This window comes from Sceloporus undulatus, chromosome 9 (genome assembly GCF_019175285.1).
Source record: "Sceloporus undulatus isolate JIND9_A2432 ecotype Alabama chromosome 9, SceUnd_v1.1, whole genome shotgun sequence".
In the NCBI taxonomy this organism is placed as follows: domain Eukaryota; kingdom Metazoa; phylum Chordata; class Lepidosauria; order Squamata; family Phrynosomatidae; genus Sceloporus; species Sceloporus undulatus.
Window position 1 is genome coordinate 14,772,914 of NC_056530.1, and position 68,058 is coordinate 14,840,971.

At 46.6% G+C, this 68,058-nt stretch overlaps 7 protein-coding genes across 12 annotated transcripts in view; 1 reads left to right on the forward strand and 6 right to left on the reverse strand.

The window, feature by feature from the left end:
- Positions 1 to 9,700, reverse strand: part of STK40 (serine/threonine kinase 40) — a 17,601-nt gene extending 7,901 nt beyond the window's left edge. The window contains exons 1-4 of one of the 2 annotated variants that reach the window (XM_042440244.1): positions 9,562 to 9,700; positions 1,282 to 1,398; positions 588 to 673; positions 34 to 177 (exon numbers count right to left, since the gene is read on the reverse strand). In XM_042440244.1, coding sequence (XP_042296178.1) covers positions 34 to 177; positions 588 to 673; positions 1,282 to 1,398; positions 9,562 to 9,565 — 351 coding nt within the window. In that variant the 5' untranslated portion in view covers positions 9,566 to 9,700. Of the gene's footprint in view, positions 1 to 33; positions 178 to 587; positions 674 to 1,281; positions 1,399 to 2,342; positions 2,478 to 9,561 lie in introns of those variants that run through there. The other variant, XM_042440245.1, reaches the window with a different exon arrangement.
- A 1,607-nt stretch (positions 9,701 to 11,307) lies between these two features.
- LSM10 (LSM10, U7 small nuclear RNA associated) lies at positions 11,308 to 12,581 on the reverse strand. Its single transcript, XM_042440260.1, has 2 exons — positions 12,497 to 12,581; positions 11,308 to 11,946 (listed from the first exon to the last, which is right to left on the reverse strand). The coding sequence occupies exons 1-2, from the start codon at positions 12,527 to 12,529 to the stop codon at positions 11,557 to 11,559; spliced, it is 423 nt and encodes a 140-aa protein (XP_042296194.1). The 5' UTR covers positions 12,530 to 12,581; the 3' UTR covers positions 11,308 to 11,556.
- A 1,578-nt stretch (positions 12,582 to 14,159) lies between these two features.
- Positions 14,160 to 24,157, reverse strand: OSCP1 (organic solute carrier partner 1). 2 transcript variants are annotated; one of them, XM_042441195.1, is made up of 11 exons: positions 23,968 to 24,157; positions 22,567 to 22,596; positions 18,471 to 18,625; positions 17,142 to 17,309; positions 16,805 to 16,885; positions 16,558 to 16,661; positions 16,256 to 16,384; positions 16,097 to 16,166; positions 15,856 to 15,989; positions 15,382 to 15,445; positions 14,160 to 14,821 (listed from the first exon to the last, which is right to left on the reverse strand). In XM_042441195.1, exons 1-11 carry the CDS (start codon positions 24,077 to 24,079, stop codon positions 14,705 to 14,707), a joined length of 1,164 nt encoding a protein of 387 aa, XP_042297129.1. In that variant the 5' UTR covers positions 24,080 to 24,157; the 3' UTR covers positions 14,160 to 14,704. The 2 variants fall into 2 exon arrangements, with proteins under 2 accessions (XP_042297129.1, XP_042297130.1); XM_042441196.1 differs by lacking the exon at positions 22,567 to 22,596.
- A 339-nt stretch (positions 24,158 to 24,496) lies between these two features.
- Positions 24,497 to 26,768, reverse strand: LOC121916282 (cornifelin homolog A-like). The gene is made up of 3 exons (XM_042441197.1): positions 26,605 to 26,768; positions 25,768 to 25,904; positions 24,497 to 24,975 (listed from the first exon to the last, which is right to left on the reverse strand). Exons 1-3 carry the CDS (start codon positions 26,717 to 26,719, stop codon positions 24,880 to 24,882), a joined length of 348 nt encoding a protein of 115 aa, XP_042297131.1. The 5' UTR covers positions 26,720 to 26,768; the 3' UTR covers positions 24,497 to 24,879.
- Positions 26,769 to 28,126: 1,358 nt separating this feature from the next.
- Positions 28,127 to 33,650, reverse strand: MRPS15 (mitochondrial ribosomal protein S15). The gene is made up of 8 exons (XM_042441292.1): positions 33,484 to 33,650; positions 32,716 to 32,778; positions 31,555 to 31,630; positions 31,137 to 31,185; positions 30,812 to 30,896; positions 29,724 to 29,782; positions 28,802 to 28,993; positions 28,127 to 28,326 (listed from the first exon to the last, which is right to left on the reverse strand). Exons 1-8 carry the CDS (start codon positions 33,572 to 33,574, stop codon positions 28,204 to 28,206), a joined length of 738 nt encoding a protein of 245 aa, XP_042297226.1. The 5' UTR covers positions 33,575 to 33,650; the 3' UTR covers positions 28,127 to 28,203.
- A 171-nt stretch (positions 33,651 to 33,821) lies between these two features.
- LOC121915886 (tigger transposable element-derived protein 1-like) lies at positions 33,822 to 41,470 on the forward strand. Of its 2 annotated transcripts, none has more exons than XM_042440491.1 (3): positions 33,822 to 33,914; positions 34,686 to 36,668; positions 39,466 to 41,470. In XM_042440491.1, exon 2 carries the CDS (start codon positions 34,722 to 34,724, stop codon positions 36,621 to 36,623), a length of 1,902 nt encoding a protein of 633 aa, XP_042296425.1. In that variant the 5' UTR covers positions 33,822 to 33,914; positions 34,686 to 34,721; the 3' UTR covers positions 36,624 to 36,668; positions 39,466 to 41,470. The 2 variants fall into 2 exon arrangements, with proteins under 2 accessions (XP_042296425.1, XP_042296424.1); XM_042440490.1 differs by lacking the exon at positions 39,466 to 41,470 and adding an exon at positions 38,151 to 38,247.
- On the reverse strand, positions 37,427 to 57,152 carry CSF3R (colony stimulating factor 3 receptor). 3 transcript variants are annotated; one of them, XM_042440487.1, is made up of 16 exons: positions 56,994 to 57,152; positions 52,915 to 53,009; positions 51,171 to 51,476; positions 50,194 to 50,317; positions 48,925 to 49,112; positions 48,219 to 48,373; positions 46,186 to 46,342; positions 45,720 to 45,802; positions 45,274 to 45,490; positions 44,074 to 44,268; positions 43,865 to 43,966; positions 42,974 to 43,120; positions 42,575 to 42,715; positions 41,465 to 41,555; positions 40,146 to 40,227; positions 37,427 to 39,357 (listed from the first exon to the last, which is right to left on the reverse strand). In XM_042440487.1, the coding sequence occupies exons 2-16, from the start codon at positions 52,982 to 52,984 to the stop codon at positions 38,839 to 38,841; spliced, it is 2,577 nt and encodes an 858-aa protein (XP_042296421.1). In that variant the 5' UTR covers positions 52,985 to 53,009; positions 56,994 to 57,152; the 3' UTR covers positions 37,427 to 38,838. The 3 variants fall into 3 exon arrangements, with proteins under 3 accessions (XP_042296421.1, XP_042296422.1, XP_042296420.1); XM_042440488.1 differs by lacking the exon at positions 56,994 to 57,152 and adding an exon at positions 56,321 to 56,702 and having other exon boundaries at positions 43,865 to 43,963; XM_042440486.1 differs by lacking the exon at positions 56,994 to 57,152 and adding an exon at positions 56,321 to 56,702.
- Between the last annotated feature and the right edge of the window lie 10,906 nt (positions 57,153 to 68,058).

Consider the following 68,058-nt stretch of genomic DNA (forward strand, 5'->3'; position numbering starts at 1 on the left):
CGCAAAGCCATGACAAGAATAAGATGGTCTTACCTGGAAAAGGCCATGGTGGTGGACCACCCCATCTTGGTTGTGCAGAAGGGACAACAAGGAGTACTCGGTATGAAGCAACATCTTCCCCTGACGCTCTTCTTGGGTTTCTGTGGCTTTGTCACTCTTGTCCTCTAAGGTGAGGATCTTTGGGAAAGGAGACAAGAAGGTTAGGTGGGTGAAAAGGAGTTGTCTCTTTCCTCAAGACATCCAGCAAGCACAAACCTCAAAACCATACATTTTTGGAGTATTATGGCTGGCTACAGAGAACTCTCAAAGGAATATATATACATATATGTGTGTGTGTGTGTGTGTGTGTGTGTGTGTGTTTATCTCCATTTGAGTGAGGCTCTAACATTTGGAGGGCAAAGAGAAGGGATGCATCTTCTCCTCAAGACTCCACTTTGTCCGTTGTGTTGCAGGGCTGTAAGCACCAATGGGCAGAAATAGAAGCAAGGTTTGAAATGCGCTGTGAATTCATTTACCATTTTACCTGAAGGGCCTAGCCAAGCCAAGCTCCACTCCAAAAGGCAAGGGCTCAGTTACATGTTGCTTACCTTGAGCTGGTAGAAGTCATCTGTCCCGTCTTTTCTTGCTAAGCACTGGACAATGCTTGGCACCGGGGAGTTGCCTAAACGAGGCCCTGGAACACACACAAATCCCCAGAATTGAACAGCTTTGCTCAGAGATATGGAGTGGATTTTTCTCCACAGAAAATTTTCTAAAATGGAAGAAATGCTATACTTTTTGTGGAAATTTTTTCACACACACTCCGCATACACATGCCAATCTGCAATTTTCTGGATGTTAGATGAACTAAATAAACAGTATAATGTTCTAGTTATTCTTTTCAGGAGACCAGTTATGTTAACAAATGAACACACTGCAACACTTATTTCTAAGCAGACCCCCTTTTGGACACTACTCTGTGATCCTTTTGAGGAATAGCAGCTCCAGAATATGTTAAATACAAGAGGAAGGTCACACAATAGATGGACAGACTCAATCTAGCAAGCCACAGCTTTTGCAAGACCTGAGGAAGGCTACTGATGACTGGAGCTTTTGGAAGCCTCTCATTATTAGGCTGCAGTAATTCAAAGTCAACGTGACTACACATAACAACAAGAAAATTAAATAAACTGGGAGCTGTTCTCCTGCCCTTCCACACTTCAGTGTGACACAGTTCCGATGGCCACATATGCTTTGGAGATCATGCATGTGTCCTATTAAGACGGAGGTCCCCCCACTTACCAAGAATGAAGGGTCCAGCCCGCTTGGTGGTGCTGTTGCTGGAAATGCCTGGGCAGAGCGCCTTGGTGGATGTTTCCCCTCCTCCTCTGTCAAACACACGCCTCTTCATTCTGAGTTCTGGAAAAAAAACAGAGAAAGAGAGTCAGAAATTTGTTTTAACAAGGCCCTGCGCTGTATCTTCATGGGGCTCCCACAGTGACCATCATGCCTGCAGACAGTTAAGGAGACCAGCTAGCCAGGGGCAAGCAGAGCTTTGTTTCAGGCCAGTGACTAGTCTGTTTCTTAGTGCAATTCAAAGTGCTGGTTATGACCTCCAAAGCCCTACACAGCTTGGGTCCAAGGTGGCCAATGGTTTTTATCTCCCCATATGAACCTGCCCAGGCCCCAAGGTCCTCAGAGGAAGCCCTTCTTTCAGTCCCACCATCTTCACAGGTAGGCATGGTTGAGGACCGAGACAGGGACTTCTCAGCAGCTGCCCTTGAGTTCTGGAAATCCCTCCCCAGGAATGGTTCCCTGTTTATTGTACTTCTGTCGGTAGGCTAGCTTCTCCTCCCCATTAACATAAACAACAAAGGAAAATACAGCATTGCTGAACCTTAAGGGAGTTGGAGTAGATGTCCTCTGGGATTCCTCCCGACACTACTATTCTATGACTCGAAATTTCAGGCAATACATCAGGGACACACACAGAGGTACCAGAAACTCAAAAGTGGCGATCCTTGGACTGTTGTGAGTCCAGGGCAAATTTACAGGAAAGGAAGGAACAACTGCACCCAAACAGCACAAATATGGTGCCAGCCCCTGGCACAATGGGGTAAAATAAATTGCCTGCCAGCCCCGCATGTCAGACAGCCTGAGAAGCACTAGTGTAGAAGATTTGCCCTTTCCCATGTTTGTTCCCTGCCTGTTTCTCAGACCGAAGAGGAAGACGGTGAGCTGGTTTGGCACCCAGAACCACCCGCCCAGGGCTGAGGCACCCGGCATAATGTGACACAGGGAAATACGAGAGACGTTCCCACGCTGCTCAGGTTGAGAGGCAGCATGTGGAACGGATGACTCACTTCTTTCCCCTGAGACTCCTGGCAAGGCACCCTTCCTGCCATCCAACCTGAAACGTCAGCTGCTGCTCTCTGCATCAGCGACTGTGGCTGGCCAGCTGGTGGGCAGAAGCAAGGAGAGGTGCCCAGGTGGCATGGGGCCACAGAGGATCTTTCCAAAGCATCTGGTGTTCATGCAAAAAAAGGGGGAATCCTACATGAAGCCTACCACTCTTTCTTTGTCGAGACAAAGACTTCATAGCTGTTCTGTGCAAACCAATACAGTTGGCCCTCCACATTTGTAGCTTGGACATTTGCAGATCTGATTACTTGCAGTTTCAATAAATATGTTCTCTCTAGGAATCTCTAGGTCCTCCAGTGCAACTCTGCCTGAGGTTGACCATAGAATTGTGCTGGAAAAACCTAGAAGTTCCTAGAGAAAACACTTCTCTAGGCAATTGTAGGTCCTCCCAACATGATTCTATGATCAACTTCTGCCAGGTATTGACCACAGAGTTGCATACTATTTAGTATGATTGCTTGGCTTCCAAAATCAGGTGAGATCAGGAAGGCATGGTGGTACTCTAATGCACATCATCCTCGCAAAGCAAATAAACCACATGCAACTCTCAATGACCTGTGAGGAAATACAGGCCTGGTGAAGGCTTCAGAGCTGGAGGGAAGCTGAGGAGGAGGATGTAGGGAGATGTGTAACTTCTGGTCGGCCCCTGTGGTCAACTCCATGAGGGGAGCAAAGGCATGCCAAGAACTTTAACTGGACTGGCGGTTCAGGTTGCTCCATGCAGCCCTTGTAGGCAACCAAGTGGGATGCCTTGGTGCAAAGAACAGGCAGCCATGGCCCCAAAACACACAGCTGTGAAAGGGGCCGGGGGGACCCGAGTCAGAAGCCAGATGTTCTCAATCTTTGGCCTCTTGCTTCATATCTGGCCACCTCTGAAGAGCAAACGTAAACATCTGCTTCTGTTCCAACTCTGTGTGGCATGGAAAGAGAAGCCAGCCCAGCAAAACTGCTTCCGTTACTGAATCGGCACCTCCTTTTGGCCCCTGATCCATTTGTGGGGACCCTTGAAAAGCCCCACTGTCCTGCAATTTCCATGCAACAACAACTTGTTTCAGAGATCCAAAGAGCACCAAAGCCCAGCTGCCCAGGACTTGCGCATATACACACAAAGGGCCTGTGTACTAAGGTGGCAAAGCGCTGAGGATGAAGGAGGAGGACATTAGACAAGGGCTGCATTTAAAACATCGCAATGGGCAAGGAACTGAAACTCCAGCAGATCTGGTGAAAGCCTCACTTTATAATTCCTAGAAAAATCGTGCCTGGGAACTGGGGAGGCAAGAACAGATCATGACTCAGCCGAGGCAGAAATAACGGACCATCCTTACAAGGAAACCCTGTTGGAAACCTGACCCAGGTTAAGCAATAAAAGGAAAAGGCCAGGAGAAGCTGTGAAGCCCAACAGACTTCTGCAAGGGAAGGAAGCAAAGACGTGCAGAATGCAGGCAATGAGAAATAGCGGGACAACAGTGGATGGAACATAATAGTGGGGCAGTGCATCGTTCTGGGCAAAGTCCAAAAAGATCCATTCACAAGTCTTCTTTTGGTCTCAAAGGACTTGCTGGTGGCCCAGAAGAGCTTCACTGATGCCTCTGAGATCTCTAGGGACAAGCACATCATGTCCCAGCTGTCCTGAAATATGTGGGACCGAGTCCAGGACTTCAAAGATGTAGAACTGGGTCTGAAGCAATTCTGCTAGGCAGGTGCAAACTTCTCCCCCACAGGATCCACCTGAGGCTTATGATTTTCGAGGAAGAGCTTTCTCTTGGTCCCATCGACACTCCAAATGGAAGACAGAGCCTTCTAGGTGGATGCTTCCAGACTATGGCATTCCCTTCCATGGGAGGCTTAGCTGGCTTCTCCTCTTTCCACTGGCAGGCAAAGACCTTTTTATTTTAACAGGCCTTGGACTTTGCATTGGTTTTGCAAAAGAGGGAGTGCTGGACCTTCATCTTTAAGGTATAAACATGCTTTTAAGTGCTTTAAATGCTTCCTTGTATTTTTCTATAGTGAATCAATAAAATATGAATTTTAAAAGTAATAATTTTAAATCACTTTTAAATTGTATACTCTCCTGCCAGGCGGAGGATGCGATATTTCACCCGGCCGTGCAGAAAGTAAAGCCTCCTCAAATGCCCCGACCGGCCTAACCCCGGATAGCATGAGTCAGATAAACATCCTCATTGCTGGACTCTGTTAAAGGGCATTGAAATGTCAGCAAAGGAGTTCTTCTTTTGCACTTCTGTCACACTGGCAGCTTCAGCAACAACAATGGCCGCTGCAAGGAATGAGTAGGTTTGGCAAGCTGGACGGCTGTGCAACTGGCCGGAAGAGAGAAAGAGAAAAGACAAAGACACACAGACAGGGAGAAAGACAAATCTATCCAACCACACAGGGCTCTAAGGAGGATGAAGCCCTAGCCAACTATTTTGCAAAGAACGCAAGCGGAGGGCTGAGTTTACCTTCTTCCTAATTACAATCCAACCTGTACTATCATTAAGTCCAGTTCATAAACTGGTGGAAATTCAGGATGGTTCACTGATAATGTTCGCCAGAAGGCAAGAGGTGGCCCTGCAGTCAAATATCTCACGAAGTTTTAATTTTGGAAGGGTGAAAGGCTGTATGTTCAATGACAACATTCCCTAAAGACAGAGTGATGCTACTCGCCAGCGGCAAAGCAAGGTGAAAACATTTCCCCCTCCTATGTGTTTTTTTTCCCTGTGGAAAATGCTTGGCTTTTCAAGATGCACTGGTTAATAAAGTTAATCAGTCACACAATGAATGAACCCAATACAAGTCAAACAGGGCAACCGTGACAGCTACAATGCTGGCCAAAATTGAGGTTTTAACTCGGAGAGAGGGAAGTGACTGCACTTAGGAAACACAGCTGCACCGTTCTCCTGGATTGCAAAAATCAACCTGTTGGTAGTTGGTAGGATGCTGCTCTGAGAAATTTTGGAGACTTCAAGAGGTGCCTGTACACACACAAATTATTATTGTTATTATTATTTTGCATAGACTCTGTTTACTCTGACTTCTCTGGTTGCACACCTCTCAGCCCCAGAGTGATGCTGCAATCAGGGCTGGAATAATTGAAAAGAAAAGCTCAAACCCTCAGGGTTTCAGCAGGACCATCTCTTCCCACTCCCAGGGCCTGCAAGTATTCCTGATCCTTTTATGGGTCAACCACCTGTTGAGCGGTCATGCAACCCGACTGACCAATGCACGGCTTGCTTGAGCCATCAGCCTGTCCGTTTTCTCCTTCACGCGCATGGAGGTGTAAGAAGCCGCCTTCGCCGGCTAGGAGAGTCAGAGTTTCAGTGCTTTGATTTCACAATCGGTAGCTCCCAACTTTGTCTGACTCCTCCATAATTAAAGACCTCGAGCAGAAAATATACGTGCCAGATGTATTTATTATGCCCATAAATCAGTTGCTGTCTCAATCTCTTTCTCTCTCATACACACACTTACAACTTCCTATCAGGATTAAACAGAGAGTTTTAGAGATCACCGAAAATACAAGAGACATTTTAAAAAGAGGAAAAGCCACCAGGGGTTTATGCAATAAAGATCACATACCTGCCTGAATGGGAATCATGTGGCCCTCCAGATGTTATCAGACAACAGCTCCCAGCATTCTTCACCATTGGCTGTGATGGCTAGGGAGCTGCTGGGAGCTGTAGTCCAGCAAGGTGGGAAGAGCCATGTTATATTGGATGGGAATCTATGCATCTATCTATCTATCTATCTATCTATCTATCGACAGTTATGCTCCTGAGAAAATCTCATCCCCCGATTGGGGGGACTTACTGGAAAGTAAGTCCATGGGGAATGACATGCCCAAAGCCTGAGGAAAGGCATGCCAAGGAGAGCACCGGATCTGCCAATCCATCTCTGTACCCAAAGCGGCCGTCCTTACAACCCTGGCTTGTGGCCTACCACAAAACCACAATTCTAAGGTGGCCTATCAACAATCACAAGGAAAGGAAAGATTGCCAATTGACAAATTAAACACTCAAGAGAAGAAGCACCATTGACATGTTTCCAAACCAAAGGCTTGAGACACCTGTGACGGGGCCACAGACCATGATCCCTGAGGGCCATCTAAAACTGGCAAAGGACCAGAGGAATCAAATTCAGCTGACCCACAATCTCCTTGACTCTTGTTTAAAGAGCACTTTGTGTGTGTTACTTGCAAGTGCTTACAGATTCCTCTCCAGGCTGAGCACAGTCTTCCTCATTCATGCAACGGATGTTTTAAATCCCAGGCAGGGCCTCCACTTCAAGCATCAACAATTGTCTCAAAGCCACAAAGTTGGGAGAGACTCCAAGGATCACTAGGGGCTGTGCAGGGATCCACAGCTAAAGCAACTCTGAAAGATGGCCATCAAACCCTGGTTTCAAAACCTCCAACAAAGGAGAGGGAGAGAGCCTACCACCCACCCAGGCAGCCTATGCTATGGCCACAGAATCACAGAGTTGGAAGAGACCCCAAGGGTCATCCAATGCAACCCCATTCTGCCATGCAAGAAGACACAATCAAAACCCTCCCTGTGAGAAATGGCCATTCAGCCTCTGTTTAAAAACCTCCAAAGGAGGAGACTCCACCAGTTCTCACCATCAAAAGGTTCTACATTCTTTACTCAAAACCTCCTTTCTTGCCATTTGAACCTGTTGGTTGGATCCCTTCCAGCAATTCAGGTGTGTCAAGAACGGTTCTCACATCACCTCTTCTGCTTCTCCGTTTCACTGATTTAGCAAACCCTTTTCTTCTCTGCCACGGCTGCTTGCTCTGCACAATTGCTCTCCGCATCTTTGTCTCTCCCAGGAAGGCGCACCTGTCCCACTGCATGCTCAGCACCTCCATCGCATCACAAGCCGGTTTGTGTTTCCATCATTCAGCTCCCAGTCAGTCCAGGGCAAGCCAGGCAGAGCTCTCTCAAACGGGAAGGGGCCCTGGAGAGTGGGGAACATCCTTGGCAGCAATGCCCACCAGCCCTGATAGCAACTAGGTATGGGCTGGCAGAAAGCAGAGCAGCTGCTGTCAAAGAGGAGCCCTTCATGTTCGGCCCCAATGTCTAAGAAACAAAGCGAGTGCAAACGTGGGGAAGGGGGAGAAATGGAGGAAGATGCAAGAAGGGGAGGAGTGGCCAAGAAAGAGAGCAGAAAGAAAAGAAGGAGGAGGAGGAAGAGGAAAGGTGGCTTGACTGTCTGGGGGTGGCTGGGTAAAGGCACTTAGACAGCTAAATATAAACTAAATTAAAGGGGGAGCGCACAGCTGCGTAACAGGGAGAGAGTTACAAGGGAGTGAGGGCCTGTGGTTCCCCTGAATGCAGGAATTGCAGAAGGGGAAAATAGACCCCAGAAGCAATGGAAGTAAACAGGTGTATGCTTTATATCTTTACTCGACTCAGTTATCTGTACTGAGTTTCCTCCTTGCCATCCATGTGCACACATTCACAGACCAAGTTGTGCCAGCTATTCTCTTTCCCAGAGCACTCCATCACAGGCCTCCTTGCCAGCCATGCCCTTTCATAGACTACTCCAGAGGGGCCCTTTCATAGACCCCTGCCAGCCATGCCCTTTCCCAGGGCACTCTTTCCCATCTCCCATCCTGCCAGCCATGCCCCCTCCCAGGCCCCCCCGGCCCCCTCCCCCCCCCCCCCCCCCCCACCAGCCATGCCCCTTCCTCAGCCACCTTGTCCCCATCTCCATCCTGTACGTAGCTTGCCAGGCCCTTTCCCATGGGTCTCCACTGCAGACCCCTGCCAGCCATTCCCTGGCCCCAAGGACTGTGAGGCACGGAGCCTTATCTGTCAGAGAGAGAGAGAGAGAGAGAGAGAGAGAGAGAGAGAGAGACAGCTCTACTGCCACCATAAACTACAGTTCCCAGAATCCCCTAGCAACTGAGCCAGGGCAGTTAAAGTGGTCTCAAACTGGGTTATTATTTCTGCAGTGCGTTTTGGATCACCATTGCATTCTGTGGATTGATCCAGGTGAGTCTCCCTGATTGTCTGAAATGCTTGGCACCACAAGGGGCTGGGGATATATATATATATATATATATATATATATATATATATATATATATTGCGCAGGGATATTCACGTCTAAATAAAAGAAAAATGGGACCCATGTCTAACCTGCCTTCTTGCCCAGATCCTGCAATAAGCCCTTGGCCATAATAACCCTCCTGATCGAATCTATCCATCTGGTTTGTGGCCTTCCTCTCCTTCTTCTACCTTTCCTAGCATTCTTGTTTTTCCAAATGATCCATGCCTTTTTATGATGTGGCCAAAGTACGATAGTCTCAACTTGACCATCATTCCTTCTAAGGAGAGCCCTGGTCTGACCTATTAAAAGATCCATTTGTTAAGTCTTCTTAGCTGTCCATAGGGAATCATTGGGGAATCCTTGCCCATAGGGAATCATTGGGGAATCCTTGCCCATAGGGAATCATTGGGGAATCTTGCCCATACGGAACATTGGGGAACTCCTTGCCCCTAGGGAACCATTGGGGAATCCTTGCCATCGGGAACCATTGGGGGCATCTTTGCCCATCGGGCACCATGGGGTCCTCCAGGGAATCATTGGGGAATCCTTGCCCATAGGGAATCATTGGGGAATCCTTGCCCATAGGGAATCATTGGGGAATCCTTGCCCATAGGGAATCATTGGGGAATCCTTGCCCATAGGGAACCATTGGGGAATCCTTGCCCATAGGGAACCATTGGGGAGTCCTTGCCCATAGATAATCCATAGGGAAACATAGGGATTATTTGCCCATAGAGAACCATTGGGGATTACATGTCCATAGAGATTTAAAGGGGATTAATTGCCCATAGGGACTCATTAGAGATTAATTGCCCATAGAGAACCATAGGGGAATCCTTGCCCATAGGGAAACATAAGGGAGTACTTGACCATTGAGAAACCATACCTGCCCATAGGGAACCATTGGGGAACACCTGTCTATAGGAATATATTGGGGATTGCTTCCCCATAGAGAACCATGGGGCAAGTATTCTCTCTGGGCCAGTATTGCTCTGTGTTTCCCTATGAGCAAGTATGGCTTCTCTACTGCCCCGCTGCGGCCCTCCCTTCCGAAGCTGAGAGAGTGTGACCCTCCTTCCCTTCTCCTCTCCTTCCCCTCCGGAGCCTCACCCATCTCGGCCTCCTCCGGCCCCGGCCCCGCCGGCCACCGTCCCACTCGCTCGCTCTCCCTCCGCCACAGCCTCCGCCACCTGACAACGGACGTGACGCAATTCTGACGTCATCGCCCCCTCGCTGCCCTCCCAGCGCCTCTCCCTCCTTCAGTCCGCCATTTTGTTTCCGGAAAGCGCAGGCCGGCCCGAATCAAAGATGGCGCCCGCGGCGACGGAGCAGCTCGCCTCTGATTGGCTGATAGGGAAGAGGAGGCGGAGACGCCAAAGAAAGGGCGGGGGAGGAGGACTCTTGACTCCGCAAACTACACTTCCCAGAATCCCACAGAAAACCCATCCATGGCGAATCTGACTACACTGTTGCTATTCCACTTTTAACTGTTCTGGCTGCCTCCTCCTGTTGCATTCTGGGATCTGCAGTTTAAGGGAGGGGAGTTTAGAATATTCAGCCAGAGAGCTCTTAGGCCTCCTCGCTGAACTACAAGCCCCAGAATGCAACAGGAGGCAGCCAGGGCAGTTAAAGTGGGAACTAGGTGTTTCAAAGCAGAGGCTGGGTGGCCATCTGTCCCAGGACAGGCTTTGATGGAGAGTTCCTGCAGGGCAGAAGAATAGGGCTGGACTGGATCAGGGGGTCTTTTGGGGGGTCTCTTCCAACTCTATGGGGCTATGATTTAGGGAGCTGGGGATGTTTAGCTGGAGGAAGAGAAGCTCAAGAGGTAATATGAGAGCCCCCCCCTTTAAATATTTGAAGGATGTCATATTGAGGAGGGAGTGAGCTTGTTTTCTGCTGCTCCAGAGAATAAGACACAGAGCAATGGATGCAAACTGCAGGAAAAGAGATTCCACCTCAACATTAGGAGGAACCTCTGGACAGTCAAGGCTGTCCGACAGTGGAAGACGTTCCCTTGGAGCGTAATGAAGTCTCCTTCTTTGGAGGTCTTGAAGTAGAGCCTGGATGGCCATCTGTCAATGGGGATGCTTTGACGGAGAGTTCCTGCATGGCAGAAGAATGGGTTGGACTGGATCAGGGCCTTTCTTGGGGTCTCTTCCAACTCTATGGTTCTATGTTTCTTGGACAGTGTGTTCCTGCATGACAGAAGAAGGAGGTTGGATTAAACGGCCCTTAGGACCCCTTCCAAATGTATAACCCTCCGATTCTTGGATGGTGTCTTCCTGCATGGCAGAATGGGGTTGGACTGGATGGCTCTACGTTTCTTGGACAGTGTCTTCCTAGAACTCTAGGATTCCTCTCCTTCTTCCCCAAAGTGGCTCCCAACGGAGTGACTCATGCCCGCCTGCGTGACGCAAACCCTCAGCTGCCGGAGAAAGTGTGCCAGGCGCCTCAGCTCCAGGTGATGCCACCGGAGGCTGACTCACCACCTCCACCGCCATTGGGGACATAGAAAACAAGCTGGGGAACGGTTGGCACCAACAACGACAATGGTGGCCCTCTTTGCCCACAGCTGGCATCTTCAGCTCTGGCTGGGAGATGGAGAAGACACAGACACAAACACACACATCCCTTCTGTGCGCACACCGACCCATTTGTGCCCTCTCTCTTTCACTCCCGAGTCCATCCACATCATAGACATAATCCGGTTTGGCACTGCTTTGACCACCATGGCTCAAGGCTATGGGGTTCTGGGAGTTGTTTGTTGTGGCAGTAGAGTGTGATAGGTTTGCCTTAGGGACACCATGAGTTGGAAACGAAGGCACACAGCAACTATTAAAAAAGGGAGAGAGGATCTTAAAGCTGCCAGAGTTTATTCCAGAAATAAAAAGACGTGTTCGTTTGGGGGTTGGATATAACAAACCAGAAGGATTAGAGGTTACAAAAAACAACCCGTTTACAGCCATAAAGGCATCTCCAAGTCCCTACACATTTTGGCAAAGGGAGGTAAACTCAACTGCAGAAGAAGATGGTCACCCTGATGCCATTTTGAATTCATAGCCCTTGTTTGGCTGGCCTTTGGCAGTCCAGGGGTCTCTGGCCCTTTCACTTGTCCTTCTGGCGCAGGAACTCCTTCCGGCCCTTGTCTCGCCCGCCAAACGTCCGGACGCGGTGGATGAGCTGCAGCTGGGCTTCGATGGTGGCCCGGATGTCCACCTCGTCCGGGATGTGGACGTAGCGCACATTGCGTCCGGCGACAAAGAGGTCAGCCAGTTCGGAGGTGCACCCGTGCCGGTCGGTGAAGGTGGCCTGGGCCAGGCGGATGTTCATGAAGGCATCCACGTTGGTGACGCGGCCCACGGCCACCGTCTCGTCGCGCAGCTCAACGGTGGTGACGCGGCCGTGGAGGCCCTGCAGGAGGATCACCAGGCTGTTCTCGGAGATGGTCCGCTCCTTGACCGAGTGGCTGACCGCCATCGATGGACAGACGGACGGCTGGAAGGGAAAGGCCAGAAGGGGAAAGATGAGTCCCAAGAGAGGCGCCTTGGGAGGCCCATTTGAGTAGTTTGCCCTCCATATCCACAGATTTACCCATGGCTTGAAAATATTCCATATATATATATATATATATATATTCCAAAAGGCAAACCTTGGTTTTGCCATTTTATGTAAGGGGCACCATTTTACTGTGCCATTGTATTTAAAGGGACTTGAGCATCCATGGATTTGGGTATCCAAAGAGGGGTCCTGGAACCAAACCCCAGAAGATACCAAGGACCCACAATAATAATGATGATGATGATGCCCCACTGTATATAATGGGACTTGAGCATCCATGGATTTAGGGATCCACAGAGGGTCCTTGGACCAAACCCAAGCAGATATCAAGGGCCCACTGCATTCTCTTTTTGTGTGTGTTTAATATTTAATCAGGAGTCTCCCTTATCCAGAATCCCAAAATTGAGGACTGCCTATCCCATGGGGACTTATGGGAGGATGATAGGTCCTGCAGTCCACTGAGAGGGAAGCCTCTTCCTCCGCTTACCTGCCCAGCACAGGAAAGGTCTCCAGGGCGCATGCGCCGACCCTCCTCCCGGAACGGCTGAGATGGGCGGGGCCAGAGCGGGAGACCACGCCCCCAGGAGGGACTAAGAAGAGGAGGCAGCTCATTGGCCCGGATGCATCAAGAGGCGGGTCTTCAGCCTGCTTTGGGTCCCGCCAACCTGAGTCTTTGGCAGTCCTCTGTAAACACGTGTCAGAAGAGCGACACGCGTGTTCCCCGAGCCGAACCCCTGTAGCTTTCCCCAGCTCTTGCTTGGAAGGCTTTGGTCTGGAGAAGAAGGAACTGTGCCTGGGGCTTCCTTGGCAAGGCTTGCAAGCTTCCCCAGAGGCTGAGAGAGTGTGACTCCTTGCAGCCCAAGGCCTCCCAAGGGGTTCTTATAGAGCTCAGCCAGGATTTGAACCTAGCTCTTCTTCAGAGTCCAACACTCAAGCCACTGCTAGGACACACTGGATCGTACAAACACACACACACACACTTATCCCTCCCCATTTGCAGCTTTAACTTCTGCGGCTTTGATTATTCATGGATTTAATATGTCCTCTCTAGGAATATTTAGGTCCTCCAGTGCAACTCTATGGTCAACTTTAACCAAAAGTCACACTGCAGGACCTAGAGATTCCTAGAGAGAATACTCCACTAGGCCTTTGTAGCTCCTCCAGTGCAATTCTATGTTCAGTGTCTGCCGGACGTTGGCCACAGAGTTGCATTGGAGGACCTAGAGGTTCCTAGAGAGGGGTCCTCTCATGTAAAAACATGGTGTTTTTGTTATTTGAAGTTTTTCTGCATTCATGGGGGTCCTGTGCCCCTAACCCTAGCGAATATGGAGGGATGAGTGTACTATACACACACACACACACACACACACACACACAGAGTGACTTCCCTGTTTCTATCTTGGTTAACAAAACAGGCGATGTATTTTTATCGATGGTACATCAATGATAAAGACAAAAACACTTGGGATACTGTGCTTACAAAGTCCATTTGCAGACTTAACACGGGAAGACATTTGGATCTGAACTGGGAGGCCAACTGGGAGTTGGAAGGACCTCCCAGTCCAAACCTTGCCATGCCATTCCATCATATAAAACAAAGCCTCTGGATGTCAGCGTCCAGAGAAAAGACCCGCTTGCCCCCCATAAAAGAAACAACCAACTTGCCTCCTCTTTGGATGAGGGCAATTGAGGTTATTCTGGGTCTACCTGGGCAAGGGGCTCCCATTCCTCTTGGGTGCATTGCATGGCTGTTTAATGTTTTATGCTTGGTTTCAAATGTTTCTGTGTACCGCTTTGAAAATTGAGGTTGTTCTCTGTGTTTGAGAGTAAAAGGCTCAGAGAAGTTCCTTTTGAGAACTCCCAGAATTTGGAAAGGAACCCAGTGAGATGCCAGTGGGCATTTTGCAGGGAGGATGCTGGAGGAGACCCTCCCTCCAACCTCGGTGGGAACACATCTTATTTTCCAAACTGCTTTTGAGTCTAGAAGTGACAGCAACAGAAAAAAAGCTAAAAGAAAATGCCCCACGTTTGGGTCAGAACCAGGAATCCCCCCCCCCCCCCCAATTTAAGGGCAGATTAGGGAGACGGGAGTCTTTTTCTTTTTAAAAAGGACCAAGAGGATGAACAATAAGCAAGACAAGAGCACTCAATTTCTGTATTTGCTGGCCTTTATTGCCCCAGATGAACACACTGCAGACTTGGCCCTGACACCCAAAGCCAAAGGCTGCTGCTTCTGCTCCAGTTAACTCACAAACACACACAAACTAACTAGAAACACAGCACATTTGTTTGAAGTTTACCTGCCTATCTACCTGGGCATGGAATGTGTTTTTAGGCTCACAGGTTAAACTACAGAACTGGAATACAATGGCCTGCTTCCTCTTTGGCTGCTCCACTTTCCAACCCCACAAAGCTCCATCCAGAACATTAATAGCTCATGAAAGGGAGGCAGCAATGAAAGCCTCCGCCTGCCCCTGACTCCCTGCCCTTGGACCTCCTCTAAGCCTGAGAAAGGGATGGTTAAGCGCACCTAAGCACCGCCACGCTGCCTTGAGTGACTCAACACAAACGGATGGACAGATGGATGAGGAGCCACTCTTTTCTACAGAAGGCCAACACAGCAAGGTGCATGGCTGCCCACGTCGAGATGGCAGGGACAGCCCGCTCTTTCGCACCCAGCGTCCCGGAGGGAGAGTCAGAGCTCATCCATCATGGCCAGCAAGTCGGCCCCCTTGCTGCTTGGCGGCTGAGGCTGCTCCACTTCCTCAAACTCCCCCATGATGCGCGTCAGCTCCTCGTTCCGTTGCTGGTCCTGTTTTGGAAGAGTCCCGTTAATTGCAAGAAGGGACTTAAGACACAGAAGAACCACAGCAGCAGCAGCAGCAACAACAACAACAACAACAACAAAACCCTCAGCATTTGACAGAAATCTAACATTATGTGCTAATACAATGTGGGAAAGAGATTGCTGGACACAGAATCATAGCTGGAAGAGCCCCCAAGGGCCATCCAGTCCCAGCCATTTCTGCCACGCAAGAAGACACAATCAAACCACTCCTGACAGATGGTCATCTAGCTTCCTTTTGAAAACCTCCAAAGAAGGAGGCTCCTCCACTCTTTGAGGGAGTGTTGCACAGCTCTTACTGTCAGGAAATTCCTCCTAATGCTGAGGTGCATTTAGCTGCATTTTCTTTTTGGACTCCCGTTGCCAAAAAAAGGTACAAAAAAGGTCCATTATGCCCCAGCTATGTAAGTGTATCCCCAGCACCAAAATGGTGTCTCCCTCAGGCTATACTAAGGCATCCTTCATTTAACTTTCCTATTCTCACCCCTTGGCCCCTCATGAAATACTAGTAACCAGGAAGGGCCTACCTGTTCTGCGTTTATCTTGATAACCTGATACGATAACTCCTCCAGGCGAGTCAGGGCAGCATGCCTTTGGGGAAAAAATAAAGAGCCATCATTGCTTGGTGTAAGACCACAGAAATCACCTGATTTGTTAAGTTGCAATAACTCACTCTTTGGCTGCTTTACATTTGCCTCCCTTGTTCTCTGCTTATTGTTGCATCCGATCAAGATTTTCTGCAATCCTCGAATTAGTTAAAAAAAGAGTGGTGTGTTTGTGTATGAGTGAATGAGAGAGATGGGCAGAGCCTGCACACAGAGGTGGGGATTAAAACTTGTCTCCTGCCTCACTGATTGTGCATATGTGTGCATGCACATAAGAGGTATGGGAAAGGGGAATGTGTGGTGGGCAAACTGTGGCCTATGAGTCTATTTCAAAAAGCTGCCCAGAGGATAGAAAGGCCCAAACCCTGTCAAAAGCCAAAGGGAGATTTGCCATACTCTTCCTCCTCGTCCGTGGTGAAGAGATTGAGCCGGAAGCCAGACTCAGTCGGCTTCTTGACCTCCAGGCCACCCATCAGCCGGGCCAACAAATTCAGCTCTTCTTTAGCCAGCGGGTTGGGAGCTGTGTTCTCCTGAAGGAGGAAAGAAGAACAATGACCACAGGCCCATTACATGGACAGCAAGTCAAGCATTCACTAGTACACAGCAACGCCTAAGAGGGTCGAATGAAGATACTGACCTTTACACGGGATGCCAAATTTTTGGCAGCTCCTGACATGTCGGTCTCCACAGGCCGGCTGATGCTGTAGCTAAAAGCAATTGGTAAAAGCTTACATCAGACCCAAAAAATGACATGAAGGCCCCAGGGACAAATTAGGGTTGGCATGGAACAGCTTACATGTTAGTTCCCAATTTAATGACTCTATCTCCGTGGAGCTCGAAGGACCCTTCCCGGTATGGCAGGACGAAATTTCCTCCATGGGTAAACTTAGTCCGTTTGATTTCGTCTCCTTTACTGTTGAAAAGTCTGGGAGGTGGCAAAACAGAATCACTGACTTTAGGCTGGGTATCAGTGGCCTCGTCTTAAGCAAACAACAGCTTACAGATTCCCTCAGTGCTGTGCCACAAGGGGATCTTTCAGACTCAGCGTACCTGAATTATTCACCAGGCACACAGAGAAAACAGATATTTAACTTTCACCTGATGACTCCTGGGACATCTGTTCCCCAAGGGACGGGACCCGAGGTTGGCAGCACAAAGTGGCCATTTGAGTTCTGCACTTTATCCTTCAACAGAATGGAAACCTGGGGAGGAACAGCCAAAAAGCTTTCATTAGTAACAAAGATCCACTCAGAAATGATTCGTGCCTCTTCACTCCCATCACATCCCACCATTTCATTGTCCTCCTATTGCAAGTTCTGGGACAGAGGCCACAGAACATACCTACCCGGATGTGTATGTCATGGAAGAAGATGAGCAGCGTTTGTCGGATGAGTTGAAATTCCCCAGCAGAGAGCGAGCCATAAGTCTGAAAAAAAGAGGTGGAAAACAACAAATGTTTTTTGCCTGTAGGTCAGAGGTAGTCACATTCATACAGGTGCTAGGGAAATGCTTCACCTAACATCACTAAGAGCCAGCAGACAATGTCTGAGGAACCTCTGACAACACCGGGGCTGTGAACCTGTTTACTTCACCCTCAAATACTTTTTTTGTCACTGCATTCAAATGCTGTGCAGCCAGACATAAGTTTGAATGGAATGTCAAGGAGTATGAGGTGCCCTTACATCAATGAGCCTTCGGAAAGTTACGTCTACTTGGGTCAGAGTTTTGGGCGATTCGTAAATGAACTCTTTGATGGTGTCCAGGTGGTTGAAGGTGATGAGGAGAAGGTCTTTGGGACGAGGGCAAAGCAAGACTTGGTATTTGAAAGCCATGGTCATTAGATCGTAGAGCTGGAAAAGAAGGTAACCAGAAACCAGTTAAATTGCAAAGCCCAGGCATCACACCAGCAGCCACATTCAACCAAGTTAATATAATTTCTTGTGCTATTAGCAGGGTTACCTGGGAGCTTAGTCAGACCACCTTTCAATGTAACATGAAATGCTTCATAAAAACCAGGCAGGACATTTGGCAATTCACACATTTAGGGAATAACAGTGAGCCAGGGAATAACTGAACTGGATGGCAATGCAGCTGTTGGAAAATGTGCTCCACCAAAGGCCATGTTTCCAAAGAGGTTTTTTTTCCCCTACCAAAGGCAGCCCCAGGCAGAATTCCTTACACTAATCTGAACTGGAAGTGGGTACCCAGTGTGCCCCCATGGCTATGTCTGACTTTCTGGGAAGCAGCTGAGATGGAGGGGAAACACACCTGGCAGTCACAACCCCAATGTGGCCATCCGGAAGCCAAGCTGTGCTCCCAAATGATAAAATCTGATTTTATCATGGGAGTGCTACCTGGTCCAGAACAGGCCAAACGCCTTTTCCTGGAAGACAGCTTAACCTTGTCAGAAATTTGTTTGCCTTATACAGATTAAGTGTCAATTTATTAGCCCTCACTGGGTTTTGAAGATGGATTTAGAACCAGATGAAATGAAAAATGGGGAAAGACAGCTATGTGTAATCTGCATACCTATGGGTGGTACCCAACAACTGATAACTCAGAAAAGACAGAAAATGCTGAGGTTTAGTCATCATTGGATGAATTACCGGCAGATGAGCAATGTGCCTGTGTGTGTATGGGGCTGAGCTTAGTGTCGAGGAGGATTCTTATGATTTTATTTAGTGATTTGGATGCCTATGTGAGACACTAGGTGTGACTGGCCAGTTGTGCAATACCTTCACCCTACGTGCAATTCCTGATGTTTTACTGTGGCAGCTTATTATTAATCACCTTTTTGCAAAAGCTCCGGAGTGTGATGATGGTGCAATAAGACACGTGTACTGGAAATAAAACAGGATTCCAACTGCATCACTATGCGTTGGAGTTCAGCCCACGTACCAAGGAGCGTGAATCTCCCAGTCCCACTGGACTGAGCGTGTTTGTTGATAAAGGAAGTGCCGCCTCAGTTCACTTCAGTTCACCTGGGGAAGCCAAAAGGTTGGCCCTCTCACCTTATCCATACTGGGTGCGTTCAGTCTCATGATGGAGGCGTGAACCAGCCGCTCAAAGACGGTCCTCAATGCCTTCCGGGAGTAGAGTTCTTGCGGCTTAAACAGCTCGTCCATGAACTTTTTGTTGAATAGGCCCCCAATGATGTCATTCATCACTGAAAAGACAAAAAAGGATCACCTTGTCACAAAACAGGTGGGCTCCCGTTTGGCTGCAGAGGAAGACACAGATCTCTGGTCGCTGAGGAGACGACTGGCAGAAGCCACTGGAACCAAAACACACCATGCTCCAAGGAGGACTCCCCTGCGAGGCTGCGCACTGGATCTCTTCCATTTCAAGATCCACACAGGTGCCTTGGCCTTCTTGGGGTGCCACGAGGCCTGAGAAACATTGTATATTTGGCAATGAGGCTGATTCCCACATCGCCACTATGGCTCTGGCACTTGAGAGGTTGCTACTCCCTCCTCCATCCAAAGGGCCAGGGCTGGAAAAGGGGAAATGCCTTCCCACCCCAAACAGCTCAGCGGTAAAGTGCCAAGCAGCTGCATTTGGAGATGAATCATTCTTTTTTTACCCATTTGTAAATGACATCAATGCTGCTCCCTGCAATCAGAATATAAAGGCCTCTATTATTCACATCAGTTTAAATGAAACAGATGCAGATAAACTGCATCTCCGCTTTAGCCATCTGCAGTTAGTTGGATTGATATGTCTCTCTCTCTCTCTCTGCCTTCAAGTTACTTCGAACCCATTAATTTCACAGGGTTTTCTTAGAAATACTCAGAGGTGGTTTTGTGAGTTCCTTCCTCTGAAATAGACCATACAGTACCTTCTGTCCTTTGGAAGTCCCCCAAACCAGACCTGAGCTTGCTTAGCTTAGCTTCCAAAATCAGTTCGGATCTGGTGCTTTCAGGGTAGTTAGTCCTTGGGCTGATATACGCAACTACTGTACACAGTTTCCTCCTTGAACCAAGATATACATCTGGAGCTCAGATTAGCATGGTTTGGCCTTCCAGACGTTGTTTAACTACATCTCCCAATATTGCTTGTTCAACAGCCTCTAGAGAAATTGTCATTCAACAGCCTCTGGAGGTCCATATTTTGCTCACACGTGATCTAGAGAGTTTGCAGGTCTCTCTCCTACACAGTAGGAAGACTATTGCTGCTGACAAAATTCAGATGTTTAGTCATGATAAAGGTACTTGAGTACGGAATATTATTCTCCTTATATCCAGTGATGTTCAAGCCTGCTGGGTCACAGAAGATTTCCACATAAACTACATTAGACATCTCCTATTAATAGGAGACTCTCAATTGGTAAAGGACACTTGAATCACTATAAAAATTCCTATTAGATACAATTGTCAACCTGTGGACCTGTCAGAGAACATACAAAACATTCAAAGAAATGTCCAGGCTATATAGTTTTCAATACTGGGTCTTAGGTTCCAGCTGGCTCCAACATGGCAACCCTCTCCTATGGGTTTCTTGCCAAGATTTGTTCGGAGAGCGTTTTCCTCTGGGGCTGAGACAGTGTGACTTGCCTGAGGTCACCCAGTGGGTTTCCATGGCTGGGCAGGAATTCGAACCCTCAGCCTCCCAGAAGCCTAGTCCCATAGCATCAGACCCAGTCAGAAAACCTCCTGGTATATTAGGACTCTAGTCCAAGGATGGCTGGACAGAAACATCGCCTCTAGCATTTTGTATGGCCTGGACCCATAAAGAACAAGACAGTGCCACTCCTGGCAGTTCCCCAAAGCCTAAGAAACAGGGGGGAAAAGATATTTGGTTAGTTCACTCTCAGCTTTTCAGGTTGTGAGAGTTTTTAAGTGCCAGTGAAAAATCTCTGGATTTTTTTTTCCTACACAGAAGCAGGAACATCCTGTCCAGAGTTGAGCCTGGCTGCCACTTTTGACTCCCAAGGAACTGGGTTCATGCAACCACCAATGAAAGATACTTAATGTGTCCACAACCCATGGCTTTGCAGGTAGCCACAGTAACTTACTGCTCAAACTTCCCCATGACACACGACTGAAGGCTCAGACTAAAGGATGGTTTCAAAAAGCTGCGGCCTCTCCTCCCCCTTTCCTTATTGAGCCATAATACACCATACAATGTGAAGAAACAGAAAAGGAGGCCTTTGCGGGGCTAGGCTGGGTGTGGAGATTCACTTCTGAAAACCTTCTGACTTGCCCCTATTTAATGTGATGGAAGCAACTGTTTTTAAAATGTTCACCTTGGAATACGCAAGAATGCCACAAGGCGGCAGTGGCACGCGCTGGGCTTTAATCCAGAAAATCAAAATATGCACAAGAAGTAGTCAGTACAAGGCAGCTGCCCACAAAAACTGGGGGAATTTGGTTACTTTAGCAGCAGCATAGGAAGACGGTGAGAGATGGGAAGAGGTTGAGAGGAAGATGGCATGCACACCCTCTGCCTGTGTTTGGCCCATCGGAGACGAGGCCCATGCAGATGAATGCCTCTCCTCACACGGAGATGCCGGGAGGACAAATTGGCCCACAGAGAATCCAGCGCTTTGAATTCTCAAAGCACCTCCTTTCTATGGTGCTGGTGGAGTGTTTTTAAACCTGAGCAGAAAAGCAAGTGTCGTTTCTGTTTGCTTTTGCATGCAGAAAGCGGTGAGCTCTCACTAGTGCATCCGTTGCCAGTGAGAAAGCAGTGATGGGTGTGTTTGTGTGTGTTCACAGACGGATATATACTGCATGCAGTTAAAAACAATGTTGGTCAGTCCAAGAATGACTGTTCAATCAAGTAGGGCAGTTCCTACATTTTGACAAATGAACAAGTGCACTTGGGCAGCCCATGCGTATATGTTCTGGCACACTATCACAGCGTTCCCTAACCTGGCACCATCTAGATGTGTTGGGAATGACAGAAAGGCCAGGTTAGGGGAGGCTGGTCTATGGCACCTGAGGGGCATTTTTAGTTCCTGAGCTGCTACAACAAAACTTGGACTTCTAAATATCACCTATTTCGATCAACAGAGGATATGTCTGGTCAGAAAAGACTGCCCAAGTTAACCTCTCCAATACTGGTCAAATATTGCCAAATAATATCCAGGTGTTCTTAAACTCTTCACATCGTATGGAGCGAGTAATCAGATTTCAGGCTTATGCTACTTACAAAATTGTTCTAAATTTTAGGACTACTTTAGACTACTTTATTGGATATTTATTCTATTCTCCGGCCAATGAGCTTAGGGCAGCTTACACAACCCTGGCCCATTTTACCCTTGCGGCAACCCTGCCAAGTCCGTTAAGCTGAGGATATGGCACCAGAGGAAACGTCACCTAATACAATTGCAGGTGAGGGAGGATTTCCAACTCGCTGGCCCTGGGCTGATACTTTACCGCAGGTGCAGACTAAGCGCAGCCTGCCCTCATGTTGAACTGTGGCTCCCACGATCCTTCGCTGTTGGCTATGCTGGCTAGGACTGCTGGGAGTTGCAGTCCAGCAATGTCTGGGACCCATCACTTGCCCTCCTCTGCTTTGTAGACGAGGAAGTGGCTTGGGTCCAAAACCCACTGCAGAAATAATCCATTTTGAGATCACTTTAACTGGCACTGAGCCAGGGCCATTGATGTGATCTCAAACTGGATTATTTCTGCAGTGGGTTTTGGACCTTTGTGCTCTTATTTGGAGATGCCTGTTGTAAGATACAGAGACATGTTGCTGCTGGGTCTGTATGTAATTGCTGTTTGGCTTGCTAATCATGAGATTTTTGAAAAGAGTCAAGCGACTACCAAATACTGGGATATTTGGCAATATCTGACCATCATCAACTGACACCAGTCACTCATCCGTCTGTTGGATCAACCTCCCAAACCCAATGGAACTGTCCAATTTTGGTTCTAATTTCTTCCTAGTTTGGTGTAAATATTGTGGAGGAGTGTGTATCTCAACCCCGAGAAGCTGAGCTCCGCAAGTGTAAAAACGCAGGCGCTCAAGGGATATTCCAGCAGTGCCTCCCTCCTCCACATACGGCGCACGCATAGCATGGGATTTCAGTGCAAAAGGAAGGAAAAAGGAGGCCTTATGCCGGGCGGCTAAAAAAAAAAAGAGCAAACGTTACAGTACCTCGTTTCCTGTCCTCATCAGTCCATTCATCTACACGAAGCATAAAACAGAAAAAACGACGGGTCAAGTGCTAAGAACGACACATGTTGGCATCCAGGTTGGAAAAGGGAAAGGAGGAGGAAAGGACCCAAAAGACTTTGGGGTCTTTATTCTAGCAAAGTTACAGAAGGCAAAAGAGAAGAGAGTAAGGTAACCTTGTTCCGCAAACAGTGGGGAAGACAACTTTAAAACAAGGACCTAACAGCGGCAGCTCCTCTGATGTAAGCCATTCTCCCCATTGCTCCCTTCTACTATTGATGTTTAAACAGGTGTATATGTATCTCAGATGCACTGGACCTCGCATTGTGGCCTCTTACAGTAGATACGGGACTTGGTAGTTTTCAAAGACAGGGCTGTTTAGGTTTGTTTCAGCAGGGAATAAGGGATCTCTGCACAGCAAAGTGACACATAAAAGGGGGGCACCCCTGCTGTTTTTTGTGACCCTTCAGACTCCAGTGTGTGTGTATATATCTATATCTATACTATACATATCTATACATATACACACTGTGTGTGTCCATCTACATATACACATAATCTCTCTGTGTGTGTATGTGTGTATATATACATATATACATATATATATATATATATATATATATACATATAGTCTCTCTCTGTGTGTATGTGTGTATATATATATGCACAGTATATATATATATATAGTATGTGTGTGCACATACATATCTATATCTATATCTATACATACACTATGTGTGTATGTGTTTGTGTGCATACACTCATTCCTCCACATTTGCAGCTTTGATTATTCAGTTGTCCTGGAGGACCTAGAGATCCCTATAGAGCTGTCCTCTCAGGTAAAAACATGGGAGTTTGGGGTGGGTTTTCCACATTCGTTGGGGTCCTGTGCCCCTAACCCCAGTAAATGTGGAAGGACAAGTCTGTGTGTATTATATATATATATGTGTATATATATATATATATATATATATACACACATATACACACACATGTATGTTTATATATGTGTGTGTGTATACACACACATATATATATACACACAGCATACATATACATATAGTGTATAGTAAGGCAGAGAGTCCTCTGGTGTTGCCCCTAGTCCCAGCCAACACACTTTGGCAAAGTTACTTCTTTGAGGCGACCCCAGAATCCCCCTTAAGACAGGCATCAGATTCTCCTTGAGGAAAGCAGGTCCCATCATCCCCACTCCCATCTGAACCAGGCGAAGTTCTTCTCAGGGCTATGTGTGCGTTGGGATGCCAGCCAGGGCTGAGAGGTAAGTTCCCAGAATCCTCCTCGCCCTCCTCCCTCTCGCCAGCCAGAGGGGAATTCTGGGAGTTGTAGTCCTTCCCTCCCTCTCTCCTTCGCTCTTGGGCTGACCTTGCCTGGCCTTGTCTCCCGGGATGCTCTGGGCGCGGAGCCGCTGGTCCACGATGTAGAGCATCTCCCCTCCCAGGTTCAGGACCAGCAAAGGAAGCGTCCGCAGAGACATGGCGACCGGGAGGAAGAAGGACCGCTTTGGATTGCTAAAGCAGGAGCCACAACAGGCCGCGGCTCCGTCGCCACGGCAACCGCCGGGAGGGAGCGAGCCAATCAGGAAACGGGGAGGAGGCTGGGCCAATCAGGAACCGCCTTGCTTCCAGGCCCGCAGGGGCGTGGCTTAAGCCTCTCATTCCCCCGCCCACTTAGAAGGGGCGGAGCCGGCTCCCTCAAGGCGCCATTTTAAGGGCGCATGCGCAGTTCAAGCTGTGAAGTCTCCAGGGGAAGGGAAGGCAGCTGTGTTGCCCTTACTGTACAGCTGTAGCAATGGCTTTTTGACAGGCATTCAAAACATGCATCAGAAATAATGCAATTTGACACCACTTTAATAATAATAATAATAATAATAAAAACTTTATTTATAGCCCACTTTTCTGTTATGGGAACAACCAAAGGGGATTACATATTTAAAATGCACCCAATATACAGTGCACAATATGTATAAAATCTCTATATCTCCCCCTTAAAAGAGAATTAAACTTGTTACAATTAAAAATTAACCTGTTAAAATAGACTATTAATAAATAATTGGCACAGTTCCACCCTACGGTGTCCTGGGATCTGTAGTTTTGTTGTGGCAAACCTTCAGTAAAAGAACTCCTTGGAACTAGAATCGTGGAAAGTCATTCAAGTGACTTGCCAACAAGTTGCTCCGCCTGAAGTTGAAGGCTTTCCCGGCCAGCATTGTGTGTTTTTCGGACTCCGTGGCCGTGTTCTGGAAGAGTTCGTTCCTGACGTTTCGCCAGTCTCTTGCTAACTCAGGGAACGCGTGTGCACTTCCCGCGCCATGCGGCACAACTCGCACCAGCCACAGAGACACATGGAGAGGGCGTCCCGACAGACCGTGCCCTAAAGGAGGCAAACCAAGCCAAAGAGGAGTAAGTCGTTAAAACAAATTCATTGCCAAAGAGTTACACTTGTCCCTCCGTATCCGCTAAGGTTAGGGGCACAAGACCCCCGTGAATATGGAAAAACCGCAATGAACAAAAACGCTATGCTTTTACCTGTGAGGACACCTCTCTAGGAATCTCTAGGTCTTCCAGGGCAACTCTGTGGTCAACATCTGCCAGGCACTGACCATAGAGTTGCACTGGAGGAGATACAAATGCCTAGTAGGGTATTCTCTCTAGGAATCTCCAGGTCTTTCAGGGCAACTTTTAGTTAAAGTTGACCATAGAGTTGCCCCGGAGGAGCTACAAAGGCCTAGTGGAGTGTTCTCTCTAGCAATCTCTAGGTCTTTCAATGCAACTTTTAGTTAAAATTGACCATAGAGTTGCACTGGAGGACCTAGAGATTGTTAGAGAGAACATATTAATCAAATCAGTCAATAATCAAATCTACAAATATCAAATATGGAGGAATGAGTGTACTTGTTACCATTGTTGCTACTGCTGTTCCAAAGCTGTCTTTGGATCAAACAAGTAGATTCAGTCCTGAGTTTGGTACAGGGATTTAACCATGACCATTCCTTACTCTTTGAGAGGACATTTATGGGGGTTTCTAGAAATAGTTCCTATGGTGTACGTCTCAGCAATGTCTCTTGTCACCCAGATCCTGGAATTACAATCCCATAGATCAGGAGAACACCTTACAACCCCCCCCCCCCCCCAAAAAAACTCCTATGAAGCGGGGGCTTCTTACTGGAATGCCGTAGGAATGTCGCATTTCAGTCCGCAGTGCTGTCATGCCGCCAGGCACCAACCCAAGACAACAGTGCTCTCCGTATTTATGCGAGACGTAACAGCTGAGGATGGCCGGGCAACAAAATCCAACACAGCCTGCAAGAGGAAAATATGCAGAGACCCATAAACAAACATTAGCCTAAATTCTCTTTGGTCCTTAGTAGAGTAGACCCATTGAATCCGTTAGATTTAACTATGTGTTGACTCACCATTCAACAATTGATTGAATGGGCCTACTTTGCTTGGCGACTAGCTGATGGGATGCCAGCTATTGGTTAGGAACTGACTAGGAGTGCTTCTAAACTGTAGAAATAATGCAGTTTGATACCATTTTAACTGCTATTATTATTATCATCATCACCATTATTATTAAGCTTTATTTATACAGCGCTGTACATGCAATCAATTAAATTAGATTTAAAATAAACCTGCCTATGGCGTACACTCTGCTAAAGTAATTAAACATGGCTATGGCTCCATCCCTACAGAATCCTGGGATTGGTAGTTTTGTGAGGCACCAGCTCGCTTTGGCAGAGGTTAAAAGACCTTGTAAACTACAAATCCCATCATTTAGGAGGATGGAGCTGTACCAAAGCGAGTCGTAAGCACATTTGTGTAAAAGCAATGTGAGAATTAAAGGACAAATTCCAGGAAAAGTGTGTTCAGGAAAGGGGTCAACAAGCCACCAGTATGAGTCCTCCCTGTACATCCCAGTCTCCCCATCTATCTAGACACACATACACACATGCATGAATATATTTGTTCCCCATAGAGAAGCAGCCAGGTGCCTACTTACACATGAGGCAGTCTGAACAGCAGTCATATCTCCCGGTGCTCCAGCTGCCTTCGGAGGAAAGGGTGACAGGGGAAACGATGCTCACCGGCTGGCAGACCATGGGCGCCTGGGACATGGCGAAGGCTGTGACGGCTACTGTGAAAACTGCCCTGGAAAAAGCAAACTTGAACAATAGTCTTGCAAACAGTACAGTACTTGGCTCTTTTATACCCGTGAACTCAAAGCTTCCGTTCCTTGTGGCATCTGAGTAAGCCACAAGGGTTTGAGCAACGGGGGAAGCAGAAAGGGGAGGGGTGCTGGCATTGGAGTGTGATCTGGGGCCCGTTCACACCAGTTATAGTGCTTTGATTCCAGTGTAACTGCCGTGGCAACCTCTTATGGAAGCTTGGGACTGGCAGATCATGGAGGGGGCGATAGAAGTTTATTTTCCCAATGGATTTAGTACCTCCAGCCCAAGTTGTCAACTAATACTATATATAGCATCCCAAGCTGAAACCCAAGCAAAACCATATTAGATCATTCTTCCTTTCCCATGGCAGTTAAAGCAGAATCCAAGTGTAATAACTGTGTACAGTAGTATGAATGGACTTCTGAATGAATGAATGAATGAAATTTTATTTCTACAGTATACCGCTGTTCCTTGCAGATCACAGCGGTTTACAAAAATCACCATCAAAGACACTACATCAATCCATAACCCAATAATACAAAAACCCACCATACCAATTTAAAAACAATACAAAGTATCCTAAAACATTTCATACAATCATTCGCAATCTAAAACCCAATTAAAGGGTGGTTTTTAGTTTTTAGTTTCTGGTGAAACTGAGCATGGAAGAGCAGCTTTCTTAGTGTCAACAGTTGTGAGGAGCTGGTTGATGAGTTATCAAAAGGAACTTTGCATAAATAAGTTAATAAATGTGCAGTCTATGGTACTGTTTGCTTTATGCTTCACTTGATCCTGTTGACAGACAGAGAACAGGCATCAGTGCCAGACTACCCCAGTAGCAGAATTGTGTTCTTAAGTCTTGAGAGGATACCATGGATGTATTATTATTATTATTTTTATTATTATTATATGGAGCAGAGCCAACTATACCTGGTGAGTCAGTTGAGGCTGGATGTCAAAGGAAGTGGTCCAAACCCTGACGTCACGTGGGACCAGTAAAGCTCTTCTCATGCCAAATACCTCCTACCCTTGCCCAAGTTAAAACAGGAAACACTGATGTGTAATAAATCTGGCCTCTGTGACCTCATGTGTCACCAACTCCGGGGGGATCAACAACTGACACATGTTTTGCAAGCAGTTATGATTGTTTTCAATCTTGTTTAAAACAAGCAGCGGTAGGACCAATTAAAAAAAAAAAGACCAGTATCAACCTTTCTTTCACATCAGCTCCTTTGTCTATGAGAACATCCCAAGAGTTATACAGACCCCCTCCCTGCCGGCCATGGCCTGCAGAGCATACGTAAGGAAAGAAGAAAGCTAAGCATTCAAACACACAAAAGGCAGAGGGATGAGTAGGGTGTTAAACAATTTATTGGTTGTTATCTTCTGTGCCTTTTGCTCAATATGAGCCTCTCTGACACAGTATCTGCTTATACTGGAGTCCCTTCGTTTTGCAGTGCTGCCTCCAACTTCGTTGGTTTGGGTCTCTCTGGGCCCCTTCGCCTCGGTTTCAGCTCCCCCTGGGCTTTTAGCTTCTGCACCTCTTGGAAAATCTAAAAGATTAAGCGGAAGAAGAAATGGGGAAGGCAGCACCTACGCAAGACAAAGTCACGCTTCTCTGGCCCAAGGAGGTCGCCAGGCAGAATGGCCTTCTCTCTTTTCTGACACTCTGGTCACTGCTGGATCATTCTCTACTCTTCTAATGATTTATTGAGAGAAGATGGACTAGATGGCATAGAGATGTGGGGGGGGGGGGGGGGCAAAAATTTTCTCCACCAATCAAACCAATTTCCACTATACATCACAAGTCCAGGAATGCAACCCCAACATATTGTGGGACTCACCTATACCTGAACTTTTCAAGCACAGTTCACTACCTGTGGCTTGCTACCTAAATCCTTCAGCATGACAGCCCAAGCACTACCTGTCCCAACCCACCCACTCTCTCTTCCAATGGAGTTCGCTCCTCCAGCATCCAGGTGGCTGTTGCCACTCCTGAAGCCCCACCTGGCTGTGCTAAAGTCTCACCTTGATGCACAAGGCTTTCTTGGCGATCCAGCGCCGCGTAGGCCGGCGGTGGTACTGTGGCGAGGGCACGTACTCAATGCCCAGCTGCTTGCAAGTGTTCTCAAAGTCATCGTAACGGCTGTTGCGCAGGTACTTCAGCCGCATCTTCCTCTGATCTATGGCCATCATCATATAGCGACGGTTAGCCTTGTCCTGGAGGGAAAGATTGAGTTCTACCAATTGCTATTATGTTCAGCTAGGAGTGGGAAACTACACTAGGTGTATGCACATCTAATTTTCCTCTTTGTGCCTTGAACTGGCCATCCTAGCACATTCCTGGCTAACTGGAGCCCCTTCTGGTTTTTATTTTGGCCAGATTTTGGGGTGCTGCATTGGAGGCCATGGGGTTACAGCACACAAAGAAAGAGTCAGGGGCTTCATGTGGTTCACAGGCCACACTTTCCCAACCCACTGTGGTCAATGTAAAGCCGCCCACTGTTAAAGTCTTTCACTGATTCAACTGCCTGACTATAAATCTAATGATTGAAATTTATTGTATTTACTTATTACAAAAAGACAGTCCAGGAAACTTTAATTTATGTTATTTTCGAAGTGAAAGGTAATAAAACAACTGTTCATTTGTGAGAAGGAAATGTTTTCATCATCTTAAATAGGAATGTGAAACATTCGCTGTAACAACAAATCACAAGACCCAAAGTGACTTCAAACATTAAGCAACTTCCATGCCAACCAGCACTGTGCAAGATGCCACTTTAATCCCCAACTCTATTCATCTACCAGCTTTAGCATGAAATGCAAGCTACCTATTCATCATTGGTTCCTTTGGTACTTTTCCAGAAGATTCTGCTGATTCTGGATTCATCATTTACAGGGATTCTTGCAATATGATGTAAGACATAAAACTTGCTTTGGAAAAGGTTACCTTAGGGTGCAGGTGCAGATGCTCCTGGAGTGTGCGGATCTTGGCTGTCAAATATGCAACTAGAACAAAAGAAAACCATTGTGGCAAGCCTATTTCCATAGGACTACCTCTAACCATGTATTTTCTCACCTTAATTTCAAGCATGTTTACTTATTTAAATGCTTATACTCCATCCTCTATCATGGGATCTCAAGATGGTGTCCTACAAAATCAGTTTAACCAGACTCTGTGAAGGAAGCCACAACTGCCCTGAGTTTGCAAGAGCTGCGTAGAGCTGTTAGTAACAGGGTGACTTGTAGATCTCTTATTCATAGAGTCGACTTAACTGATATTAACAACAACAAAATAATTTAAAGCACTATAAAATTTAAAATGCACTAAAAGGACAGTCAACAATTTGACAACTAAAACAGGACAGTTAAAATAGGTTAAAATCAATTTAAAACCATGCCCACATTTAGATTTGGATATCAACTGTGCACAGACATAGGTCTGCCTTTTGATATGTAATTCTGGTAGTTTTACCATGGAGGTTTTGTCAATGGATGTGCTGCTATATGCTAATCAATGGCAATTTGGCTGGACGGTCTGAGGTTCATTTACTGTTGTCTTCCCACTAGGCTATTTAAAGGAGACAGAGCATGGGCAATTTTGGAATAGGATGTTTGGAAGGATGGGAAAATGGGCCATCCATCAGCTGCATGGAGGGACTCACTTCTATTTGGCTTCTTTTGCCCTGGAAAGTCTGGTTGTCCTGGCTTGCCTAAGGAACTTTCAGTTGACAATGGAGACCACAAGGAGGAAATGAGGTTAAGAAATCTCCCTCACTGCATGTTGAAGTCAAGCTCTTTCCGTACAAAGCACAAAAACACCCATTGGAGTCTGCTGTGACCTCTATGCGCAGGACAAGTGTTGAGGAAAACCCATCTCAACCCTGAGAGATCAACAATGACTTGGAATCTCAGTTTTGAAATGTACTCTTTCGGTATCTTGACTCCCCGCTGTTCCTCTTTCTAAGTGTCCATTGCCTCACTGATACAAGGAGCTTTTCAGGTTTCCCTTGGCCTCCAAAAAACATATCTACTTACTTTGAACCTCAAAGGAGCCATTGTCATTTGGAGATTTCCGGACTTTGTCTGCCAGCTGCTCTTTCTTGATTTTCACTTTTTCTTTCTGTGTGCACAAGGAAAAGATACAATTGGTGCACTTATATTTCTGTAATGTACTTAATTAAAGACTTTTTAAAAATTGCTTGTGAGAGCGTATGTCTTCATTTAAATGTATATTTATAACCAAACAGCATTAACAGACATTTGTTGTTGTTATGTACTTTCAAACTGACGTTGACTTATAGTAACCTTGACTGGGGAAAGGAATGGTCTTGAAGGGAAACCGGCTGCCCAGAGAACTGACCTGGCTTGCCATTTCCAAAGAGAGCATCCTTCTCACAACGTCGTCCACCCTGCAGAAATCACAAGACAGCCTCTGGATTACTCCGCTTCTAAGCCTCATACAGGTTAGCCTTTTAAGAACAGTCTTGACAGATGTTAAGATCAAAATGTCCTGAGGACATTATTTTGTCCCAGAATATTTGTAGTGGAGATGAAGAACATATGGAAGGATTTTTTTTTAAATGGGCTCCCTGCTCTGAAGATGCTAGACAATAAAATGAGGCAGTATCTCTACTTTGGGGGACGGGGTCACGGCCCTTTTCCTTCCTACTTCAAAATCTGAAGGGTGACAAAGCGGAAGGAAGTCCGGTTTCGCACAAGATGTGACTAGCATTGCTATCTAAAGGTACAACCCAGCCCTTTGTGCCGGCAAAACTTACTGGTCTACAGCTGGGACGCTGACGTATTTCCACTGCAACATGGTAGGAGGCAGGTCATTCAAATGGCTGGTTATTTCTGCAAAGAAAAGAAAGGGAATGATTTAAAATGGGACAGCATTGTGCTAAATCTCTCTGGCCCACCACACTGTCTCTAGTAATGGCCAGCTAGGTGTCTCTGGAAGGCCACAAGATGGTGGATGGAGGCAATGCAAAACACAGATCTAAGCTTGTCCCAAGGAGAGGGAAGTACATTCCAAGGGAAAAGCAGAGGGAGATTCCAGATAAGAAAGATTTAATAGTGGATGAGAGGTCATGAGTAAACTAGCTGATTTCCTTGCCCAAATGAATATGCCACACATTAGAGAAAGAAAGAGTCTAAAGGACCACTCACAGATCTGACTACCTTTTATTTTCATGTCTCAATGAGATCAGGGCCTGGAATCAGTGGCAAGACTGGCAGCCATCCTTGCAAGGGACTGGCACACCTTTAACTTTGTGAAAACAGAATTCAAAGATATAGCTGTTTTAGTCTGTAGAGTCAGTACGCAGAGAGATCTTGTAACACCTTTGAGACTCACTGAAAGAAAGAAACTGGCAGCATGAGCTTTCCTAGACTTCAGTCTGAGGAAGCAGACTGAAGTATATGAAAGCTAGTCCTGCTGCCAATTTCTTTCTTCCAGTGAGTCTCAAAGGGGCTACAAGATCTCTCTGCGTTTGTGGAAACAGGAATGCCACATTTTTTGTAGAAGGTTGAAAGCTCTTTGCCATATGCTTATTGATCTGTATCTAGGTCTGCAACGGATGCAAGCTCCAGGAAAAGAGATTCCACCTCAACATTAGGAGGAACTTCCTGAGAGTAAGGGCTGTTCAACAGTGGAGGAAACTCCTTCAGAGTGTAGTGGCATCACCTTCCCTGGAGGTCTTTAAACAGAGGCTGGACGGCCATCTGTCGATGGGGATGCTTTGATTGAGAGTTTCTGCATGGCAGAATAAAGGGGTTGGACTGGATGGCCCTAATTGGGGTCTCTTCCAACTCTACGATTCTGTGATTCTAGGTAGGGCAGCCATCATCATGGATTGCCCAAGAAACCAGTTTCGGACAGTCTTCTTTACCAGATTAAATGCCGCAGCAAGGCTAGAAGAGGGCAAACTGGCACAGACCTTGCTTCTTCCTCCGGACGGGCCGCGCATAATCCCTGGCTGCTTGAAGGAGAGGACTCTTCCCTAACAAAGAAAAGAAACATGGCTTGTAACATGCAGGTAATATATATGAATGCTTTCAGCTGCTTAAATACGACTGTCGCTTCCGTTTTGCTTTAGCACCGCAACTTACTCCACAGATTATAACTTATTGGATATGAAAAACCACCGTGCTTTAAATATTGTAACTGACTGTACTTTTTTTGTTCTAGTTGCAATTTGTTCCTCTCTTTAAAAGTGTCGTGAAAAGGCTTTCGCCCCTTTCATGCGGAAATAATACAGCTTGACATCACTTTTAAACTCCATCCTATGGAATCCTGGGATTTGTAGTTTGGTGGGGGGACATCCATCCTCTTTGGCAGATAATGACACAGACCTTGTAAAAAACTACAAATCTCAGGATTCCCTAGGATGGAGCCATGATGTCTATGGTAAGGCCTGCGTTTTGCACTGCTGGGCTGAGGCAGTTTGGCACCGCTCTGACTGCTATGAGGGCTCTCTGCTGCTGTGGAATCCTGGGATTTGTAGTTTTGAGAGAAATACTTTAGCCTTCTCTGCAGAGACATTAATAAAGTACAAGTCCCAGTTTGAGTTTTCCATAGCATCGAGCCTTAATTCTGCAACGTGGCAGCAGACCAAGGGTTGCATCTACACTGCACCATCAATTCGGTTTGACACCGTCCAGTGGAATCCTGGGATTTGTAGTTTTTGTAGCCCCCCTTTTCTTACTCGGAGGCGGAGGAGGAAGCGGCGCCCGCAGCGCTTGGAAGCCGAGCCGGCCTCTCCCCGCCCGCAGCGCCCAGAAGCCCCGCAGCCACATTCTCCCTTCAGCTATTCCTTCATCCGCTGGGCGCCGCCATCTTAGGGCGCCGACCGACGCCGACCAATAGGAAGCGAAGCCCCGCCCCTATGGAGGGTGATCGACAGCCCACTCAGCCTCTATCGCTGCCTTTCCTTCCTCTGCCCATTCGGTGAGTTACTTCGCCGCGCTGCGCATGCGTATAAAGAACCCAACCAGGTTGGTCACTCTGTGACTCGAAGAAGGCGTGGCCTTAAGGGAGGAAAGAGCGTTCCTCTCTCGTTCTGGACTACAACTCCCAGGATCCTCCAGGAGGGCAGAAAGGGACCCCCACGTTCAATGCACGTGGCTTCAAGCCTTGGTAAGAGGCAGGGGCTGAGTGATTTCCCTCCCAAAATGAAATGCTCAGGCCTCAGAGGGATATATATGTCTGTGGTTATTGTTATGATGATGATTATTGTCATTATTATGCTGAAGGTGCTCTCTATTATTATTATTGTCATTATTATTATTATTATAGTCACTATGCTGAGGGGGTGTCTATTATTATTGTTGTTGTTGTTGTTGTTGTCATTATTATGCTGCGAGAGTCTATTATTATTATTGCCATGCTGAGGGTTCTATCTATCTATCTATCTATCTATCTATCTATCTATCATCATCATAATTATTATTGTTATTATTGCCATGCTGAGGGATCTATCTATCTATCTATCTATCTATCTATCTATCATCATAATTATTATTGTTATTATTGCCATGCTGAGGGATCTATCTATCTATCTATCTATCTGTCTGTCATCATCATCATAATTATTATTGTTATTATTGCCATGCTGAGGGATCTGTCTATCTATCTATCTATCTATCTATCATCATCATCATCATTATTATTGTTATTATTGCCATGCTGAGGGTTCTATCTATCTATCTATCTATCTATCTATCTATCTATCATCATAATTATTATTACTGTCATTATTGCCATCATTAATATTATTATTGTCACTGTTGTCATAATAATAATAATAATATAATAATTTATTATTATGGCACACAGCCAGCACAAATTATTATTATTATCATTATTATTATTATTGTCATTATTATTACTTTATATCTTGTAAAACAGGGCAGACGTTCCTACTCAACCGTCGGAGCTGTGGCAATGGCCCCCGCCAAGAGCAAGGAGAAGAAGGCCAAGCGGAGCCACAAGGTCCTGAACCTGCAGGAGAAGCTGGAGCTGATCCAGCTGAGCGAGTCGGGGCTCTCCATGAGCGAAATCGGGCGGCAGCTGGCCGTCCCTCGCTCCACGGTCAGCACCATCGTGAAGAACAAGGCCAAGGTCCTGTCCGAGATCAGGAACGCCACTCCGATGCACGCCAAGGTCATCCGGAAGCAGGGCAGCCTCATCGCCGAGATGGAGAAGGTCCTCCGCGTCTGGATCCAGGAGCAGGCTGGCCGCAACGTCCCCCTCAGCACCCGCCTCATCCAGGCCAAGGCCCTGAGCCTCTTCCACAAAATGAAGGCGGAGAAGGGGGAGATAGCGGCGGCAGAGAAGAGCTTCCAGGCCAGCAAGGGATGGTTCAACCGCTTCAAGGCCAGGTCCAACCTGCGTAACATTTGCAAGGAGAAGCCGCCTGCGCAGGGACCCGGTTTGCAAGGAGAAGCCGATGGGGTGGACGCCGCAGCCGCAGCCACGGAGATGTATCCCGCAGAGCTGGAAAAGATCATAGAAGACGGTGGGTATACCAAACAACAGGTATTCAATGTTGACGAAACGGCCCTATATTGGAAGGGAATGCCAGCCAGGGTGTTTATAGCGAAAGAAGAGGAGTCTGTGCCTGGATTCGAACCCACGGAAGAGAAGCTGACGCTTTTGCTGGGGGCGAATGCGGCCGGCGACTGCAAGCTAAAGCCGATGCTGATATACCATTCAGAGAACCCCAGGGCCCTTAAGAACTATTTAAAGTCCAGCCTTCCCGTTTACTACAAGAGCAACGCCAACGCCTGGATGACGGCTGACTTGTTTGCGACGTGGTTCTCCGATTACTTCAAGCCTACGGTTGAGGCTTATTGCAGGGAACAGAGCATCCCCTTCAAGGTCCTTTTGCTTGTGGACAATGCGCCAGGCCACCCTCGCGCGCTGGCCGACTCCTTCAAGGAAATCCAAGTCGCCTTCATGCCGGCCAACACGTCTTTCTCACTGCAGCCAATGGAGCAAGGTGTCATTTCTGCCTTCAAATCTTATTATCTCAGGAGGAGTTTTGCAAAGGCGGTAGCCGCAATAAGCGATTATGTTTCTGAGGGGCCAAAGCAAAACAAACTCATAGCTTTTTGGAAAGGCTTCACTATTTTGGATGGCATTAAGACCATTAGAGATGCCTGGGAGGAAGTCAGAGACACCACTTTGAGAGGTGTTTGGAAGAAGCTCCTTCCCACATTCGTGGATGGTTTCGAAGGCTTGGAGGATCCAGTGGAGGAAATCATTTCGGATGTGGTTCAGATGGCAAGGGAACTAGAACTGGAAGTCCACCCTGAAGACGTTGCAGAATTCCTCAGGCCGCATGACGAAGTCCTAATAGATGGAGATTTTCTGATATCCGAAGGGCAGAGAAGGTTTTTCAGAGAACAGGGATCCCTGCCTGGCGAAATGGCTCAGCCCAGGGTACTGACCACTAAAGAACTGGAAGAAGGGATCGCCAAAGTGGAGGACGCCATTGCATTTTGGGAAAGGGTGGACCCCAATTTCGAGAGGAGCTCCAAAGTCAATAGGGGCTTGCAAAACCAAATAGCCTGTTACAGAGAACTCCTTAGAGAAAGGCGAAGGATGTCAATGCGGCAAACATCCTTGCTTTCCTGTTTCAGGGCGCCACCTCCCCAGTCCTGGTTAGTCACCCCCTATAACCCTTCAGATTCAGAGCCCTCAACGTCAATGGGCGAATCGACCCCTGGGAGGTCCCCCTCAAAATCCCCCTCCGGAAAAAGAATGAGGTTGAATGAGATAAAGTACGAGATTGAAGTTTCCATTGATGAAGCCGAACTATCTCCTTCTGACTTTCTTGAATAAATCACTATCTTTCATCCACGTATGTAAGAATCAAAATATTTAAAGGTAAGCTTTTGCTTGTTTTTCTGTGCTTGTGTGTGTGAATATATATGTATGTATGTATGTATTGTACAAAGCGCGGGATGAGTCCTTCCTGAATCTTTGTTCGCGAAGCAAAGCCAGAGAGATGTATGTATTATACATATAGTGTGTTATTTAGCATTCACAACTGATATAGATAGAGAGGGAGATCTACTACCTGCTTCCATCTAGGTCAGTGGCCTCCAAACATTGGTTCTCCAGGTATTTTGGACTTCAGATCCCAGAATCCCAGACCATTGGCCAAGTTGGTTGAGGCTTTGGGAGCTGAAGTCCAAAATACTTGGAGGATCAGAATTTGGGAATTCTGGTGATATAATCGGTTTGTCTAGTCCAGACAGGTATCATCACCTCCTACCAAGGCTTTATCTGACCTCTCCCCTTCTGTTGAAGCAAGGTGAGTGGAGGAGATAGGTCCTTGTTTGCAATCTGAATAGAGTTTTGAGAAACTGGAAACTTCCCTAGACTGCACCTCCTATAATCTGCCTCTCTTGGCTACAGTGGCTAGAGGGATTTCACAATACTGTATACCCTGAAAAGTGCTGCACCTTTTTGGGTGACAGGGTCCAGCTTCTTGGAGAACCCCAAGATTGGCCTAAGAGCTGGAGGGGACCCACTGCCCCATGGAGATGGGGGTCTCCAGCATGTTCATGGCTGCAGCAGAAGAAGGAAAACACACCAGCTTTTCCTCACAAGATCATCGAGAAGAACGACAACACCAGAAATAAAGTATTACGAAGCACCTTTTATTTGCAGCATTTTACGTACTGTACATGATAAATAGCAGCAGTAGTGGAGGTAACATATTTAGGGGGGAAAATCCTGGTGTTCCTTTTAAGAATCCCCATTTTGCCTCCAGTAATGGTGAAAAAGAAGACACCTCATTTTCTCTTTCTCACTTCGCCATTTCTCTTAGTCATTTTTAATGCCCCTTGCCAAACATAAATACTATTTGTCCTTGGTCCAAACAACAACAACAACAACAACAAACAAGCCTCAAAAGCAACCCTGACCCCCCAGGAACATAAAGACTATCTGCACATTTTCTCATTATCCGTGGCATACTCTCCAATGTTTCACAGATGAAAGCTGGGGCATGTGTGTCCAAGTTGTGGTCAAGATGGCAAAGGTGTTTAAAAGGGAAGAACAGACAAGCTAGGACAAGCTACAGCAGTTCACTTTGGACTGAGCCTGCTGGTTCATTGAGTGCAAATTATGTTTGCACCCTAAACTCAGTTTGCAGTAATTGAAGCAAGCCAGAATGTGAGGAGAAAGTGGGAGGAGGAAAAAGGAAGTGGGACATTTTAAAAGCAGCTGAAAAAGTGGGAAGGGAGAGGATTACTTGGGACTGTCCCTGCCTAATCAGGGCAGTTGGAGGGGATGTGGAGAGCAACATAACAAGGACCATTAACTGGCTGGGAGGCCATTTGCTTTTATCTTTTTCCCCAGGGGTCAGATGGCCATAGGTACATTGACAACTGTGGAGAGAAATGGGAAAGCCAGCTCTGCCAGGAGAGGATGCCAACAGGGCTGCTGCATTTGGTGAGGGAGATGGGTTTTCTCTTCCCTCCCCATTTTGCCACTAAGCACCACAAAGAAAGCACTGCTGCATGTTGATGTTATGGGCTGCTGTGCTGCCATAAAAAGCACCAACACCTTTATGGCCTATTGTGAGCAGCAGAAATGGTGCAGGCCAGTGAGGAAGGGGTGATGTTGCAAAGGAAAGCGAGAGAGAGAAGGAAGGTGAGTCTGTCTCTTTCTAGAGGTAGCTTTGAGGCAGAGAGTGGGTTGTCCATTCAATTCCAGGGCCAGAGAAGCAGCAAGTGGCCTACGTCTTGTTCAACAGCAGGTTTGGCACAGGGTTTCCTGTCACCCAACAAGACAAAATCAAAGGCTTGGCTGCTCCTGACAAATCCTGGCTCATCTGGGATGGGAGCAAAAGGGGTCACTCCATCCTCAGGGAGGCAAATTCTGACCTCCTTCCCACTTCCCTGGCCTGAGAGAGAGAAACAGTGACTATGGCTGGTATGGTATTTGGTGGAGTGCGTAGCTTCATGCTTCTTCCAGCGAGGCAGGTGAACCACAATCACAACACATGGGACGAAGGCGGCCCCCATCTCACTCCAGAAATGCCAGCCTACACCCTCCGGAAGTTGCCCAGGTCATCCTCGCCATCGACTCTGAGTCCTTGCAGGAGTGGGAAGTCCAGCAAGGCCCGGTCTAGGAAGAAGGCCTCCTCCTGGAACTGGCAGTTGCTCTCGCAGCTGGACCGGTCTCCGCGGAACCAGAGGTTTTCGTAGGGCTTTGGGCTGGGGGTCAGGTTGCCCAGGAGGGGTTGTGTGGAGTTGGAGCGCACGTAGAACATGGGCGACGCTTCCTCTTGACAGCGGTAGGGGTCCCCAACCACCTTTGCATACTGGACAGACTCTGGGCTGTTCACGTAGGAGGCAGGCAATGCCACGCTGGTCACTAAAGTGGGGTTGGACGGATCGCAGGCGTAAGACCTCTGGCTGGCTGTAGGGCTGCCCTCCTCCAGGGCTTTCGTGGGCTCGCTCTTGCCGCAGGAAAGGCATTTTTTCTCCTCTGTATCAATCACCAAGATGGCCGAGACGATAACGGGGCTCAGCTCACAAGCCTTGGGAGCTGGAGGGATCTCCTGGGGAAGATGGAGGAGGAAGGAAAGGGGTGGTTAATGGAGAAAACGGACATTGTCAAATAAAAGTATCTCTCTCCCCCTTCTTCCTCTTGTTATGGCCTCTGAAAGAGAGAAGAGCAGCCAGGCACAGCATCATTGTTCCTGGGTCCAGCGGCTGGCGAAAGACCCTCCTTCCGTGTTCCAATTGCCTTTGCTCTGGCATTTGAGGGAGAGAAGAGCAGCCAGACATAGAACCACCATTCATGGACCCAGTGGTTGGTGAGAGACCCTCCCTCCATGTTCCAACTGCCTTTGCTTTGGCCTCTGAGGGGGAGAAGAGCAGCCAGTATCTGCTGAACTTAATCCCCATCCCACTGCCATCCCCTCTTCTTGGTATGTCATGTCTTTTTAGACTGTAAGCCTGAGGGCAGTGGACTGTCACATTTGTAAGCTGGTTTGGCAGCCTTTTTGGCTGAAGGGTGGGGTATAAATGCTATCTTCACCAGCAAGGGCTCCTATTCAGCTTTTTTTGGAGAGGTTCTCAGAAGGATTGTTCCTCCAGTGGCAAGTTGGTGGCTTCCATATCAGTGGAAGAGGCAAACCTGTTCTGGGTTTGGCTCTATACTTTCACCGAAGGACTCAACATGGCCAACCTTCCCCCCGTCCCCCCATAGGTTCAGCAAACTAAGAAGCTCTTTTAATGTTTGTACAAGAATCCACACAGGTTTGCTATCATCCTATTGACAAAGAAAGAGCAGTTGCAGCTGCAGCCACATTAGCAAGCCCTCCTCAAGAGCTTCCATCTTTACCTCTTGCAGGACGGCTGGGGCCCACTTGCCCAGGCTGCTGTTGGCCGGATCTGGGACATTGGGCCAGAATTGTGTCTTCATCCTATAGGACACAAAAGAGAGAAATGTGGTGAGTGGGTATCCCAGGGTCCAAATCGGGGGGTTACAGGTGGGCAAGCTTTTGGCCCCCATCTCTCCTTGGGTGGCATATAGCAATGAGTGATGAGTCAGAGCTGTGAACTGTTTAGTAGCTGCTGGTGGCTGCAGTGTTAGTGGGTTGGTGTAGCCATTCCAGGTTTTGGCTAATGCCAAGGAAACTGTCCTAAGATGCTAAATGCAAGTCACTAGGTCCAGCACTCTGGAGAGGTAATCCCTTAATGATGGGGTTTAGTGCCTTGGGCAACTCTTTTAAAGCATAAGTTAAAATCTGGAGATTTTAGCCACTGCCAGGAGACAGTGGGCTTGACCAGGTCTATTGTCACCCCTGCCCCAGGCAATGCCTTCTCTCAGATCCATCCGCTTGTGACCAAAGCATGCAAAATCTTTTACCACCTGCAAAAGTAGATAGTTGTTACAAGGCTATTCTGCTCAATCGTGGTAGGGACCATTCCATTGAAGCTTCATTCCCTGGTTTGTTGAGCAGGCCCATTCACAAGGAAAGAAGCCACCAGGTATATCTCAAACCTTGGTGCCAGCGGGGCATTTCCTCTCCAACTTTGTGAGTATGTGCTTTTAAGTTGCCTGCTGACTTATGGTGACCTCATGAATTTCATGGGGTTTTCTTAGGCCAGGAATACTCAGAGGTGATTTTGTCAGTTCCTTCGTCTGAAATAGAGCCCACCACACCTGGGATTCTCTCATGGTCTCCAATCCAAGGAACCAACTAGGGCTAACCCTGCTTAGCTCCCAAGAACAGACAGGATCTGGTGTCTTTTTGCAAGTTAAATAGGTTAAATAGTGGATTTGCAGGAAGGAAGTTCCTCCGAAAGAGTTAAAGTCCCCGTTCCTGTTGTGAATTTTGATCCATCACAACAACCCCTCTCATCAACTCTGTTTGCATTTGTATATTTTCCCCATGCCTTGTCTACCTAATGTTCTTCCTAACTAATTCTGTTTTGCTTTTGTATTAGGATTTTATTATGGTTTCTGACCAGTGGAATACAATTTCCTTACCAAAACTGTTCCCTTATGGATCACTGTCCTCAAGTCTTTTCCCTAAGTACCCCTCTGTACCTCTTTTTCTGTTTGGGAGGTAGGTGGGTGGTGACCCAAACAGTAGAGCCCAGCGCTCTGCTTCCCTAGCAGTCCATTTGCAGCGTGTAACTCCTTCCAACACTCACCGTTTGCTTTTGTGGAAACAGATGACAAGGACAATAATCATGAGCAAGAGCAGACCGACGAGCAAATACACAAATGAGATGTCCATGTCATCTGGAAGAAAAAGGCAAAAGAGTTAGTTGTGTGCAGGGTATGGTTGGGAAAATTGAGAGACAGCCTTCCATACTCAGTGTAAAGCGAGATGGGAAGAGAGGTGGGTTGTGCATTTGGATCTTGCTTCATGTTCATCTTTCAGTGGCTGCTGCAAAGCTGGTGGTGTCTTGCATAGGTGTGCAACATGCCCCAATGGACCCAGTCTATGCATGCAACTGCACACCACTTGTAAAGAGAAGTCAAGTGAGGTGGCCATGTGTTTCTGGATGGATCCTTAGGCTGGGACCCTCACTTGAACTGGGAAACATGGGATGTCTTGGCTCAGCAGACAGGGTTGTCATTGCTTGGCTGGTTGCAGGGAGCACCCAGAAATAAAGCTCCCCTCCCCAAACCATCCTTTGGACTTAGAGGGACCAGGGAAGGAGAGGCTTTGTTAGGGAGAAACCCAGTCTTACCTGGGGAAAGGCTGGTCTCTAGCCATGGGTTACAGAAGGGTGGGGATAGCCCAGAGAGTTTGTATTGTTCTTTTCTAGCCATATTTGTTATTCTATGCTTTCAAGTACTTTTCAATTTATGGCGACCCTATAACGGGTTTTTTTGGGTCTGAGAGTGAGTAACTCAAGGTCACCCAGTGGGTTTCCATCGCAGAATGGGGAATTAAACCCTGATCTCCAGGGTCATAGTTCAGTGCCCAAACCACTATGCCACGCTAGCTCTCTATCCATATACCCACAACCTCTGCTAGTTATGCTACTCTTCAGTCGCACAAGCTTGCATTTGGCTGCTTCCATTGCAATGACAGTTCTTTTGGTACATGTCAAAGGCAGTAGGAAAAGAGGAAGACCGCATTACAGACGGATTGAGTCCAGGGAAATCTTGCACATTCCATGTAGCTTGGGGGACAAAGTCATTCAGCACCCCATTGTTGTCATTGTGGTTGGACACCCGTTATTTTTGGAAAGTATTGCTGCTGAGTATCTCTACTCTAACCAGAGTTTGGTTTCTGGGGCTTTCCTTACCCATGGCCTTGGTGTAGAGGGTGAGGGTCGTTCCGTTGGTGCTCCCACCTACGGTGGAGGCCATGATGTGCACCTGGTACATCCTGGAAGGCCAGAGACCCCGAAGGATGAAGGAGCCCACGGAAGAGTTCACAATTGCACCTGGAAGACAAGCAAGGCACTGAGTTTGCAAGACCTGAGCAGGGCTATTAATATTAACAAGGAACTCTTAGAGGTCTCTCCTTAAGAGGGCCGCCCTAAGGTCATGTCAACTGGATGGTAAATAAAATTCAAAAGAATTTGTACTGGGGGGGGCAGGTTAAAGAGGATATGTCCAGCAATGTGGGGTCCCAGAAGCCCAGGGGTCTAGCAGCCACCCCAGTCTTACAGGGGCTCATCTGGGGATGATGGGACACTCACTCCTCATGTCTTCGTTGGTGCTGCTCCAAAATATGGTGTAGTTGGTGATGAAACCGTTCCTCTTTTCCACTGGGATGGGCTCCCAGGAAAGGTCAGCCGTCGACTTGCTGATGTTCCCCGCATGGAGTTTGGGCACCTGAGATGGAGCTACAGGGAGAAGGGAGAGAAAAGATGTTGTTTCCATTATAACCAGCACAGTGGAGTCAAGGAAGGACTGGTGATGGTGGTGGGAGAGAAGGTGTAAGAACTGGTGGCGTAGGACTACTGGTGGCTGGCCTTTGCTTCTCATCTGAGGACCACTAAAGCAAGAGTTCCTGGGCATGCATAGGAGCCACTGCAACTCTCCCTGCATCTCCAGAATCAAGACTGGCTGCATCTGCATTGCAGAAACAATCCAGTTTGACACCGATTTAACTAGCCTGGCTCAATGCTATGCAATTCTGGGATTTGTACTTTGTGAAATATTTAATTTTCTCTGTCAGAGGTTTCTGGTGCCACAAGAAACTGCAGATCCCAGGTTTCCATTGTATTGAGCCATGGCAGTTTAAGCAGTGCCAAACTGCATTAATTCCACAATACAGATACAGCCAGTGTTATCCAGGAAGGGCTAATGCTAAAATTAAACCCAATTTTGCCCCCAAATCTTGTAATGTTTTTAGAAAGTAAGCTATGTAGGATTCAAGGAGTGTATGGAAAGGTTTTATTTAGACAACTATCTGGATTTTTCCTCTCTGGATTTTGGAATTTTGCCTAGTAGCAGCAAGTCTCCAAACCAACAAGAAGTGACTTCATTTTTTCCTGAAATGATTCCACTTCCCTAACCCCTCCAAGGCAGCTTGGAAGACCAGAAAGCCCCCAGGAGATGGAAATAACGTGAAAGAGGAGAAATACCTTTCTGCAAGGTGTAAGCTTCCACATACTGGGGCATCCCTGGTCCATCCTTGTAGAGAGGAGAGACAGAGATGTTGTACCGCTGGAAAGGTTGAATATCTTCTGAAAGAGAGAATAGGAAGGTTGGCAGAGGATGCAGAGAACCTCCAAAGTTGAGACCAGGGATATTTCTAGGCAAGGCTGCCAACATGTGGTTGCCCCTCAGTCACCTTGGATCAGGGCTTCCATGGCGCTGCCGTTCCCCAGCTTCATCCACCTCACGCCATCCTCCGCCAAGTCCTCCGAGGCCACTCTGCGCCACTCAAGGATGTAACCCAGGGGTGCTGGTGTCCTCAGAGCATCCCAAAACACCCGGATGGTCTTCTCACCAAGCGGAGAGGCTCGGATCTTGGGTATCGGTTGATCTATGGAGGGGGTGAGTAGATGGAAGGAGAAGCGGTGAGAATGATGGAGGGAGAGAGGATCAGAGGAAAAGGTTTGGGTTGAGGCACCTCAACCAATGGATGTGGAGAACCCAAACTATGCTCCTAGAGATGCGATAAGAGAACCAGCGTAGTCTAGAGGTTTGAGCGTTGGACTACAATTTATGAGACCATGATTTGAATCCCTGCTCAGCTGTGGAAACCCATTGGGCGAGTCACACTCTCTCGGCCTTAGAGGAAAGTCATGGAGGCAAACCTCCTCTGAAGAAACCTTGCCATAAGCCAGAAATGACTTAAAGGAACTCTGCTAGGAGATGCAAACCAATGACAGATTTGGATCTGCACAATTGCCTCCCAAAATGCATGTTTTTTAAAAAAAATGATTTTAATTGTATGATTTTAATTGTTGTTTTAATATGTTTTATATATGTTGTTAGCCACCTTGGGTCCCACTTTGGGAGAAAGGCAGGATAATATAATAAGAATAAGAATAAATAACATTTTTTAATGGTTCCAGTCCATTGGCACAGTATATTAATGGCTCAAAAATAGTTGGATGGATTAAGGACAAGACACTTCCATTGCCAAGACACCAAAGATCAAGTTAAGCTTTAACAGTGCGATTCTTTCTTTACTTTTGAGTAATACCTATAGTGGTATTTTAAGGATTTCCTTGGAAAGATGGTATCTCAGTTGGCTACTTTAACCACTAAAGTACTTTCTAGGAGGCTCTGCTTCTTTGGTGAGAAAAGGAACAAAACAAAACAAAAAGTCCCTGCTTTCTAGTTTCATTGCTTTTTTTCTCTAGCTCTTGCTCAATCCTTCCAAACTCCTAGGAGCTAAGAATCCAAAACAGAGCTGGCTTGTTGCATCCGTGTCGCTAGTGAGTACATTCATAATCTTATGACTGGCTCATGAGAGAGGTTTGAACATCTCAAGATGTTTGCAACCTGCAACATAGCTACACATTGAGTAGGTTCTTCCTACCTCTCTTGTCCACCAAGACTACTTCTGTGGGTGGAGAAACTCCCTTGGAGTTGTAGGCCACGAGGAAAACTCTTTGGGTCCCAGACGGCAGTGAGAAGGTGCACTGCAACTCTGTGGTGTTGCAAAGAGTGGAGGAGGACTTCCCAGGGGTCAAGCGGGGGCTGAGGGTGGCCCAGTAGCCCAGGATCTTTCCATTGGTCTCTTCGGGTCTCATGGGCTGCAAAATGAGGAGATAATCCACATTAGGGATGGGAAGATCATTTCCATGCATGCATTCTGAAAAAACGCCCCGATGGTATGGAAACCTCCAAGGGGAATAATAGACTAGCAAGGAATTGGGATAATCTTCTCCTGGTACACAAAGATCTTGGATCACCCACATGCCCTCATGAGACACAAAGTTTTGGTCTTGGGGTTTGTGAAGTGACACCGTTGTTTCTGCTCACCTTCCACATCAGCTGCACCTCTGTCCCCTTGCTGGGCTTTTGGGGTTTTGCATTCCACCAGGTGACCAGCTTTCCTGAAGGCGCTGCAGGAGGGAAGGAGAAAGGGTTTTGAGGGTGCCTTTGAGCTGAACTGGTCAGGCCTAGGAATGATGCAAGAAGAGGGATCAGGACTGTAGCATTGCTTTAAAGTGGAGTAAGATGTGGAGGCCTAGAAGTTGCTAAAACTTTTGTTGGGGCTGACCTCCCTCTGGGACCATCTTCTTCTCCCCAGATCCCTTGGTTTGCCCCTAGTACATTCTGCACCTGCTCAAAGGAACTCTTCCCCTCTTAACCTTGCAGGGTTCTGGGCCAGGAAGGTGCTGGGATCTCCAAACTCTTGCTCTCCTTATGTGGATCTGAGGATCTGGACCTTTCTCCAGGTCCATCTGGTGGGAGTCTTGAGACCACCCTGCCCCTGTTTGCCCACCTTTCTCGTGGGTGGTGAAGTTCTTCAAAGGGCTCCAGTCACTCCAGTAGCTGAGTGGGAGTCTCTTGCACCGCATCTGGATCCCGTAGAAGGTGCCGAAGCGGAGGCCACAGTGTTGCGTTTGCCAAGTGGAAGGAGCAATGTTAGGCATCTCAACCTGAAAGGATGTCATATGAAGGATGGAGCAAGCTTGTTTTCTGCTGCTCCAGAGAATAAGACACAGAGCAATGGATACAAACTCCAGGGAAAGAGATTCCACCTCAACATTAGGAAGAACTTTGCTGATCATAAGAGCTGCTCAACACTGGAAGATTTTCCTTGGAGGTTGGTGGAGTCTCCTTTTGAGGTTTTTAAGCAGAGGCTGAATGGCCATCTTGTCATGTATGGTGTCTTCCTGCATGACAGAATGGGGTTGGACTGGATGACCCTTAGGATCCCTTCCAACTCTCTGACTCTAACTCTTGTATCAGCACAGTGATAAATCCACTCTGGCTTTTAGTACAAAGTTTAGAGAACTGATTCCCAAACTATGGCCCTCCAGGTGTATTGAACTTCACTTCCCAGAAGCCCCAGCCAGCTTGGCCAACAGTCAGAAATTCGGGAAGCTGAAGTCTAAAACATCTGGAGGATAGGAACCGGAGGAACAATCTGGTGCATGTCTCCCCCATTGTCCAAAGGAATCCAGCATTATGGATAGTTACTGTTTGGAATAAAACTGAAAGTGGGTTTACCACCCCTCTAATATGGGGGCTACCAGCTCTCATAGGCTGCCATGTTATGTTACCCCACCATCTCAGACCATGGCAGGGGTCCTGTGGGTTAGTCCCAACTAGAGTAAATCCACTGAAGCAGATGTTCAGTATAAGAAAATCCCATTGATCCAATGACTCTAACCAGAACTAGCAATAGTTCTGCTGTAGAGGATGGAACTGGAAAAACCCTCTTTGAGGATCCCTTGTCTAAGAAATCCATGGGTCGCCTTAAATGAAAGGGTGATTTGAAGGCACACATACACACAAGGTAGGAAGAGAAGAACAATGTGGGATATCTATGCCGATCCAGCAACAAAAGCTGCATTCTGTTGCAAACACCAGGCCAGGGTATGTGTGTTGTGTGTCTGGAGTGCAATAACCAGATTGCACCCTGAAAGCTTGGCTTCCATTGTCTCAATTGCAGGGCTCCCACTTGGTGTTGATGGGGAGAGAAATTGATCGGTTATATCAGCAACGGCTGCGGAGGGCTGGAGACAAAGTGCCAAGTGGGTTGCCAAGGAACAGCGCAGGGAAGAGGAGATGCCAAGTGGGTGGATACAAGTGCGCCAGTGTTGTCTGTCGTGTGTGGGTGGCAGAGATGGATGCAACAGGAGGACAGGCTTTTTTGGGGGAGATCAATCATCCAAAGGTCAGCTCAGCAGCCAAGCCAAGACCATCACGGTCCAAGGGCTGGGCTGCTGGGCTGCACTGGAAAGCTGCAAACTGGTCTTGCACAACAACAACAACAACAACAACAATAATAATAAGGATCGAGGAGGGTAACAATCATAAAAACATAATAAAAAGAAGTGTGTGTGTGTGTGTGTGTGTGTGTGTGTGTGTGTGTAGAAGCCCCTTAAATATGCCAGGAACAGCATCACCATTGAGTCTCTTCCTTGCCGGGTGTGGTGCTGAATTTGTTCTTAGTTTTACGCCAAACTTTAAGGAAATATCATAGCTATGAAACATATTTTAGATCACCGGTTCTCAACCTTTTGGGGGGGGACAAACAACCCTTTTCACTGGGGTCGCCTAAGACCATCAGAAAACACATATTTCCGATGATCTTAGGAACCGAGGCGAAAATAATTTCATGGTTGGGGGTCACCACAACATGAGGAACTGCATTAAAGGGTGGCGGCATTAGGAAGGTTGAGAACCATGGTGTTAGAGCAATTGGGACCAGCGCCTTGGGTAGATCCTTTGACATTTGGGCCAAACATGAGGCTGGGTTCCTTGCCCCATTGGGAAATGGGATGACGCCATGGAAAAGGTACCCACCAGCATCCACTCCTGGTCCCCGTCCGTCCGGTAGCGGAGCTCGCAGGCCTGTTGCATGTATCTGCTGCCTTCTGCTCCATCCCAGGCCACCATTACACAGTCGGTCTCCTCTGGAAAAGACTGGACGGCACGGAGGGTTGGTGGGTCCAGCTTGACTGAAAGGAAGAGCAAAGGCTTAAAGGGTGAAAGGCCTTTGCACAGATCCTAGTGGGAAGAGCAGAGCTGGCCTGGCCTGGCCTGGCTTGACCAGAAGGGACTAAAATATATCTCCCCAGTTGTATGGTTCCAGCTTGGTCTGCTCCTTTCTATGGCATCCACCATGGCTTTTGAGTCTGTTCCTTGGAAATTCCTGGTTAGTTCCCAAAATCTGATTGGCTACCAGGAGAAAATTGCTCAGATTTCTTACTGGTCTATTAGTCTCCCTGGTTAGTTTGTATGCCTTTTGGGAAGCCCATTTTTTTACCTGGGAAGGAATATATTTCCATCCCACATGGAGCTGTAAACCATATTGGATGTCCTCTGCAACTGTGAGAGCTGTGAATATATTGGACATGTATTTGGCTTCCTTCAGGAGATTTGCTCAGCTTTTCCTGCGCTCCTATGCTTGCTCCTTTCAGCTTTCATCCAGGCCCCTTAGAAAGATCTTATGGACATCTAATTAAATGGGAAAAGGCTTCTCCGACCCACCTGGGATGCTTCTACCCACCTAAATCCGTTGGGTCGGCACACAAGGGTCTCGATTGCACAGTTCCCAGGACGTTTTCCACCGAGACCCAGAGCATCACATATTGATAGAGCTGGAAGTCCTGGCGAGGGATGGTGCAAGAGCTCTGTCCAGCCGGAGGGACGCAGGGAGGGATGGCCGCCCGCTGGACCTGGCAGTCTTTGTCGGTCCTGGAAATGCCAACGGAACAAGGAGTCTGTAGCCACTTGATAAGGGAGAGGTCCCCCCCGCGCTTAGGGGTGGCCCCATGGCTTTGTGGGAAGTAGACCCCACACCTGGCATCTTTTGGGTTCTAGAACAGTACTAGGTTGCCCAAGATTGCATTCTAATCAAACCCATTCTTCATCACTATGGCTTTAATCCTCATATTTCAGACTGGAAATCAGGGGGATATTGGCTGGCATCCCATTGGGGCAAGTCGCATTATGCATGCAGATTGATTTTTGGGGGGACAATGTGCAGTGGGCGCATCCATTTGCTGGTGATGTAAGCAGAGCAGTGCATGTTGGGCTATGCAGTAGCACAGGGGTTGGACAGGCTGATCTTTGTGGTCTCTTCCAATATGATGATCCTATGATTTTAAGTACACAGTATCATATCTGAATGTGAGTTGTCTCTGTGCACTGCCTCTGCACATTGTGCATTGGAGTCACACAATGGGTTGCCAGCCATTCGCATTGGCCATTGAGCCACATATGCTATGCTATGCTTTAAACCTTTTAAATGAGCATTTAACTGCCTTAACCATATTGTTATTTAATTCCTTTTTAAACATTTGTGATGCAAGATTTTAATATAACCTTGTTTTAAATTTCTATAGACTGCCTTGCACCCCACCCATGAGAAAGGCATGTTATGAATTCAATAATTAAAAAACACAAATAAGTTGAAATTTAATATAAAGCTTGCATAACATAGTGGGTATTTATGCTGCATTGAAGTGGTTGCATTTCAGTCATTGTCTAATTTCATGTTTCATTTTGGGATGACTAAGCTAACTGTTGTTTATCAGTCCAAACTGGGACCCTAAGAAGAGCTAGATTCCCTTCCCAGGACATTGACTGGCAACAGGCTCCATGCCAGTGGGGCAATAAATCTACTCCAGGTTTTAAAGTTTAAAGGAGCTGTCCAAGGCATGGAGAAGAGTGTTTGGGACCTTGAGCACCTCGCTTAAAGTTTGTCCTAAAGCACAGAGCGGATTCCCTGGCCTGCCAATATGGGAGCTTTCTACCATAAGTTCCTTTTCCTTACTGGACGCTGTGCAGAGTGACGCTGGCTGGGAGGAGGCCATCTTGTCCCGGGTCCCAGTGGCATGTCAGATCCTTCGTGGTGACGTTCATCACGCAGGTGAGGTTCTGGGGCTCGGATGGAGGATCTGGAGGAGAAGCAATCGCAGAGAAGGGGATGAGTGAGCAGCAGAAGGGATGTAGCCTCAGGATGTAGCCTCACTACATTGCCAGCACAAATCTGGGTCGAACTACAGAACTGTGGCACTTTGGTTCCAGTTTAAGTGCTGCGGCTGCATCATCCTAGTGAATCCTTTGACACTACTTTAAATACTGTAGGTCCACATTATGGAACCTTGGGGTTTATTTACAAGGTCTTTAGTCTCCTCCGCTAAAGAGAAAGCTAAAGACCTTGTAAGACTTACTAGGCAGATCTTACTTTGTAAGTCTACTTTGCTGGCATCTAACAAAACTACAAAACCCAGGAGTCTGTAGGATGAAGCCGTGGCAGTTAAAAGTGGCGTCATTAATCTGCATTATTTCTACAGTGTAGATGCACCCTAGAACTCTCTGCCTAAGTACCCTTCCCTGAGCTGCAAATCCCAGGATTGCACAGGATGGAACCGTGGAAATTTAAGTGTGATCTAACTATTTGTTTATATATTTTCTTGCAACCTGTCTTTTGGAAAGGCGGGATATAAATAAAATATATTATTATTATTATTATTATTATTATTATTATTATTATTATTATGCAGTGTGAAAGAGGGGCTACACTTTGCCCTTTCTTCACAGAAGCCACGTATTGCTGTCCACCTGAGACCCAACGTAATCTTGTATGCACAGAAAAGCCTAAGGATAGAAAGAAGTTTATCAAGCTTGGAGTAAAACCCTGAGCAGACTCACTGCCCCAATGACATGGAAACCACAAGCTACTACCGGAAAGTAAGTAAGTGCATTAATGTTGACCCCTGCCCAGCGCTAGTGTGGATGCATGCTTACACCCGGCGTGGATGTGGGTGAGGTTCATGATCTGGGGCGTCCCTTTCTTCTGGACCCAGCAGCTCAGGGTGGTCAGTGTCCGGTTGAGGGGTCCAATGGTGATGTTGGAAACTTCCACCCCACTGTCACCGAAGCTGTGTTGTGTGCCGTTGAGGAAGTCCTTGTCCCATTTCCACATCACCTGGGTTTCCCCATCCTCCTGAAAGCGGCAGTGATGCCTCCAGATGGTGCAAGAAGCCGATACATTTCCTCCCCAAAGAACAGCCGGCGCATCAACGGCAATGTTGCTACAGGAGGAGGAACTGGCTGGGGATGGAAAAAGAAAAATCTTCCCATCAGAAGACTTGAGAAAGCAAATGACACTAGCGATTGGGGATCGGAACAATGTGACTTGTTGTTGCACTTCAACTCCCAGTAGCCCTAATAGTTGATGTAGCCAAGGGTAAGGAATACTGAGAGTTGCAGTCCAGCAACATCCAGAGGCTTGCATAACTGCCAACCCATGCTGTGGTTGAATGATCAAGGTTTTCTCTGTTTCCATGGCCCAAATCATCTGATACAAACAAATACAACTTGTACTGCGCTCAAATTACTGTATATACTCACGTATCAGTCTAAAAATTTCAGTCAAATTGACTCCAAAAACCTGGGTCGATGCAAGTGCTGAACCTTAACTCAAAATAGGATCCATCTCCCTGTCTGAGTCGAGTGGCAAAAGGTAAAAGCTTAGTCCATCCTGGGAGAACCTAAAAGAAGCACCAACTTCCTCTATTTTCTCAGTTGTGATGCTACTTCTTGCCTTTTTGAATGCTTGGCCTTTTTGAAGCATTCTTTGGCATCATATTTTCTTTTCCTTCATTCGTTACATCCTTTGTTGCATGCCTCTAAGTTTTACCCTCGACTTATACATGGGTCATATCAAAACCCATAATTTGGGCCCCAAAACCTGCCCTTGACTTATACACAAGATTGACTTATAATCGAGTATATATGGTAGCTGCAGTTCCAGGACTCCCCAAGGTTTCATTTGGTACCCAAAACTGGCACATCTCCCTGCTATAAGCTCAGCTTTATTGGTAGCCAATGGATGCAACAAATAGTCTCCCTGTTCCAGCATCCCTTCTCAGCAAATGGTAGGAGTTGGGTAGGACCATGAAGCCTCCTGTACCATGCCAGGGCCAACTTTCCAGATCCATTGGTAGGAAAACAATTTCCCTGGACTGGGGTGCATCTCTCAGAAGTGCTTTAGCCATGTATTCCTGCATGGTAGAAGGGGGTTTGTTCTAGATCAGCAGTTCTCAACCTGTGGGTTGTGACCTCTTTGGGGGGCCGAAAGACCCTTTCACATGGGTTGCCTAAGACCATAGGAAAACACATATTTCTCACCACAACATGAGGAACTGTATTAAAGGGTCACGGCATTAGGAAGGTGGAGAACCACTGTTCTAGATGGCCCTTGGGATCCCTTCCAGCTCCATTTGCCTTAGCAGACCAGCTGCCACTGCACAAATACACCCATAATTGCTATTGCTGTAACAAATCCCACCATCAAATTACTTGTTCATTGATATCTTGGAAACACTGCACATAGTTGGAGGACTATGGCGCACAGACAAACCCACTCTTTGTGAAGCCATAACAGAAAAAGGAGTCATCTGTCTTTCGACTCGTTGCCCAAGGCAGCCGTTCTATAGCCTTGTGTCTCAGATCTGGACACATTTGGCCACATCTGGACACAACCCACCTCCTGGGAGCAGAAGGGAGAAGATGGCGCATGCCAGCAGCCTCCTCCAGGCCTCCTGTGGGGCTGCCATGGCTTCCTCAGGGCTGTGGCATCACCTGCAATTGACAGAGAAGGAAATGCATTCAGGCAGATGGAGTTTCCCGTTCCCTTTTGTCGACAGAAGATATCCATCCCTCTAATTAAAACAGGAGATAAATGCAGATGGGGCTAGAATTTCACCATCTTTTGTACGACGCAAAGCGAGATTATCTTGAAGCATTGGCAGACAAGTGAGAAATGTTCTGGGTCCCTCAGTGTCCCGGTTTTCCCTTCTCTTGTGAAAAATATCAGAAACCTGGTGGGGACTAATAATCCTTTTTCTTTTCCTTCTCTCCAAGAGAAGGGAAGATCAATGCAAGTTCTACCTCTGTGAACCACTAGAATTGGGGAAAGAGGCAAATGCCACAACCGGACCATGCAGATTGGACTTTTGCTCATCCATCCAGAACAAGGATAGTCCACATGTTGCCTAATAATAATAATAATAATAATAATAATAATAATAATAATACATTTTATTTATATCAATATAAATGATAGCACAAATACATCAATAAAATACATACATAACCGACATAATACATACATAAAAATGAAAACGTTTAAGGAGAATTAAGACGCTGGAAACTGTCTCCAGATGACTTAGAGACTACAAGGCAAGGAAAGTGGAGTAGTTATGTCTGGAGATCTAATTGCAAACAAGGAATTAGAGAAATCAAACTGTTTGCCACTGGGGGAATATAAAAATCTATATTCCTATCTGCTTAATTGGACAAATAGAGTCTGCCAGCTATGACAATGTGGGGCTTAATACCCATCGTCCCAAAGGAAACACAGAATATGAGTTTTTCTTCTGAGCTAGAATTAGTCAGAAGGGAACTCCAAGCATCATATAGTCAAACCTTCTTTGCCAGATCAGGAAACTACCCCTGACAGGTGGGCATAATAATAATAATAATAATAATAATAATAATAATAATAATAATAATAATAATAAATAATAATAATTTAGCCCGCCTCTCCATTTGTATTGAGGCGGGTTCCAAAAAATGTAGAGAGACAATACATAATACAGTACATAATACAGGAAATCATAAAAATCCACAGTCTCCAACCCATTACCAACATAGAAAACACTCAAATTCATACTGTATATAAAAGACATTTTAAATTACATTTACAAACTAAACATCTAAGATGCTTATAAACATCTCATGAGGTTTCCAAAGAAGGAGATTTCAAAAACCCAGCTCTTCCTGAATTTGTTTTGGTTTGTCATCAAGGAGAAAAGCACTCTGCACATTCTCAGAGTCTCTCTGGTTTTCTTTATGAAGAAATTATATATATATATATATATATATATATTGCTTTGCATGGGGTGCATTCAAAATCGCAAGGCTCCATGCACAGTGTCGTAGGGCGAACATGGCTTCCCAACCCTCAGTGGAAGGAAAGTTTTGGACAACATGACAGAAATTCATTGAATTACTGGGAACAGAATGGCTCCGAAGCACCCTGTGGAGCGCTGACAGGCAAATTGCGCAGAAAAACCATGTTATGGCAGATCAGCCCAAACGCCACCTGCGTCATTTCTCTCTTCCGCCTCGGTTATGGCAAACACATTACTATTCCCTGAGCAGCAACAAAGTTTCAGGGAATGTTCCCTTGGGCAAAGTTGACTTCTATGTACCATAGAAAGCGGTAGGAAATACTTTTGTCTTTGGAGCATCGCTGCCAGTCAGAGAGATGACACCAGACTGACTCAATACCTGTCAGGAACCAGTCACTTCCCCCTTCGTTAAGTTGTGCTGGGTTTGATCCAAAATGGTGCCATCGAGAAAAGGGAGGTATCAGTCTCTTTGCAAACTCCCAAGGTAGGCATTCATAATAAACAACACTCCCCCTTGCATTAAGACCCAATGGGGACTTCCATGGGGAGCCATGCCAACTTGAGTCCCACTTGGAGAAGAGGAAGCAGAAAACCAAGAGAGAGTGAATTGCTCAATTTGAGACCCTTAATGCTACTAAAAGAGATGGTAAGACCCTTCCCAAGTATTCCCAAGTTTCTCTCCTGGGCCCAGTTTGCTATTCAATATCTTTATCAATGACTTGGATGAAGGAATAGAAGGCATGCTGATCAAATTTGCAGATGACACCAAATTAGGAGGAAAAGCTAATACCCCAGAGGACAGGAACAAAATTTAAAATGTCCTTAATAGATTAGAAAGCTGGGCCAAAGCTGACAAAATGGATTTCAACAGGGAGAAATTTAGCCCTAGCAAAGATAACACTGCAATACTTTGTTGCAGGCTCTGCTTCCTCCTCTTTAGCCACAGTTGTCCAATGGAGCCATTCTGCCATTCAGAGGTGAAGAATGCCCCCCAACTAGAGAAAGGGGTGGAAAAGGAGATGGATCTGGACCAGGTTTTGATTTATGTCTCCATGTATACAGCCTGAACCGAATCCATCGACTGGGACATTGCAGAACATTGAGACAAAACACATGCAATGAAACAAGTTATCAGATTAAAACCAAGCATTGAATTAAAATAACATTTTAAGGCATAGCAATAAAGAGGGAGGAAAAAGCATCGCCTGGTCAAGGACCCTTCCGCAGCATCCGGGTCATGTCCCCAAACTTTTCTGCAAAAAAAAGAAGGACTTTGCCTGCCACAGAAATAAACCAGAGAGAAGACCAGCTTTGCCTCTTGTGGAAGGGATTCCCAAAATCTGGCGACCCTATCTTGTATCCTCACAAAATATTTCTAAGGGGTGGTGGTGTTTGGGTTGAAAGAAACATTTCCCTTGAAGATCCCAAAACCTGGTCAGGTTCCTATGGGCAGATACAGTCTTTCAGATAGTCTGGACCAAATTGTATGGGGCTTCATGGGTTAATATTTATTTATTTATTTATCATGCCAATGACCACTAGCAGCAAGGCTCTTCTTAAATGTTCTTCCACCTGCCGTTCCCATCTTGAATTTACAGATTTAGTTTCTGGAGGCCCCTCAGATCTTCCTTGCAACCCTACACACAATTGCTTCTTTAGTGTATTCAGCTGCAATGCCTTGCTTGCCTCTTAGGATTGCTCTCAGGCTCCAAACACTTGTGGCACTCAGTTGGCACCAGGGAGCTACCTTTTACTTTGGTATTTGCACAAACCCAGTGAACAAGTATCTCTCTGCCACACACCTTACGTCCCGACAGAAGGAGGAGTTGTGCCCCATAAGGTCCGGACCACATCTAGGGCACAGATGCAACTGCAGCCCATAGACCCATACACAAAACCCATACATAGACACTAACTACATGCAGAAGGCATGCCCCCATTGCAAGAAGCAACAGTTCTGGGATCTCCAAAACCTACCTTGTCTCTAGGTCCACAGACTTTCTGGTCTCTGGAAGAACTGACCGATCAAGACGGGTTCGGGGAATTGTCTCCAAGTGTCCCTCACTGCAAACAGTTCCTTAAAATGTAATGTTTTTCCTATCTATCTATCTATCTATCTATCTATCTGGCTGGCTCAGCCATGGGGCCCAAGGCGCAGTCGTTAATTTCTGTTTCTCTGTCTGTGCCTTTCTCTCTCTATGAGCAAGGTAATTGCAAAACGCTTCTCTGAAGGCGTTATCTGTCCAACTCTCTCTCTCTCTCTCTCTCTCTTTTTCTCTCTCTTGCAGGAAGGAAGGAAAGAGCCCTGTGGCTGGCACACTCACACCATGCGCCTCCTTCCAGGGCTGCAAAGCCAAAGGCGGCCCCCTGCCTCGACTTCCCCACCTCTCTTCATGGCTTTATATAGGGTCCGTGGGCAGAACCGTCAGTGTGGCAACTGGTCTCACCTTTCCTGCCACATGATGGGAAAGGAGAGGAGGGACCCATGTGGCCAGCTCTGGGCTTAGTGGTCAAGGAGATGACCCCTCAGTCCAGCCCACTCTGAGCATGGCTTGGAACCTGGTCCATGGCTGGTCTTGTGAAAGACAAACCATAGAGAAAGAAAGATTGTGAAAAACTAACCAAACCAACCACCACTGAAAAAACTCACCAAGGCATTTTCCATATTGAATGTGGAGTGATGAGGCATTCAAAGACCCTTCTCTGGTTTTGCTGCTCTTGTTGCGATGCTCCAGAGAAAATCTCCAGCATCCAAAATATGGAAAGTATCAGCCACAGAATATGGAACAGATGAAGGAAGGGAGTTGGAGCATCAATTTGGCACACTCTCTCCCCTTCTGCGTATGCGTGTTTGTGTGAGCCTCGCAAAGCACAGAGACTGGGAAAGTGTGTATGTGTGTGCCTGTTCTCTTGCCTAGGTTTAACACTTTTGTGGGAACATAGGCTTACAAAGCCATAGAGTTGGAAGGGACCCCATTTAATCCAGCCCCCAATGCTGCTGCAGGAATCCAACACAGTCAAAGCATTTCTGGTTCCGGTGGGAATTTGAGCTCCGCTTAAAAACCTCCAAACGTTATTTATTGTTATCTATTCTAACCCCCTTTCATGCAGGGATGCACAATTAATGCACTCCCAAAATATGCCCATCCAGCCTCAGTTTAAAGGCCTCCAGAGATGGAGACCCCATCACCATCAAAGGCAGCATCTTCCACTGTTGAACAGCTCTTACCGTCAAGAAGTTATTTCCAGTGTTTCTGTGGAATCTCCTTCTTTGTAATTTGAATCCATTGGTTCAGAAAACAGGCTTCCTCCACCTTTTCTATCATATATCTGAAATCTTTTACAAATTAAAGGCATCCAGTTCCCCAAACCATTCCTCCTAGAGCTTGGTGGCTTCCAGACTTTTCGCCACCTTGGTGACAGATACAGTTAAATTATCCATGCAATTAGAACCATTAAAAACAAGTTTGTTATGTGCTTTGTGCTAACAACAGAAGGCATGAAAAAAGTAAGTCTGTGCAGATGTGTGTGTTGTGTGTGGGACAAGGTTTGGTGGATGGGTGCTTTGTTGTGTCCAGGGCTTTAAGTCCCCTGGCACCTTGGCATTTGGGGCAATGCTTTGCCCAAAGAATGAGCCCCAGTGTAACGGAAGGAAAAGAACCATAGCATCCTAGTGTTGGAAGAGACCCCATGGACTACCCAGTCCAACCCAAGGAAGACATGATTCAAGCCCTCTTTGTGACATATGGCCAACCAGCCTGAACCATGCTCAGTCCCAAGATGCACTGACCAGTCAGGGGAAGTGGCTGCAATGTGGAGGCCTTAAGGAGCATGGCTAAGTCAATGGGGATGGGATGGGAGTCCCATGGTTGTGGAAGCAGAAGGGCTTATAGGAACCAAAGAGGTGTTTAGACCCAGCTTGCAACAGTCCCATAACAAATTTCTGGTGATGGCTTTCTAGCAATGCTGCTGCTCCAGTGGAGCATCTCCATCTTATGGAGGATAAAACACAAAGCAGGAAGGGAAAAAAGAAAAGAAAAAAGGCTTGTGGATCCTTTTGATTTCGAAACCCAACTGATTTCATACCAAAGCTTTCTTGTGGTGTAGAGCTCTCCTCCACAGACCCTGCACCTTCCAAGGTGGAGGACGCTGGCAACCACAAGGACCTGCTGGAGCTCACGTTTCACACGTTGTTGCAATGCAATGCAATGCAATGCAATGCAGGGAAGTGTGTTTGTGGGGGGGGGAGTCCTGGCCAGGCCTGGTGTCCGGTTGCTGCATGAGACAAGTGTTGGTGCAAGATGTCACGTCCACCTGCCCAGGTCTTGCGCATGGGGGAAGTGGGGTCCGCAGCTGGACAGCTGGACAGCTTTTTCCCTGGACCAAGATCTCGTGATCTGTAGGAGAGACCAGTGCAATAGCCTTCAGAGATCAACTTGGGAAAAAGTTCTGCTTTTCAGCATCTCTCTCTCTCTCAGTCTCTCTCTCTCTCTCTCTCTCTCTCTCTCTCTCTGTGTTTACTTCGCTTGGAGCAGAGCTGGATTGTGAAAACAGGCCAGTTGCACAACTGCACACCACTTTTCTGACACTGAGCGTGGTGTCACTTCCTCTACAAAAACAGTTGTTTGTTACAGAATTAGGTCCCAAGGAGAGCATTGGGGCCTTTTTGAAGGCCAGGAAGTATTTGGCTCATCGTTTAAAGGAAGAAAAGAGGCTGGTCCTCATTGCTCACCTCTCCATTCCTGGCTCTTGGGTGCAATTCTGCTCTCTGTTTGCAAATTGAGTGCACTCAAAGTAATTTCAAAATAGTTTCAAAGTAGTTTCATGGATTTGCTGTTAAACTCTTCTTGCTGCTTTTCTACTTTGAAGGCATATATATATATATATATATATATGCGCATGCACATATGCAGAGAGGGAAAAAAACATTTTCCTGTGCATTTAGGTCATTTCTTGTGCAGAACGCATGTTTTCACTGCAAAAATGCTACAGGAATCTTTCTTTTTTATAGAAGAAGTCCTGAATACGAATTATCTTTGAAAACTGTTTGGAGACATTCTTGCAGCAAGGAGAAACATGGTAAAATTATTCATTTTTTGCCAGAGGAAACAAAATTTGCAAAGGTGAGCATTTCCTAGCTTGAGCCTGGCATTTCCTAGCTGGATTCCTTCCCAAGAGGCGCATACAATTGTGCCAGCCATAGATGCCAACAGGAAGCCATTGGGGCTTTAGGGCTGAAGTGCGGGGTATAAATACCACACACACACACACACACACACACACACACACATGTTTGTATGTATGTTGCCTCTTGGCTTCAGTCTGGAGACAAAAGCATGCTTTCCTTGGCAGAGGCACAAAGAGCATCTTCCATCCCTGCAGGAGATGCTGAATTGGAGCAAGCTTTACTTAACAAGATAAACCGGTGTCAAGACAACACATTACCAGAACAGGCAAGGAAACAGCAAGAGCGGGGACAAGGAGATTAGCTCCCTGGCCGGCTTCTTATTGCTGAGGAGAGGGAAGATGCTGCTCAGCTTCCAGATCCAATTTAAAGGGCTGGCGGAGTAGCCGAAAAAGTCCGAGATACTATTGGGCTCAAAGGCAAGGAGGCCTGCTTGATGGACATCAAACAGAAACCTTTTAGAAACCAAGGAGGTTATGAGTGCTGGAAATATCAGAAGAAAAGAGATGCCTGGTTCCATTTGTGGTGGAGATGCCCTAAAGCAAAACCATATGGGAGAAAGATACACATAGTGATAGAAAGGATTCGAAATATAAGATTTGAACTGAGACCTGAAATTTATTATTATTATTATTATTATTATTATTATTATTATTATTATCCTGCTTTTCCAATGATCAAAGCGGCGCACAGATTAGACAAAAGTAACATGTTAAACAAAATACCCTCACAAATTGAAAGAAAACATTGGAGAATATTGGAGTGTAATTTTCTGTACTGAGAAACACATGCAGGTTTCCTGTGGAGAAAACAGGTTGCTGTGTGGAAGAAACGCTTGTATTTCCATGTTCTTCCAAAGGTGCTAAGAGCCTCACAACAGCCTTGCAGTTGCCTGTGTTCTTTGCATCAGAAACTCCCTTTCTAGGCCAGGGAATGAAGAGCAAACGAATATATTCTTTCCATCCTTACTTAATATTTGCATGCATGCATGCATGCATGTGCATGCACACACATATGGAACAGGCCAGAAGGACTTGTTCATGCATGAAAAAGAAGCAAATCCATCCATCTGATACATACATACATACATACATACATATATATATATATATTAATGTGCATGCTACATGCACTATAGCTTTGCAGAGCCATTGTCATTTTGCACAATTTTGTACAACAATTTGTGTGATATTCTTGTAGACATGGGATCTCTCCCCAAAAAAGGTTGGAAAATATCTCACCATCTCCTGAGAGGTGAGGAGACAAAACAATGCTGGGTTTTCCTCCCTTGCATTAGAAGAATGGGTCAAGCAAGGATTTGTATCCCAGCTTCCAGAAGATTGTTCTTGGTTCTGGAAGCGCTACCCAGTAATGGCTGGATGTGGGTGCCAACTTCTGGGGTTTGTGGTCCCTTTGGCTAAGCTTCAAAGGACCATTGGCTTGGTTTGAGTATGGCTTTGCCCAGAAAGTCACAGCGGGGAGGCTTTTCCTCCCCCGCTTCCCACTAAAAGATCAATAAGCATTAAAAATAGAGCCTGGCATCCTTCCCTTTCTTAGAAAATAGCCAATGCACTTGGTCTATTTTTAATTCTTGTAACAACTGCGGTTATAGCCAGGGAGAGCAGGATCAGCACCTGGGATGGAAAGAATAATTTTTATTTTAATAGTAAAAAAGGCATGTTTTCTTGATTGTTGTGAAAACTTGATGAGAAGAATCCTGAGACGTATTCTGTGCAAAATTCACACATAAGTTTTTTTTTTTTTTGTACAGAAAACAGCTTTTTCTGCAGAGGAAACTGAATTCTCAGAAAACAAGAATACTAACAAGGTGCACTTATGTGCAGATACTTATCCCACAAAGCAATACTTATGTGCAGAAATATTGTCCTCTGTACAAAAACACCATGTGTGAATTTTGCGCAGAACAAGTCCCAAGCTGTGAATAGTCTCCAAAAACTACAATTTTTGGAAGGCTTCCTTGCAGCGAGAAGAAAGTTGCTAAACCACTCCTTGCTTCCTTGAAGAACAAATTAGCAAAGAGGTGAATTAGCAAAGAGGTCCTAACCAAGGCCAGGTCCTTCAAGGAGAAGGTAAAACCGGTGTTATTTGGCTTTGGCTGGACCTCATTTGGTGCCCCACATCCAATTCTTGGCTTCAAAGTTCAGGAAGGATGCCAAATACATGTATTTGGAAGAGCATGATAACCAAGATGGCAAGAGATCTGGAAACCATTGAACCCTATGGAACGACTGAGGTAACTACGTATGTTTAGCCTGGAGAAGGTTGAGGGGGAGGATACTGCAGCCATCTTCTGAAGGCAGAACCTGAACCAGTGGATCCAAATAGTAAGAAAAGAGATTCCAATGAAATGCTAGGTAGAACCTCTGAATGCCAGGTGTTCTTAGACGGTGGAATGGAAGGCCTTGGAAAGGAGAACCATTTAAATAAATAAAATACTGGTTTCCAAACTTTGGTCCTCCAAACGTTTTGGATTCCCAACTCCCAAAAACCTGTCAGCTTTGCCAATAGTCAGGAGTTATGGGAGATGAAATCCAAGCGTCTGGAGGACCAAAGTTTAGGGACCACTGCAATGAAAGGTACTGTGCATTATCGCATGTCAGATATCAAATGACATACAGTTGGCCCTCCATATCCATGGATTCTTTATCCACTGAGTCAACCATCCATGTTCCAAATGTATACAAGGCAAACCTTGATTTTGGCCCTGTACAAACCGGCCTGAAAGGCCAGGCTGGGGCCAGAGTTGGGGTGTTAACATCCAGATGACAACATGCCCTGACTCTGCCCCTTGGCACCATGACGCTGCATGCCACTCCACGTGGCGTGCGGCATCATGGTGCTTCTCCGGCACTGTGTCCATATGATGTGGCACCGAAGGAATGCCATATAGCAGTGCCACCGTGGCTATGGTGACCTTTTGAGGGCGCAAAAAGGAGCTGCTTTTTTGTGGCTCCTTTTTGCACCCTCAAAAAGCCAGATCAGGGCCACGGCGTGCGGTTGCCGCAGCCCCAGTCTGGCTAGGAAATGGGAAGTCTGTCGAGCCCCTTTGTCATTTTATATAAGGGGCACCATTTTACAACACCATGGCATTTAATGGGGCTTGAGCATCCATGGATTTCGATATCCATGGTGGGTCCTGAAACCAAACCCCAGCAGATACTGAATGGTTAATACTAGCTCTAACTCCAATACTAACTGGAATACTGTATTTTAGTCATTGACAGACAGGAATAGGAGGCTTTGTGGAACTGCAAACCCAGGTTCTCCTCCCTGCATCCTGCGCTTTCCTCATCCCGACGGATGCTTACTTTCATTTATACTGCAACAGTCTGTTCTTTCCTTGCTTCTGGAGCAGAGTGTGTTAGTAAAACTACCCAGAACAGTTCCTCTTTTTTTAATCCTTTCTTGAAAAAACCAACACAAAACCCACCCCAAAACCAACAGTTTGATCTTACCAAGGGACTGAGTTGTCCTTGCAGAGAAGCTGAAACTGAGTGTGTTGCATTTAGCAATAACTAACACATACACACATACAGGCTTTCTTTCTCATTCAGAAAACAGCATGTATTTTGCATGAGTCACATAATAGGGACTAGATAGAAGCAAGAAGAGTCAAGAGATGCCAAGGAGCCTAAAGCACCTCTATAGCAATGGGATCGCTTCATAACCCAAATCCCATATGGTTTGGAAAGCAGGGACAAGTTGTATTTTGGAATATTAATTTCAGGTGTCTTGAGATGCTGCTGGGCATTGGTGCTTTGGGTTTTGGAGTGATGCAAATGCTTCCTAGAGACTGCGCACTGTGTGCAGGTGTTTTGCAAAACACCCGTTCCCACCTTGGCCATCTTGCAGACCCCTTTCTCCCTTCTTGACCTCCCCAATTTTCCTCTTGGCCTGAATCAGACCATTCACCAGTGGCTGCCTGGCAAGAGATGAATCAGTGTGCGTTGTTGTTGTAAGCATGTGTCTGGGCATAGCAAGGTGATGCAATTCCTTGCAGCTTCTGACAGGAAAAACAAGCCTTTTTTGGGGTATGTAGCTATGGTGACGTGCCACGTCCATCTCCGTGGGAAGGAGCTTCAAGGGGGTAGCGGGGTGAAAATGTCAGGTTGCAAAGGAAAAATATCAAAAGCAGCAACCCTGGCTGGTTCTTTCTTCTTCCTTGGCTTCAGATTCTCTCTCTCTCTAAGGGCAGATGCAGTAAACAAGTTGCGCAAAAAGGGAGTCACTCTTGCAGGATGTTTCCATGTGTGTGGTGGGTGCCTGGCTGCATACACACTGATGATGATGATGATGATGATGATGATGATGATGATGATGATGATCTCTGTGTAATAATAATTTCTTACCTGCCTCCCAAGTTACCAGAAACCCAGGACTGGCCAGGAATCTAAAGATATTGTTGTTGCTGTTGTGTACCATCAAGGCACCATGCTAAGGCAAACCTATAATGGGGGGTTTCATGGCAATATATGTTCAGAGAGGGTTTGCCATTGTCTTCCTCTGAGGCTGAGAGAGTGTGACTTGCTTAAGCTCACCCAGTAGGTTCCTATGGCCGAGTGAGGATTTGAACTCTTGTCTCCAGAATTTAGTAGAGCCAATGTGGCCCAGTGGTTTGTGTGTTGGATTGAATTCTGTGTAGCCTTTGGAGGATTATGGGGAAGAAAACTCACCTCTGAGGTCGAGATGGAGGCAGCCTAACCAGATGTCCTCCTTTTCTAGGACATGCCTTACATTTCAATCTTGTGTCCAGGAGGGATTCCAAAAATGTCCTCCATTTGGAGCGTGACTAAGAAGCATGACTTTGAATAAGTGTTTCTAGCTTTTGTTTTTGCAATGTCTTACGTTTTTTCTCGAACGTCCTACATTTTTGTGGTGCCTTGTCCTCCTTTGTGGTTATGAGGACACCTTGGATAGAGAGGGTTTACCTTTCTTATTCAGAGAGAGCGAGAGAAAAAGAATAATCCAAAAGGCAGAGTGATGAATGTGTGCCTTGAATACTCCCCTTTATTTCCTTTCTGAGAAACAAGGACCACTTTTCTTTGAAATCAATTTCGTTATGAAGAACGTGAAGACTGAAAGGTTATCCTTAGATGCTGATGGCTGGCTCTTTATCCCTCCGCAGCCACATCCTTTGTCCGACGGTCACTTCCTCAAAGCACATGGAAAGGACCCCCATATTAACCACATCCTGACCTTTAGAGGAGCGTGGATGGAGCACAACCCTATTTCTTTAATGCCATTCATCTCATAAGTGAATTTTAAAATGGTCTTTCATTAAATGACCCCGGGATGGTTTGTGCGACAATAAAACGGGCATGACATTTGCAAGCTTGGAGAGAGAATGGTGGCAAGGAGCCAGGCGGGAGCATGCGTACACCGACTAGCATTGAATCCCCGTTGAATTTCAAAGGGAAAGCACTGGGGTTGGGGTCTGTAACCCCAAAATCAATAAGGAAATTTAAGGAAGGGCCATCCATCCATCCTGCTAAGATGGTTAAGAGCAAAAGGCAGGTTTGCAAAGGCCAAAAACACCTTTGAGGTTTCAGAAGAAAGACAGCAGAGGTGTTGACACAGTTTGGGAAGGAGAACCGGAGCCACAAGGGAGCGTGGGGCAATGGTGCTTCTCTTTCTCTTTCCCCCGGTGCAAATGGGAAAACCCAAAGAAGAAGTGGGTCTTCTCCATCCTTGCATCACAGCAGATGCTCACATGTCATTTTCCGGTCACAAAAACTGCTTGGCCAAAGGCTGGATTTGGTGGCCCTTGAGGTGCCTTCCAACGCTGTGCTTCTGCTGCACTAATGGATGCCTTCAACTTTCTTCACGCATCACCTTTCTCCAGCGAGACACTGCTAGGGATCCCAGGCTGACAATGTATGTCTTGTAGGGTTTGCATGTGAAAGCTGGACAGTTAAGGAAGTGGATTTGCTTTCCTTCAATTTTTAAAAAAGAAGTTGCAGCGCATCGGTGCATCAGCACAATGGCATTTTTGCCCTATAACACAACTTTATAATGTCGTAGTGGCTGTGCATCCTTTCCAGTGAACTGTATGGTGGCATCCTGTTGCACAATATATACCCTGGTGCCCATTGTGCAATGGGAGCCATGGTGCAAGGGCCGTGTGGTTGTTGGCTCTGTTTGTGAAATGGCACTAAAGATGTGATACTCTCCTGAGAATACCAGTCCTATGCACCATTGCAGTTCACCTTTTTGTTCTTGTTGCTGTGCCCCTTCAAACCCTTCCCAACTTATGGTGACCCTAACACAACCCTATCATGGGGTTTTCGTGGCAAGATTTGTCCAGAGTAGGATTTGCCGTTGCAAATCCTCTGAGGCTGAGACAGTGCGCAAAACTACAAATCCCCAGATTCCATAGCATTGAGCCATGGCAGTTAAAGCAGGGCCAAAGTGCATTATTTCTACAATGTAGATGCAGCCTTGGCAGCTGAAATCTGATTCCTCCATCTCCTAGGATTCAAGAGGATGGAGCCATGCCATTTAAAGTGGCATCAAACTGCTGCATTTCTGCAATGTGGATACATCCCATGTAGCTGATCTAGGATCTCTGGTGTAAATACCTAAAAAAGAAATGCCAGCCTATAATTTTAAGGGGAAATATATATATATATATATATAAAACAAATTCAATGGAGAAAAATTGCTCTCTTTCTTATTGTTTACAGTCTGCAGTGACCCTAAGGTGAACCTATCATGGGGTTTTCTTGGCAAGATTTGTTCAGAAGGGGTTTGCAAGTACTTTTATTTGGGGCTGAGAGAGTGTGACTTGCCCAAAGTCACCTATTGGGTTTCCATGGCCAAACAGCTGTTCAAATGATTGGTCAGCAGGGTCAAAGGCAACACTCAGACCCCTAAATCACACTGGCTCTACAGCTGACCTTACCTTGTTTTATAACAAACAAACCAGCAATAAACAGCCAACTTTACCCTGTTTTGTGTTGCTTTTTTAAAGTTTAAATTGAATTTTAAATGGATTTTTAGTTCAAATCCTTGTCCACTAGGTGGCGCTGTTGCATCACATTTTCACAGAGCTTTTGCCTTTTCTTCTTCCTCTTCCTTGGGTTATACTGGGCAAATATTGGGTTTCTCTGGGAGTTACTGGAAATAATGGAGGAGGAGGATGAAAAGGAAGAAGGAGGTTGCACCATGCAGTTTCCCCCCTCTTTGCCAGGTTGGAGCTTGGACTATAGCTCCCAGGATCCCCTACGTATGGGATTTGTAGTCCCCAAAAGATTAGAAATAGAGTAGAATTCAGATATAGCCATCTTGGTCTGTCGAATATAATGTAGATAGATCTTGCAGCACCATTGAGACTCATTGAAAGAAAGAAGTTGGCAGCAGGAGCTTTCCTAAGCTTAAATCTACTCCTTTTTGAAATTCAAGGCAAGAGCGATGGTAGCCACGATTTTCCTTCCTGTGGGATTTGCCCACTTCAATCCTGGGTTTAGGAAGGAATTAACCATCGGATGAGAGCTCCTTAGTTATGGAGGCTGAAGGGGGCTCTATAGGGCCAACTGGGGGTCTTCTGCCTTCAAAGGGAGGTAGGCGGGCGTCAAAAGGTGCACCGGGGTCAAGGCTGTCAAAGTCATGCAGGAATTCCCCCCTTCCTTTGAAGAAGTGTCTCAGCTGAGTGTCTGTGTGTTGCATGTGTGTGTGTGTGTGTGTGTGTGTGAATGTGTACATAGCTGATGGGAACTCCTTCTTCAGAGAGAAGAATAATATAACCATACAATCACAGCACTGGAAGAGACCCCCATTTTGCCATGCAGGAAGACACTATCCAAGCCCTCACTGGGACCGATGGCCATCCGCTCTGGGTTATAGCCTGAACTTTAAAAGAGCTGGAGAGAGCCAAGGAGATGAACCTATTTGGGAGGGATTCCGGATACGTTGCCTCTCCGCTCCACATTCTGTTTTGTAGCCAAACGGCCCCAATGGGCAACTTCTGCTGAAGGTCACCTGCCTTTTTCTTTCTATGGAGTTTGGACCCTGCCAGGGAGTGAGCCATTTGGAATGAGTGCTGTGTGAGAGGGAATGAGAAGGAGAGAAAGGCAAAGCAGGAGAAAGAGAAAGAAAGAAAGAGAAGAGAGAAGAGAGGGAGAACTCAGATAGACAGACAGACAGAGACAGAGCAGCAAAGGGGAGGGAAGGCCCTGTCATTTTGATCTCCTGCCTCAGGCACAACATTGTCTGAGTGGCGTTGTTTGTGTTTTCAGCAATGTCTCTGATGAAAAGCAAGAGCTCTTCCTCCCTAGAAGCCTGATCCGAACTGCGATTGCTTGTTTTGATGGGAGGAAACAGAATCGAGGGCCAGGTGCTGCCCCCCATTATCTGCTTAATGCACAGCATCACCCGCCGATGCTTCTGCCAGCTTCTACTCTGCCCAAGAGTGCTGTTGCCTCACGAAAAACAAACCCCAGGATTCTGTAGGATCGAGCCGTGACAGTTTAAAGTGGTCTTGAATTGTACTATTTCTCCAATGTAGATGCGC

Bases quoted from the DNA above. Each gene is read 5' to 3' on its own strand.
- LSM10 (XM_042440260.1), bottom strand. From the start codon at position 12,529: ATGCGCCCTGGAGACCTTTCCTGTGCTGGGCAG. The intron at 11,947-12,496 runs GTAAGCGGAGGA...TTTCCCTTCCAG, and splicing joins ACCTTTCCTGTGCTGGGCAG to CCGTCCGTCTGTCCATCGAT.
- OSCP1 (XM_042441195.1), bottom strand. From the start codon at position 24,079: ATGTCTCTGCGGACGCTTCCTTTGCTGGTCCTGAACCTGGGAGGGGAG. The intron at 16,167-16,255 runs GTAAGCTGTTCC...AATTGCTTTTAG, and splicing joins ATTAAATTGGGAACTAACAT to CTACAGCATCAGCCGGCCTG. The intron at 14,822-15,381 runs GTAGGCCCTTCC...CTTCCAAAACAG, and splicing joins TCAAGATAAACGCAGAACAG to GACCAGCAACGGAACGAGGA.
- LOC121916282 (XM_042441197.1), bottom strand. From the start codon at position 26,719: ATGTCCCAGGCGCCCATGGTCTGCCAGCCGGTGAGCATCGTTTCCCCT. The intron at 25,905-26,604 runs GTAAGTAGGCAC...TTCCTCTTGCAG, and splicing joins CTGTTCAGACTGCCTCATGT to GCTGTGTTGGATTTTGTTGC. The intron at 24,976-25,767 runs GTAAGAAGCCCC...TGCCTCCTTTAG, and splicing joins GACATTCCTACGGCATTCCA to GGCACGGTCTGTCGGGACGC.
- MRPS15 (XM_042441292.1), bottom strand. From the start codon at position 33,574: ATGTGGCTGCGGGGCTTCTGGGCGCTGCGGGCGGGGAGAGGCCGGCTC. The intron at 32,779-33,483 runs GTAAGAAAAGGG...TTTCTTTGTTAG, and splicing joins GCTTCCTCCTCCGCCTCCGA to GGAAGAGTCCTCTCCTTCAA. The intron at 29,783-30,811 runs GTAAGTAGATAT...CTTTTGTTCTAG, and splicing joins TGGCTCCTTTGAGGTTCAAA to TTGCATATTTGACAGCCAAG.
- LOC121915886 (XM_042440491.1), top strand. From the start codon at position 34,722: ATGGCCCCCGCCAAGAGCAAGGAGAAGAAGGCCAAGCGGAGCCACAAG.
- CSF3R (XM_042440487.1), bottom strand. From the start codon at position 52,984: ATGGCAGCCCCACAGGAGGCCTGGAGGAGGCTGCTGGCATGCGCCATC. The intron at 45,803-46,185 runs GTGGGCAAACAG...TCCCTCCTGCAG, and splicing joins CTTCACCACCCACGAGAAAG to CGCCTTCAGGAAAGCTGGTC. The intron at 44,269-45,273 runs GTAGGAAGAACC...CCCCCTCCATAG, and splicing joins AGTCTTGGTGGACAAGAGAG to ATCAACCGATACCCAAGATC.